General features: G+C 39.4%; 1 protein-coding gene across 1 annotated transcript; it reads right to left on the bottom strand.

Moving 5' to 3' along the window:
* Positions 1-12,756: 12,756 nt before the first annotated feature.
* On the bottom strand, positions 12,757-57,599 carry LOC124612670 (dnaJ homolog subfamily C member 17). Its single transcript, XM_047140995.1, has 7 exons — positions 57,439-57,599; positions 57,229-57,357; positions 41,862-42,041; positions 34,615-34,833; positions 34,389-34,469; positions 31,208-31,420; positions 12,757-13,361 (listed from the first exon to the last, which is right to left on the bottom strand). Exons 1-7 carry the CDS (start codon positions 57,511-57,513, stop codon positions 13,236-13,238), a joined length of 1,023 nt encoding a protein of 340 aa, XP_046996951.1. The 5' UTR covers positions 57,514-57,599; the 3' UTR covers positions 12,757-13,235.
* Between the last annotated feature and the right edge of the window lie 3,349 nt (positions 57,600-60,948).

Genomic DNA, 60,948 nt, shown 5'->3' with positions numbered 1-60,948 from the left:
ATATGGCTGACCAGCACTCAAGAGCTCTGTGGCCACCCACAGTGTGAAGGAAAGACCACCAGCGAAGAAGACACCACCCAAGCTGGAAGGGATGAACACACCATTCTACATAAGCAGAACAACACAGCAGTGTTGTCAATATCATTACTTTTGTCACTCACTCAGCACTGCCGGGCTGATTAATTCCTGGAAACAGCAGCCTTTTCTTGTTGACCATCTCTCGACAACAAGCATTGCCTAACCATTATCATCTTTGTCTTTAAAGATCCATTTGCTTGTCAAGAACTCTTTCCTTGCTGCCTCCTCTGGACTCACCATCTTTCATGCTTCATTCTGTTCAAGTGATTTCTTTTCTTCTTCTATTACTTTTATCTAATTTTCTTTATCTGGGCCATGAATATACTCTCGATATGAAAGGGGTGTTGTTTATCTATCTTAATGTTTTAAAGATTTTTTTCAAATTGGTTTTATCCCCAACATTGTAGTTTCTTAATTCTTCGTTGCATCCTCTTCCTTCTTGATTTTCTTCTCTTTAATTTTCTTGACCCTTAATTTCTTTTCCTTGATTGTTGTTACTTCACCAATAATAAGATTTTTCTACACAGTTTATTTTGTTACAAACTAATCAAATTCAACATCTTATATTCTTTCATTATCAAACAATCTGTAGACATTTGGAGCACAACCAACAAAATTGTATGGATAGATTTTTCCATTGAGTTTCATCAAGTGGCCTAGATTTTTCGCAAATGCTCTTGATCCAAATGTTTTAAGCCATGACAGATCTGGTCTTCTCCTAAACCATTTTTCTGCAAAAGGTTTTCGATGGCACTGGGCCACAGTCATGCAATACTTTTAAAAAGTGCGAACTGCCATTTGACTGTGTATTATTATATTTATCTTTCATACTATCCAGATTTTGCCTTTTATGCTGTTATCAAGTACAATGATAAATGTTGTTAGACCATTATTAAGTCATATTTGTCAAGGCAGTCCAAAGTATGTTTGGAGCGCATTGACAAATATGATTTAATAATGGTCCAACAACCTTTAGCATTGTACTTGATAACAGCATAAAGACAAAATCTGGATAGTACAAAAAATAAATATAATAATACACAGTCAAATGGTTATTTACTCTTTAAAAACACTTTTCTGCAAGTTTAGCACTTTGATCGATAGTTAAGCTCCTACTGATGAAATATTTACCTGTGAGCATTGCTTCTTACCATAGCTCTTTCTTCAGTTTGCTATGGAAGATCGTAGCTCCTACGTTGTCCGTTGTCCATTGCCACATTTAGTTTCTCTGCTTTCCTGTTGAGCTGAGGACTATAAACAGTATTATAGTCTAGCACAACTCCTTTTCCATCATACAATTCTTACACTAATGACTGGTGTATTCATCACCTTTATCATCTTATTTTAGTTACTTTCAGAATGAACTGATTTCCACTTTCAAACACACTTTTTCTTATGAATCTTGCAACCTATGACTTACATCTTAAGAAATAGATTACACAAAAATGAGTAAAATCATCTTAAGACATGCATGTAGTTCTGCATCCATTAAATGTTGGGGGGATCTACCTCTCCACAGATATCAGTATGTATAATGTCCAATGCTCTTTCTCTCACAGAAAACAATGGTCGTCCTCTTAGCTTTGGTATTACACAAGCTTCTAAAAATTATTCTGCTGAGCATAAACTATTTGGAACTCCAGTGTACATTCTGTTGATCACTGAAGTACAGCTTATGACTGGATTATTCTAATGCTGTTCTTGTTTTTCTCTGTCTGTCGGTAGTTATTGCATACCTGGTTTAATGCTCACTTCATACAATCCATTTCTTTGTTTTCATCATTTCAAAATGAGTGTTTTGTGCAGTCCAGCCACATTTATGTGACTGCCTATTCAGCATCCATGTGCAGTGATCACTCACAGGTGACAGGTGGCAGTACTAGCAGTGGAGAGTATGTAAAAACTTTTGGGGGTCATGGAAAACAGAGCAGCCATTGTCATAATGTGGAAGTGGAGTTATTTATCTGAGATCCAAAAGGGTATTATCATTGGCTTTAGGCCAAAGGTGCAAGCATTTCTGAAACGGTTAAGTTTGTAAACTGTTCACATGTTGCCATGGTAAAAGCATACCGTGCATAGCAAAATGGCTCTACCCAAAACCTGTGCTGATGCAACTGTAGTGCACCACAGGCAATAGATGAGGGTGAACACTAGCTGCGGAGATGTGTACGGGTGAACAGATGTACAACTGACCACCCAAATAAACCAGGGGGCTACCAATGGTGGCTCTTCAATCACTGTTCAGTGAACCACAGCTGGACATCCACTGAGTGGTGACATGTGGCCTTTCCAGATGAATCAAGTTTTATGCTCCATCAGACAAATGGTTGCGGGTACGTACGGTATGAATGTATGAAAGCAACAGCATGCAACAGTTGTTGGAAGGGTCCAGGCTGGAGGAGGAAGCGTTATGGTCTGGGGAATGTTTTCGTCATTCTGGAAGTTACACTGGAGCAACCCAAGTACATATCTACTCTTGGGAACCATGTCCATCCTCCGTGCAGTTTACTTTTCTTTGGCATGGTGGTAGCTATCAGGAGAACAATGCAACAGCTTGGGAGTCTACGTGCATGGTTCAAAGAGCACCAGGATGAGTTTACTGTACTCCCTGGATTTGAATCCAATTGATAATCTGTTGCACCACCTCGATTGGGGTGCATGTACCATGGATCCTGAACCAAGAAATCTAGTGCAGCTGGAGTCAGCATGGCTCTACATCCTTGTTGGTACCTTCCAGAACCTCAGTGACTCTCTCCCTGCGTATCTCAGCAGTCTGCACTGCAAAAGGTGGTTATTCAGGATTTTGACAGGTGGTTGCATTAATGTGACTGGACAGTATACCTCTATAAATTTGAACAGAATTTTTATTAAACACAACTGTGCAATATTTTTCTGTGATAGCATTCACAGACATCAGATTTCTACCCATACAAGAACATACATAACATCCTTGAGAATACAGTTTTCATCCATAAAGTTTCCTGTGGCTCCTACTTTCATGGATCCACCTTGTTTGACAACTTTCACAACTCTATCATAATCATTCACATTTGTTTACTTGTACACTTCATTACGCACATCCTGAACATGTGCTATCACCAACTGTAACCAGTTCTTCTGTGTTGTTGTTTTCTTCTGAAATCTTTTCTTTATTGCGCTCATATGCAATAAACGCTGTACCTTCTTTCTTTTCCCTCTCAGTCATGTTCTCTCTCTTCAGGGGTGTCTTCTTTCTTGTTTTCTTCACTAGCTGGATCTTCTTTGATGTCTTGCAATGCGAAAAATGATATATCTGTGTTGTCCTTATTCTTGGAATGGACCTGAGAATAGCACCCTAGCCACCACCATCCCTGACTCTGTGGTAGGCTGGTAGCCAATGAACCCCCTTCTTGGACAACCAGGCTATTGTCAGCCAGATAATTTACCTGCAATATCAAGAAGAGTGGAAGGAGTGCAGAGTAAAACACATTTTAAAATTGAAGATAAGATGTTTGCAGTGTGCAGACAAGAGAACAGTTGGGTTCCTCTACCTGACAAGAGAAGCTGATGTGAATAATGATGCAGTTTGCTAAGGGAAACAATGCTTGCAGTGAATGCCTTATAGCAGCTGTGTGTGGTCTCCTGCAGAGAGGAAAAATGCACTGAAGTGAAAGGAGATTTTAACAGAGGAGGAGGCGGAGGTGACAAATGGACAGCACATAGCACATCCCTTCTTAACTGGCGTCATGGAGATTATCCGATGTAGGAATTCTAGCTGCAATATGGTCTGTATATGGTCCTCCTCTCTTACCACGATAATTTCGCAATTGTGAGTAGTATAAAAATGTTTGACAATGATAGTGAACAATAATGTGATTGGCCAGAAGAAGAATATGAGCCAGCCAATTGAATGTATGGCCACACATAGTGATATAGCTTTGGAGGATGCAAAGATATTGCCTTGGGTGGACACTTGTAATCGAGACAGCAGCAGCGTTACTCCCTGATGGGCATCTGAGTCGATCATTCAGCACTAGAAGTAGCCAAAGTCACACACCGCCCACTGCATATGCACTACAAGCCCCGCTCGCTCTCTTCATGCTCCTATGAGACGTTGCTAACTGCCGGCAGTGCATCTTCCTCCATGCCGATAACAGCTTGATGACTGCTCAGTAAATGCACTACATCTCATCTAAGGCCACCTGCCAGTTCAGTTTGTCTCACAGCAATCACAGTTTAAACACCCTGGTAATGACCCTGACAACATTGTTGCTGATAATGGGCAAATTATTATTTCCTTTCCTCAGGAATAAATGTAATTTGTAATAAACATAGTACAAAGGGATAATTTATTTCCATGAATAAATATTTATGCCTGATCTCCTTAAACTCTTCCTGCTGTAACTCGTAATCATTTACTCAATATGCTAATGCTGCACGCTCAAGTCCAGTTTAAGATATTGTGCTTCATTTTTATTTAATATGAAAATTTTATGAAAATTGTTACAGCCTTAAAATTTTGACCACCACATTCTTAATAACAGTCTTCTTCCATATGGTTTTTACTATTGCAGTGAGGACAGGGTTTGAAAGGTCTCATTTTTGGTTCATGAATTTTATTTTTAAAGTAGCACTCATCTTCTCTGTGATTATTTTTACAGCATATAGAACAGTGTTGTTTCTTCTTAGGCTTCTTGGATTCTCTTGCAGTATGTGCACATCTACCACAACTGTTGCAAATTAGATCATTTCTTTTATTTTTTAATGAACCTTAAATGTTGTGATCCTTTAATCATTCCTCCTCTCTTACTAGACTTGCAATTAAATTTTCTGTCATCTTCTCACCACTGGGTGATGAATCCCATGCTAGAGAAAAATGTTTGAATTCATCTGGCACAGTAGACAATATCTTGGATATGAGCATTGTACGACATGAGACAATCCAGTTCAAATGCTGTAGTCTGCAATGCACTTATATTGCTTGCCATGTCTCTTGTTTTATTGTATTTAAAACTATAAAATTCTTGAAGCAAGTGCCAAATTCTTCAAGAAGAATTTCTTCTGTGTATTGTTGTAAGCTTATCATACACATCCATGGCAGTTTCACAACCCAACCCATGTGGCTCTACCTTTTTTTCAGTTGTCCTAATATTTCACACTGCTGTCCCATTTCAGCTATTTCTTCTTTATTTATACTGTTTCACGTTTCTCAAATGATTCAGTTCCATCCACAATATTACATGGATCTTCCTTATAAGTAATATTCTAATTTTGATATCCCACATGCTGAAAATACTGCTGCCTTTGAGCATGTGTATATCATATAATTGACTTTCCTGAAACATTTTAAGGTGTTTTTTTTTCAGGATTTGATTGTTCTTACAACAATTTTCAATATTTTTTATGATGTTCATGTACTTCGGTTTTATCTTTTTTAATATTTTAGAGCTCTGGGCCTGTAACCTGTTGTGTTTTTATTTTTGTGTGTTACTTTATTATGAATATTATACAATACATGCTGATTTAAATACGTAGGTTATTTTACTGCCATCTTTGTGCAACACAGACTCAGATGTACATTTTATTCACACTCTCAGATAACTCATATTCTGCTTCTTACTGCAGTTGCCAACCTTTAAGAACACATACAACAAATATTGTGTTTTATCAACTCTTCAACAATTTCAGCATGCTTCAACCATCAGGTTTCCTGTTGCTGATTACCTTTCGTTAACTACCGTCTCTGTGGCTGAGATTGCTAACGCAAGCTTGTGTGGTGGTGCTTGTGCTGGAGGTAAGCCGGTTTGAATCCTGGTGGTGGAAAACATTTTCACTGCTGGTCTTTGGCTGGCAGGAGGAGGAGCGGTGATGGCATAAAGTTTCTGATCGTCAAGACTTTGTGCCCATGTCCGGGTTTAAATACCAAACCTCTCCATAGTGTCTCATTAAATGAGGGCACCGGCTGCACGGTTTGAGGTGCCATGTCACAAATTGCACGGTCTCTCCTGCCGGAGGTTCGAGTCTTCCCTTGGGCATGGGTGAGTGTATTGTTCTTAAGGTAAGTTAGCCATTTGGTCCCTCAGGAATTCATACACATTTGAACATTTTAAATGAGGGCATGTGACAATGTTGATAGTGATCTGTCCCTCAGATGGGAATGTTAAGTTCAGCGGTCCCCTTGGAGCTCATCAATAGGACTAGGCTATGTGCCAGCATTGGGTTTCACTCTCTCCCTTCTCTCATCATCTCCAACACGAACATGACACTACACACTATACACACCCATTACAGTCACCTACACCTAACAGATACACAGATGGTTCTCATACTTCATGAGGGAAAGGTCCTGCAGGCATGAAGGATAGGGAAAGACTATCCAATTTAGCTGCTGAACCTGTCTTTCTGGGGTCACCCAGCCATTCAGGCAGTACGGCTTTATTTTATCTTTAAGTAAAATGTCCACACTGCATTACTTGATAAATCTTAAAGATGCTATGCTTTTATCTGAAACTGAAATCATGCCACAACTGTACATGACAATTTTCATCCCCACTCTGAATTCGTTGCTGCTCATTTGAAATACTGGAAAAATAAGTATGATAAATTCTTGCTATGGTAGTCTTTACAATGTATTTATCTCCTGATCATTTCATGAGAACAAATTGTGCTGTAAAGCTGAAGTACTTAAAATCACTTTATTACTAGGAGTGGTATTAATACACTTATGACCACCTACCTAATAGCTGGTATGTCCACCTTTGGCACGGTAACAATGGCAATGCATCATGGCGTGGAAACAACGAGGCCTTGGTAGATTGCTGGGAGTTAGAACCACATCTCACACACAAGTCACTCAGTTCCTGTAAATTCTGAGGAAGGGGGTGAAGAGCAATGATGCCACATTCAATTATACCCCAGATGTGTTCGATTGGGTTCAGATCTGGCAAGATGGGAGGCAGCACATCAATTGGAACTCACCATTGTTTTCCTTGAACCACTCCATCACACTCTTGGCCTTGTGACAAGGCACATTATCTTGTTGAAAAATGTCACTGCCATTGAGAAACACGATCATCATCATGAAGGTGTGTACATGGTCTGCAATCAGTGTACGATACGCTGTGTATGATACTCCTTGGCTCTCTGAGGCCTTGCATGAGCTCCACTGGATCCATGACTGCCCATGAGAATGTTCCTCATAGCACAATGGAGCCACTGCCAGCTTATCTTCATTCTCCAGTACAGGGATCAAGGAGCTGTGCCTCTGGAAGGAGATGAATTCATGTCCTCCAATTGGCATGATGATGAAGGTATAGGGCTCATCAGACCATGCAACACTCTGCCACTGTGCCAATGTCCGGTAACACGGTCACATGCCCATTTCAGTCGTAGTTGCCTATTTCGTGGTGTTAACATTGATCCCAACAATTACGTTTGTTATTGTCACTGTTGCATTTCGAAATCTTTCCTGTCATCTTATTTTCTCTTTCTGTTTTTGCAAGTAGTTTCACTTTGTATTCACCTTCTCCTATTTACCGAATCTACCATACAATTTTATCCCACCTATATATACTCGATAATACGTAAACCACTTACAAACCATAACAAAAAAAATTTTTTCCGCTTTCAACACTACCGCTGCTATAAAATCCACCGTTTCCAGTTCAAAAACAGTTCCTTTCAGCTATTAAACAGCCATTTCAGCTAGTTCTAATAACTTTCGCCTTTTTCCATTTCCGTTTTTTCCACATCACTGATCTATTTTAGCTGCTTCCCACAGGTTTTAACGTCATTATTTCTTTGTCAGACAATTGTTAGACTCATTTTCACAATCTGCCACCACAAAACCACTCCTTTTAAACATTTACACGCAGTTTTTTCGAAATTTTCCCGAATTGCTCCACCCTTTAACGTGTTTTTGCAGCAACACAACCACCTAACCTTCGTGCACATCGCTGTCTACCAACCCAAGTTCACCACAGGATCAACATAGCCCAGCTATAACCAACACTTTTTCGCCTTTTTTCACACCAGATCTCCAGTTGCTTTCCAGTTCACCTTTATCTCTCCCCATATATTTTCATTTTCATTTCAGTCTTATGTTACACTTTCCACCTTCTAATACCATGTCACCCTCACACCATCCCCACAACGACCCCATTAAGTTTTATTTACATTCCCTCCGCAAACATGCCTTCGCCCTAGCCAGATTACACTCCCTGTTTTATTTTCTCAGGCTTGTCTGACATTTGGCATTACCCCCAAAGGCCTCACACTTAAACTTCCCATCTCTGGCTGTAACCCTTCTTTCCATCAGTCCCTATACCAGTTCCAAACTGAACAATCCATTGCCCTCACCCACCTAATCCTTCACCTACACATCCTCTCAGCCAATGAACACAACCGTCAACTCCTATCCTTAATAAAAGTCCTCAGTCTTTCCTCTCCCACATCCACACCGGCTGTTCAGAGCAGCCTCCTACAGGCCAACCGCAAATTAGAACAGCATGCCACCCTCCACCTCAAAAAACTATCCAATCTCCTGGTTTCCCACCTCCAGAAAGGCAACTCAATCACCCTTCACAACCTTTCCCGCAAACCTCAACTTCCTCTCATTGCACACAGACCCAGTCTCTCCTATCTACTCAATCTCCCACTTCCAGCTCCACTCCCCCCAAAACCTCAAAATTCCAATCAACACAATCTGGAACCACAACACCCTAATTCAGTAGTTAACCTTTCCTCCAAACGTCTCTCCCAATCCGAAACCTCTGTCCTATCCAAAGGCCTCACCTTCAGCCCCACTCCCAGGTTCAACCAAACAGCCCTTGTCAAAGATTTTCTGTCCTACACCCGTACTCTCTGCTGGAAATATCACTTTGCCATGAAGAAAAATGATCCTAATCCTACTCCTAATGATACAACTCCCCAAGACACTATCCAAATTGAACCCTGCCTGGAACAGTTCCGTCCTCTGTCACAGCGGGACCCACCTCCTCTTCCTCAAAATCACCCTCTCCAAACTTTCCAGGAATTTCTGACTTCCGGCCTTGCTTCTCAATCCTTCTTAAAAAACCTTAATCCTACTCCCAACATCACCACTGCTGAAGCCCTGGCTATCCGTGATCTGAAGGCTGACCGATCCATCGTCATTCTTCCGGTGGACAAGGGTTCCACGACCGTGGTACTTGATCGTCGGGAGTATGTGGCTGAGGGATTGCGTCACCTTTCAGACAACACTACATACAAAGTTTGCCAAGGCAATCCCATTCCTGATGTCCAAGCGGAGCTTCAAGGAATCCTCAGAACCTTAGGCCCCCTACAAAACCTTTCACCTGACTCCATCAACCTCCTGACCCCACCAACACCATGCACCCCTACCTTCTTCCTAAAATTCACAAACCCAATAATCCCGGCTGTCCCATTGCAGCTGGCTACCAAGCCCCCAAAGAACGTATCTCTGCCTACGTAGATCAACACCTTCAACCCATTACATGCAGTCTCCCATCCTTCATCAAAGACACCAACCACTTTCTCGAGCGCCTGGAATCCCTACCCAGTCTGTTACCCCCGGAAACCATCCTTGTAACCATTGATACCACTTCCTTATACACAAATATTCCGCACGTCCAGGGCCTCGCTGCGATGGAGCACTTCCTTTCACGCCGATCACCTGCCACCCTACCAAAAACCTCTTTCCTCATTACCTTAGCCAGCTTCATCCTGACCCACAACTTCTTCACTTTCGAAGGCCAGACATACCAACAATTAAAGGGAACAGCAATGGGCACCAGGATGGCCCCCTCGTACGCCAACCTATTCATGGGTCGCTTAGACGAAGGCTTCTTGGTTACCCAGGCCTGCCAACCCAAAGTTTGGTATAGATTTATTGATGACATTTTCATGATCTGGACTCACAGTGAAGAAGAACTCCAGAATTTCCTCTCCAACCTCAACTCCTTTGGTTCCATCAGATTCACCTGGTCCTACTCCAAATCCCATGCCACTTTCCTTGACGTTGACCTCCACCTGTCCAATGGCCAGCTTCACACGTCCGTCCACATCAAACCCACCAACAAGCAACAGTACCTCCATTATGACAGCTGCCACCCATTCCACATCAAACGGTCCCTTCCCTACAGCCTAGGTCTTCGTGGCAAACGAATCTGCTCCAGTCCGGAATCCCTGAACCATTACACCAAAAACCTGAAAACAGCTTTCGCATCCCGCAACCACCCTCCCGACCTGGTACAGAAGCAAATAACCAGAGCCACTTCCTCATCTCTTCAAACCCAGAACCTCCCACAGAAGAACCCCAAAAGTGCCCCACTTGTGACAGGATACTTTCCGGGACTGGATCAGATTCTGAATGTGGCTCTCCAGCAGGGATACAACTTCCTCAAATCCTGCCCTGAAATGAGATCCATCCTTCATGAAATCCTCCCCACTCCACCAAGTGTCTTTCCGCCGTCCACCTAACCTTAGTAAAGTCTTAGTTCATCCCTATGAAATACCCAAACCACCTTACCTACCCTCTGGCTCCTACCCTTGTAACCGCCCCCGGTGTAAAACCTGTCCCATGCACCCTCCCACCACCACCTACTCCAGTCCTGTAACCCGGAAGGTGTACACGATCAAAGGCAGAGCCACGTGTGAAAACACCCACGTGATTTACCAACTGACCTGGCTACACTGTGAAGCTTTCTATGTGGGAATGACCAGCAACAAACTGTCCATTCGCATGAATGGACACAGGCAGACAGTGTTTGTTAGTAATGAGGATCACCCTGTGGCTAAACATACCTTGGTGCACAGCCAGCACATCTTGGCACAGTGTTACACCATCCAGGTTATCTGGATACTTCCCACTAACACCAACCTGTCAGAACTCCGGAGATGGGAACTAGCCCTTCAGTATATCCTCTCTTCTCGTTATCTGCCAGGCCTCAATCTCCGCTAATTTCTAATTTCAATTTGCTGCCACTCATACCTCACCTGTCTTTCAACATCCTTGCCTCTGTACTTCCGCCTCGACTGACATCTCTGCCCAAACTCTTTGCCTTTACAAATGTCTGCTTGTGTCTGTGTATGTGTGTGTGTGTGTGTGTGTGTGTGTGCGCGAGTGTATATCTGTCCTTTTTTCCCCCTAAGGTAAGTCTTTCTGCTCCCGGGATTGGAATGACTCCTTACCCTCTCCCTTAAAACCAACATCCTTTCGTCTTTCCCTCGCCTTCCCTCTTTCCTGATGAAGCAACCATTGGTTGCGAAAGCTTGAATTTTGTGTGTATGTTTGTGTGTCTATCGACCTGCCAGCACTTTCGTTTGGTAAGTCACATCATCTTTGTTTTTAGATATATTTTTCCCACGTAGAATGTTTCCCTCTATTATATACATATTTATTGATGTGTATGGCTACTGTAAATTTGTACGTTTCTGATTTGAGAATAAATGCACATACAGGGAGGGAAAAATCATTTCGAAAAATAGTAGGATGTTATCCAGCCCATTAAAGAACAAACAAAAATGTCTCAAGACTAATCAGTCTTGTAGAACATTTCAGTTGAAGGTAATGTCAATCTTCTTCAAAAAATTACCAAGAAAGGCAAACACATGGATTTATCTGAATCCAACGCTAGGGGAGTTCCAGTTAGATCACGTCACTATTTCTAAATGCAATTTTAAAGTAGCAAGAAATAGGGAATTTGAATCTGATCATTACCTGACTAAAATTAGACTGAAACTTCTCCCCAATAAAAAACAAAAGAGACAGCAAAAATCAATTAAATATAATACAAACAGGCTCAACATCAACAAAGAGCTAATAAAAAAATTTCAGATAGAAATTAAGTAACTCAATCAGGGAAATGAGAAGAAATATCGAAAAAAATCAACAGGGCAGAGAAAAATGTATTTGGAACAACAAAAATGAAGAAAAAAGTCTGGTGGAATGAAATATGTGAAGAAGCAGTTACAGAAAGAACAAAACAGTAGAAGAAATGGAAATGTTCTGGGAAGCCTGAACACCTTGATCAATTTAGAATGTAAAGGAAAGAAACAGCAAGAATAAGGGTTACTTGTAAAAGCTCTTCTACTACATACATATACTTCTTTTTTAACGTCAATGAAGACTGTTTCGTTCTGTTGTAATTATATTGCAATAAATTGAGAAAAGTAATGATAGGATTAATTTTTTTCCTTATAAATTATAGAGATTAAATAAGAATTTTGGAATTGCATATTTTCTTCAAGGTTTAACATGTTATTGACAATGAGTTTATTCTTAATGGAGAATTATCCCATTTTGTCACAGATGAGGAAGGAAATTAGCCACTGAAATTTTTGGGGGACTATTTCAGCATTTATCTGAAGAGATTGAAGGAAACAGTGGGCAAAATAACACGAGTGGTCTCATAAGAACTTGAGTTAACTCCCCACAAATGTTGATTCAGAGTCTTAACCACTGCACCACTTTGCTCAGCAGTTACATACTGGATGTAAAATATATATATGATGGTAGAAACCTATACAAATTTCTTGAATATGTGACAGCATATTGTGCTTTAATAATTTTTGTTTGAAATGTGGTGTTTCAGTAATTTGTTTTAATGAAAAATTAGTTGGAACTGATCAAAGCCTGAAAACTGTAAAAAAATAAGCAAACGAAATACAAACCAAGTATTATTTATTCAGCATTAAATATTGAAATATAGAGTCACATCTGTACAAATTACAAAATATATACACTAGCTAAGATAGATAAAATAGTTATACCCACTAAATGACAAAATTAAGGCATTGTTCACAATGATATGCTAAATGAGAATTCTCAGCTTTTAAGACCAAATGTTCTTTCACCAGAAGATAAACATAAGATAAAGGGTAAAAATAATGTATGAGTGGTAAAAAGGTTGGTATTTAACACCCGTGGTGAGAGAGACAAGACGAAAAATTGCCTGTTTTCCGTTTTTTCCTCTTCCAGTTTCCAAAGAAGGAATCATTGGTGCAGAACATCATATATTTACTTCTTATGTTTTGGCACTGTTATAACTACTGTCAATTTATATACTTAGTGAGTATTAACTTTTTATCTAATTACAGTTTTTCCGCTCTGATCCATAAAACATACAGTAGTATATATTTTATGGAATTCTGAGGTAAACTTCACGCACGACATTGTATCATACATCCTCATTATCCAGTTCTTCTTTTTGCATTTTCTCAGCAAGTTTCTTTCTTTCTTCGGCTTGTTTCATTTTGCGGAGCACCAAGCTTTCAAAGTCTGAGCCAGTGACTTTCATGTGGCTCTGAAAGAAGATGTGTTAAATTATGTAAATAATCAACTATAAGAGAATGGAACAAAGACAGCAAATCCATCATCAAACTGCCAAATTGAAACAGTAACAAATTGTAAACAGAAATATTTTACACTAAAAAACTGGATGCGATTCTGTTATAAATTTCAATACTTACAACAGTTTACCACAAAGATTACAAATAACATAGTACAAGCACTGTTAATATTTAATGGTAATAATTGGAGTATACATATTTTTATTTTTCGAGGCTATTTTGAGAATGTGGTAAAAGACAAACAGTTTGAAAGAGTACCAGAAATAATAATGTCCAACACACAAATAAGCAGACAGCATAATATTCAACAAGCTGGTCGCATTTGGTTTGTACTCTGGATTGGGAAGTAAGCATGTGTGCTTCCTTCCCTGCCCTTTAAAAGCATATTAAACGAGCATATTCAGAGACAGACAGAGAATATAATATGGTCCTTACTACCCTTAGAAGTCTACCACCAGACGAATGAGCTGCTGTAACATCTGTTTAACTACGAAGTCTTTGTTCTTCTGCAGGACTGTTAGAAACTGATCTTAAAGCGCGCGCGCACACACACACACACACACACACACACACACACACACACACACACACAGAGAGAGAGAGAGAGAGAGAGAGAGAGAGAGAGAGAGAGAGAGAGCGAGCGATACAGCAGGTCATCTATGCATAGAAAGGAGGAATGCAAAAGAGGTGAAATATGGGAAGAATCTAGTGGGCTATCGTTGCGAGTGACTGATGATAGTCAGATGCGATGGTGCACAACAAGAGCTGATGTGCCACTACTGAAGCTACACATTTAATGAAGAGCAATTTATCCAGCAATTAATTTGTCTGCCCTCTGCCATTAAATGACAATTTGGTTGTCATCCATATGAAAGGATGAAGCTTTAATAGTTAAGTCACTGAAGATCCGGCAGTAATTCTGAAATCTCATCAAACTCTCTATAGTCTACATGCTAAGTACAGATTTCAGATTTGTGTCATTCATGTTTTAAGAGAGGAGCTTGCATCTCACATCTCAAAGTTAGAGAAATTACTGTGGTTTGAGAGCACGAGTATTGAGTTTCTTACACATTTTATAGTGATGTTTGCATTTTGCATCTACAAATTAGAGAAATTATGTGGTATGAGAACAAGATAATTGATTTTCTTATGCATTTTTATACTGATGTCAGCAGCATTACCCTGTACCAAAAATTATTAGACCATTTTATTAAAATCTTGTTACAAAAAAAAAAAAAAAAAGGATCTGGACAAGCTTGGCACTGCATGAAAAAGAGAGCCCAATATAATCGAGTTTTCTCTCAAAAGATTTCCATCGTCTATGTCTTCAGATTGCAGCTTGTCTCCTTCCTATTTTCCAGGCACTGTCCTTTGGTATGACTGAGACTAAAGTTTCTTGGATACATGAAGACATCACCATTTTGCTGGGTATCCAGTCAGTGCAGGAGACTCCATGTTGATATTTTGTAATTAATATAATGACTAAGTAAATGACCAGTGTAAAACTAAAAGTCTGAAGGGTAATGAAGTCTGATTTTTTTCTCTTATCTCAAAATGTCCTTGTTGCTCAGGAAGGAAGTCTATTTGAGAGGAAAAAGTAATGGAATTCAAAATGGTGCTAAACAGGCTTTATCATGCAATGACTGAAATAAATCAACGAAGAAATAGGAGAGGGATTGATTGGGGAACAACTCCTGAATTTGGATGAATAGCCAAATAAAAATGTAGGTGTATGAGGATCCTGAGAGCTGGAGGAAAAGATAAAGTAGGATAAACTTTGCTAAAAGAAATATGATGACAGAACGAGAAGGTGAGAGAAGTGTCCAGTATTTGGTTATAATGTAGGTGACCCTATATCTTGTTTTGTTTTATTTTAGGGCGCAAAAACAATTAGGGTCATATGCACCCATGCCAGACCTGTAGAACACGAAGACAAAGACAGGAGTTAAAAATGACTACATGTTAATCCCAAACGATGGAAGAGAAGACAGCTAAAAACAGGGATGTGGAACAAGGTCTATAAAATACGAAAACCGAAAAATGTTGGTGCCAATGACGAATGTACACCTGACACCTTGGTCAGTCAGAGTGCCATCAGAGTACATAAAGGTACTATCGTGAAGTTCCATGTGAAGGTTGTGAAACTGAAGGCAACAGAGCGGAGTGGGAGTAGTGTCCTTAGAAAGTGAATGAAGGCCAAGGTGAACATGGGCCACTGCATGAAACCAAGGTGGTGAAGGGCTCACATCCACTGGGAAATTAAGATTGTGGAGCAAGAACTGAAAGCGAACTCCAGGAGGTAAAGAGAAGAGGGACACGCCCCATAGTGGTGATTTAGGAAGGCATAGGATGGGTGGTCATGCATGGCAGACAAACGGCATGCATATCTGCTGAGGAGAAAGTCATGGTAGTAGTTTGGCAGCTTCACATACAAGCTCTCAACCGGGCTAGTGTAAAAGGTGCCAGTGGCCAAACAAATGCCACGATGGTGGATGTACTAAGATGGCGTAAGAGGGACGGATGTGCAGATGCGTAAATGAAACACCCATAGTCTAGTTTGGAGCAGACAAGGGACCAGTACAAACGGAGGAGGGTAGTACAATCTACTCCCCAGGAAGTACCACTGAGGACACATAGGACATTGAGGAACCACATACGGCAGGCTACCCGGTAAGACATGTGGGAAGACCAAGAAAGTTTCCTATCGAACATGAGTCCCAGGAATTTCATAGTTTCAATGAACAGAAGAGTAACAGGCCCAACATGATGGAAGAAAGCAGTTGCGCCGCCAGAAATTCATACAAATGGTTTTGTCAGTGGAAAAACAAAAGCCACTGTTGATGCTCCATGAGTGGGCAAGACATTGCTGAAGATGCTGCTCAATGAGACAAGTCCATGGAGAACTATAAATGGGAAAATCGTCAATGAAAAGAGAGCTGAAGATACCCAACAGGAGACATGCCATGATAGGGTTCACGGTGATAGCAAAAGAGGTTGATGCTCAGGATGGAACCCTAAGGGACACCATTTTCCTGTATAAAGGTGTCCGACAAGGCAGAACCCACATGTACCTTGAAAACTCAATCTTTTAAAAATTCCTGAAGGAATGGGGCAGGCGGCCACAGATGCCCCACGTGTAGAGAGAATGGAGGATATCAGTCCTCCAGCAGGTGTCATATGCTTTCTCCAAATCAAAACACGGCCACAGCCTGGGATTTCCACAGAAAACCACTCAGGACACGGGTGGATAAAGTGACGAGATGGTCAACAGCAGAAAGGCACAGTCAAATCCACACTGTGTAGTGGTTAGTAAATTGCGTGACTTGAGCTACAATAGCAGGTGGGCATGAATCATACGATCCATCACCTTGCAAAAACACAGGTGGTGAGAGAAGTGGAAGGTGTTTGTTCTTACTGTGCTTAGGTATGTGTATGACATTGGCTTCATGTCAGCGTCTGGGAAATGTGCCCTCTGCCTCAATGTGCTTATATGTATGAAGCAGAAAGTGTTTGCCTGCAAGAGAAAGGTGTTGCAACATCTGAATGTGAACATCGTCTGGCCTGGGGCGGAGAATCAGGATGAAGTGAGAGAATGATTTAGCTAGCATGATTTAGCTATCTCATAGTAAAGGTGGCATTGCAGCACTCTTGATTCTGAGAAGAGGAGGGCATCACCTGAGCCTCCTCCGCTCACTTCTAATGAAGGGAGGCAGGGTGATAGTGGGAGGAGCTCGAAATGTCCACAAAATTGCAGCCCAAGGTGTTGGAGATAGCAATAGGGTCCATTATGCCATTGTCTGCTACTGTCAGGCTGGAAATTGGCGAATAGATATTAGTCCCAGGGACCTGCCAGAGTTTGGCCCACATGCCGGAAGAGGGAGTGGAACTGTTAGAAGACCTTGTGAATTAAATCCAGATGGCTTCTTTTGCCATACCGAAAACATGATGACACTGTGCACACAGCTGTTTATAATGAATGCAGTTTGCCATCATAGGATGACGATTAAAAACACGGGAGAGCATGTCTCTGCATGTGAATTGCCTCATGGCATGCCTCAGTCCACCTAGGGACTGGGACACGGCACGGTACAGAGGAAGTGTGAGGAATGGAACATTTTGTGGCAGTAAACATAGTGCTTATAAGATACTCCATCTGGTCATCACAACTGGGAAAATGTTGTTTGTCGAAGGTCATCAGGGAGGAGTAAGGACTCCAGTCAGCCTTAGTAAGCTGCCATTTGGGTGTCCACGTAGGTGGTTTAGGAGCCAGCAAATGGATAGCACCTGGGAAATTGTCGATCGAGTATGTGTCGCAGAGAACAGGCCACCCAAGATGATGGGCAAGCTGGGCAGTGCGGGATAGGTCCAAATAGGAATAGGTGTGCGAGGAGTCTGAAAGGAATGTGGGTGCTACTGTGTTAAGGTAGAGAAGGTTAAGATGATTCAGAAGGTCAGCCAAGAGGGCATTGCTTGGACACGTTCTGGGAGAACCTCAATGGGGATGGTGCACATTAAAATCACCAAGCAGCAGAAATGGGTCAGGTGGCTGCCCAATAAGCTGAAGAAAGTCTGCCATGGTGACATCGAATGACAGATGGATGTAAACGGTACAATGGGAAAAGTTCAGGTGAGGAAGGAAAAGGCGAAGTGCAATAGCTTGAAGGTGGGTAGTCAGGGAAGTGGGTTGACTATGAATGTCATCCTGTATGAGCAGCATGACTTCCCAATGAGATGGAATACCATTCTCAAGAGGAAGATCAGAACAGACTGGGAAGAAATGCAAGAGCTCAAAGAGATTGTGAGGACACAATTTTGTTTCCTGGAGGCAAAGAACAAGCAGATGTTGGGATTTAAGAGCAGCCATAAAGCCTCTTTGTTTGATCGAAGGCCATGAACATTCCATTGAAGGACAGTCATAACAAGGAAAGGGGAGGAGGGAAAAAATGAAGGGGGATCACCTCAGCAACTGCCGCATGCCAGCCTTCAAAGACTGTCTGCTGCAGGGTGCAGAGACTTGAGGATCCTGCTCCATGAGATCCACAGAGGCATTGGCACTCTCCCTCTGTCAATCTGTGGAGTCCAGGGCAGAAAAATGGTTGCCGGTGTGCACTGGTAACACGGAGGTTGGTGGGCGAAGGTATCGTGTGGTGACACCCTAAAAGAGGACCTCCGTGTTGGCGAAGTAGAAGACCGTTTGCCTTTGTATGACTTCTTGGAGCCTTTCTGGTTGGCATAGGAAGTCTCAGATGTTTGTTGGGTGAATGGATGGAGGAAGTCTTCACAGGAGTATTCTTTCTGTCCTTCCCAGCCTGCCAGTTGTGTAGCTGGTGACTTCGCCCTGGGAGGTGAATGTTTGCTGGGTTTGGTGCACGGCTGGACAGGAAGACAGCAATGCTACTATGACACTGGGCAATTTCACAACCTCAGTGCTGAATTTGAGGTTACATGTCTGCATGGCCATGTCCTTCATAGAGCAAAGTGTCACAAGAACAGTACTGTAAGTGCCAGACAGTAGAACGCAAGGTTTCCGAGTAGCTAATAACTTGGGAGTGATCGGGTAAGACACTTTTTCCTTTTCCTTTACTCCTGGACAGCCTGCTCATCAACATACATGGGACAATCTTGAGAGGAGGCAGCATGGTCGCCATTGCAGTTGATACAGTACGGAGGAGGAGGCGGACAATCGCCCTTGTGCACACCCCTACCATAAGTTACACATTTGGCCACATGTCGAGAAGACATTTGAGTGTGGTTGAAACGATGACACTAGTAGCAGTAGATAGGGTTCAAAATGTACAGTTGGACTGTGATAACTTCATAGTCTGCTTTGATCTTGGACGGAAGCACTCCTCTATCAAAGGTGAGAAAAGTGTGTGGGCACTAAGGATGCAACTACCGTTTTCTTCACTGGATGGGCGGCAAAGACACCCTGAAGAGAGAGGTACATTTGGATTTCTGCTTTGGTCGGACCAATGAGCAACATAGTGTAAATAACACCACGGGAAGAATTCAGAATTCTATGGGCCTCAACACGAACAGGACAGCTATGGAGGAACGAAGCTGCAAGCAGTTGTGCTTGAGAATCAGAAGTAGTCTACAAAAGCAAAGTTTCATTGTGCAAATGAGAGCAGGATTTCACAGGGCCAGCAATTGCATCAACACTTTCCTGAATCAGAAACAGATTTACCGTTGCAAAGGACAGACCAACTTCAGTATGAAATCATGAGGAACAGTGGTGCAACCGGGAGGGTCTTTGAATAGGGAGTTTCATTCCTTTTACGTCTGGTGAATGAGGACTGCAAAGACGATCTACATCTACATACATACTCCACAATCCACCATACGGTGCTTGGTGGAAGGTACCTCGTACCACAACTAGCATCTTCTCTCCCTGTTCCACTCCCAAACAGAACAAGGGAAAAATGACTGCCTATATGCCTCTGTACGAGCCCTAATCTCTCTTATCTTATCTTTGTGGTCTTTCCGCGAAATGTAAGTTGGCGGCAGTAAAGTTGTACTGCAGTCAGCCTCAAATGCTGGTTCTCTAAATTTCCTCAGTTGCGATTCACGAAAAGAACGCCTCCTTTCCTCCAGAGACTCCCACCCGAGTTCCTGAAGCATTTCCGTAACACTTGCATGATGATCAAACCTACCAGTAACATATTTAGCAGCCCACCTCTGAACAGCTTCTATGTCCTCCCTCAATCTGACCTGATAGGGATCCCAAATGCTTAAGCAGTACTCAAGAATAGGTCGTACTAGTGCTTTATAAGCGGTCTCCTTTACAGATGAACCACATCTTCGCAAAATTCTACCAATGAACCGAAGACAACTATCCGCCTTCCCCACAACTGCCATTACATGCTCGTCCCACTTCATATCGCTCTGCAATGTAACGCCCAAATATTTAATCGACGTGACTGTGTCAAGCGCTACACTACTAATGGAGTATTCAAACATTACAGGATTCTTTTTCCTATTCATCTGCATTAATTAACATTTATCTATATTTAGAGTTAGCTGCCATTCTTTATACCAATCACAAATTCTGTCTAAGTCATCTTGTATCCTCCTACAGTCACTCAACGACGACACCTTCCCATGCACCACAGCATCATCAGCAAACAGCCGCACATTGCTATTCACCCTATCCAAAAGATCATTTATGTACATATAAAACAACAGCGGACCTACCACACTTCCCTGGGGCATTGCAGATGATACCATCACCTCCGATGAACACTCACCATCGAGGACAACGTACTGGGTTCTACTACTTAAGAAGTCTTCCAGCCACTCACTGGCTCACTGCAAGAAAATCCCCCATGACTGCCAGCATATCCAATGGTGCACTCCTTTCAACTGGCGCGGGGAGTGGGTGGGGGGGTGGGGGGGGGGGGGGGCACCCGCCTTAGGTGATTGTTCACACCTCCCGAAAATCTGACAGAGGGTCCAACTGGCAATTTGGGGAGATAGCAGCTCAGGCAATCACCCCTCTGAGGGCCTGGCCTGTACCAGGGGGTACTTGTGAACCATACTTGTCGACCTAGGGTTGGGAATTATGCGTTACCCTGTCACCTGTTACATGCCAGGTGTGTGGGCTGGCCTTCAGGAGTACCCAGGGAGGTAGAAGAAAAAGAGGAGCCTCGAACGCTGAAGTGGAGGAAGGATAGGAGAAGGTGAATGAAGAAAGGAAAAAAGAAACTAAAAACAGTGGTGAGACAGTTCTTACATCAGCTATGGAAAATGCGGAACACTCCCAAAAACACCCCAGACAATGTTTAGCACATTAAGCTCCACAGGGCTGTCGGCACCTACAGTGGACCAGTACACCTGATGCCAGGCCAGGCAAAGGCATTAGGCTTTGTTGTAGTCACCTGTGACCACAACAGACTCACATGCCTCAAATCCTGTGGCTGGTGATAGCTGCAGCAGAGCCTAAAGCCATGTGCCTGCCCTGGCCGTGAAACATCCATCACTAAGCATGAGGTAGTCAAAGTGTTAAATGGACAAGGGCTTGTTTTCAAAATGGAAAGTACATTATCAGACTTTCAATGGAAGTATATGTAGGTGAAACAAAAATTACTAAGTTTGTTTATTGACTCAGCTATAACATGATGTGAGAAGCCACTCCCATAGAAGATCTTACATATGGTAAGAAATACAACTGATATTTATCTAGCAGTTTTTTAAATGCACTAGATTTTAGCCCATGGTTTCACCTGCATTTGTGTACGTAACATATATTTCACACATGTATGTATGAATCTCTGCTGTTTTACACCATACAACTCCAGAGGGGATTTTTCTGTGGTTTTCAGCCATGTGGCATGATTTTTGGTCCTGACACACTGACAAAAACAGTGGGCCACTGGAGTGCTTATTCTCGCAACCTGGTTGACACACTGAACAGCACACGTAAGAGACAAACAAAACTTCATATTTTTATAGTAAAAAAAAAAGGACATATTACTCCCCTTTTCATCCTTATCCCCATCCCTGGAGGTGCCTCAACCCCACACTACTTTTACACGAAAAGAAATAGTTTTATCAAAATAATCTCCACATTTACCTCCCCTTTCTATTTCTCTTTCACCTTTTCCACCTGCTTCATCACACACTGTCCCTCTTCTACCTACCCACACACCATACTTCATCCACTTGCCTCCTCACACCCTCTTCCTTTCTCCTATTGTTCACTGCCCCTTTCCATCTTCCACCTGACTCCTACACCTACCTCCCCCCCCCCCCCCTCTCTCTTTCTCTCTGTCCATCTCCTCCCCCACCAATCTCTGTCTGTCTCCTCTTCCCCTCCTCTCTGTACATCTCCTGCTCCCCCCCACCCCTCTATCCATCTCCTCCTCCTCCCCCTTCTCCATCCAATTCCTATCAGCCCTTTTTCACCCAGATCCAAATGCGAGGTAGGTGTTTGTTACCCTCACAGTGCTTCTTTCCAGACCATAGGTGATATATGTACTAAGTTTGACTGAAATCGATCCAGTGGTTTAGGAGGGGACAGGGTACATACATACATGCACTGTTATAATATACTAGCCTTTCACCTAAGGCTTCGCCTACTTATTATGTATGTCACATACATGTGTGTGTCTCAAGCCTGCTGTTTTACACATTATGACTTCAAAGATGATGCTAAATTTATCTGTGGTATTCAGCCGTGTGGTATGATCTTTGTTCCTGAGACATGTTGACAAAACTATTCCTTCCTCACAACCTACCTCTATATACCCGCTCCCACTTCCACCTGTATCCTCATTCACTCTCCATTTTCCACTTCACACTCTTACCCACTTGCCTAATCACACCCTCTTCATTTTCTGTTTGCCCAACTCCCTTCTGTTTCTTCCACTGGACTCCTACAGTTCCCCCATTCTCCTTCTATCGATCTCCTCTTCCCCTCTCTCTGTTCATTTCCTCCTCCCTTCTCTACTTAGCCACGCCTGCCCACACGTCTGCCATCTGGAATGCATTCTATTACCACCCACACAAAAATGTCAATCCTGCAGGACAGTTAGATGTCAGGTGTTACCAGCCCTTTTCACCCCTACCCCAACGGTAGCTAGGTGATTTGTACCCTGGCAGCACTTCTTTCCACACAACAAGTGGAACTTGTACCAAGTTCTGTTGAAATTGATTCAGTGGTTTAGAAGGAGATGTGGCGCATGCGTACACACACACGAACACACACACACATACACACACACACACACACACACACACACACACACACACACACCAATTTTTATGTACAGTGTGTAAACTTTTAGATGGCAGACCTCTCCCTAGTCATGAATTCGTAGAAGTCGGTAAACGTCGAGAGGCTTCAGTAGGCATGCAGTTTCGACTGCTGCCAACATTACGTAGCTGACTGTGTTGTACAAGGTAGCCATTATCGTCTGCTTCGTTATTGTTTTACGCTGTACTGTTCTGCGTGGTTTTATTGTGCAGTTATGCTAAACATTATCAAAATGAGTGAAGGGGCAGTTGCTGGCCCATCTCGGGAGTCGCCAACAACCCCTATTCGGTAGGCCTATGGTTAGAAGGAAACCAGTACTACGTAGCGATGCTCGCAAAATTATATTGAGTGTGATCAAATGCTGCGAAAGGGAAAGGGAGCAGAAAAAATTGCTTCACCACATTTACAAATCTTCTACATACACAGGACAAAGCATGCGTAGCATTGGAAGATTCAAACAGTTTTCCAAGAATTATCCTGGCGTATCACCACAAATGCCTGGCAAGAAAAGGTGAGTTTCCATTTCAGATATTTTGTTTGCAATCACTTTGAAGGAGCCCCCTATTTCGTCCGAATTACCTTATATTTCATTTTTCCTTGCTACTGTATTGCTTTGTATGGAAACACCACTGGTTACTGTATTATTTCGAAACACATTAATATTACAGTACATTTCCAAATTCAAAAAAATACATGCAGTGCAGAAGGCATTTTCTTATAAATCTTTCTCTCTCTTTTAACTTAGGAAAAGAAGTGGAGAAATCGAAGTAATGATTGATGATTTCAACCAGCGTGTCATTCGCGACACGATAGCAGAATTTTATTCAGTGCGGAAGACTGTGCCGAGCCTGTGAACACTGCTTCCAGTTTTGCACGACAAAATAGGCTGGAAGTGGAGTATTGTCTCGCTGAGAAAAGTACTTTTGTCTATGGGATTCATATGGTGTAATGTGGAAAAGAAGAGTAATGTGTTGTTAGAACGTCCAGACATTGTGCACTGGCGATCTTGTTTCATTGTTGACATGAAGAACTTCAGGGAAGCAGGCAGAGAAATATTTTATCTCGATGAATCGTGGATCGATAATAATTTAACGTTTAATAAATGTTGGCAGAGGAAGGGTGTCGGTTCACTACATGGGGAGCACATAGTAGACAAACATACATACATACATACATACATACATACATACATACATTCATATATATATTAATGTACATGACGATTTCAGTTTCGTTTACGAACAACATTTAAAGCGAGTTTTACTTCCAAGCCTTTCGTCTGCTTTCGTGTAAGCATGACGCGCAATTTGTAGTGCCAGCACTGCAACTGGTAGGCGTGCCTTGTCCCCTCCCCAGCGGCTCCTCTCCCCTCGCCAGCCAATGCTTGCTTCCTCCTCTCCCCGCTCCCCCCTCACAACTCTGCCATCTTTCAGTTAACACACTATATGTAGTACTAGTATACACTGTAGCTTCAACATTTTTGTTGCTACATCCTAGGATGTTCCTGCAGATAGTTTTTGTTTCACATTCAAACAGTGCTGCCTGTAAGTCAACACAGAGTCAATAGTAACCCCAAGATAGTTAGACTGGAAACTGTGTTCCAGCTGCACTCTTTTCCAAATTACTCTGAAGTTTCCCAAGGGCCTGTCTGTTCATCAAATGGAATGTGCACATTTGAGTTTCCCTGGGACTTGGTTTTAAATGGTTCTTAAGGTAGTATTTATGTAATTCCTCCAAAGCAGTGTTAAGATTTGGTACCACCTGTTTGAAGGTCTTATTCTAGTAAGAGAGGGTGAGATCAGCACCATAGATGGAACTTTGTGTGTTATTAGGCAACGGTTGATCATGGTTTAACTAAGAGAAAATAAAACACTATCCCATGTAACCCATACTTTTGGATCCTTATTTGACTCTGGTGATGTTGAAATTCTACAAAAAAGACCCTTACATTTTGAAGGAGATCTTGAATCAGTAATGTAAGATGGTAATCATTAGTTGTTCTATACATTTTGGCAGGCCTTTCTTGTCTCAAAGCCACTTTCTTGTCTCAAAGCCGCTTTCAATACACCTGAATACAGTAACCAGGTTCAAATGCATGTAATGCGCTTCATTTATTCAGAGATGAATAGGCCTGCACAGGATACAGATGTCATTTTAAGCTGAGAATAAGAATGATGATGAATTTTATTTCAAGAGTCTTCTGGACTGGAGAGGACAGAAACATGCAACCAGAAAAAGGTGCTGATTGTATCAATAAAAATACGAATGTCACACTGTTGTTTGGGGTCTTGCTGAACTGTGCCCAAAGGCTTGCTGACAACCACTGTAGAACTAGTCCTCCTTTTATGACCATAGTCTAAGACTTATGATACGTAACTACGAATTTATTCTAATTAGTTGAACATTACCTGTTGTTCATTAATGAACAAGAGTTAAAGGTCATTCTTGTAGTAAGAAATTTATCAAATCAATGAGTTATTAAAACCCAGAAAGGCTACTGAGTTCAGTTTAGTGCTAATATTCTCTTTTGTGATATATAAATTACAAATTTGTCACCATAACCATTTTAGATTGAGAAATAAAGGATGTAGTTGATACACAAAAAGTTAAAACTGTTTTGTTTTTGAACAGGTAACTTCAAAGTTGACCTCATGGCTCAGCATCTACCATATTATATGGACTTCCCAGAATCCACGAACACTAGTGTCTCTGAGACCAAATAGTAAGATATATACTTATACAATTACACCAGTTTATCAGAAGTCAGAAAATTCAGTTTCCTTCTTGAGACATATTTTGTACAATTATTGAAGTGCATCATAATTTTTGTCTATTTGCCATGCTGCAAAACACCTTAACAGCTCCAATCTATTAATCGGTTTTGTATCTGCAAGTGTCCAGCTATCGTCATACGTTTCAAACTGAGCCTTCTTAGGATTTTTGTCGACAAGTCTGCATGGCCTCTGACACAGTTAACTTAACAAACTCTTGCACTTATGTTCTGTGTTCTCCAAGGAGAATGGGTATTCCATACATCAAATTTGAAAGGCTTTGCAAATATGCAAAGAAGAATGTTTGATAAGCCCTAGGAAAAGAAGTAAGACAATGAAGTGTTAGAGTCAAAGGTACTTTTTTTTACTGATGGGAAGTGTTTCATACCAGCTAAGATCTTTGAGAAACAGCATGTTTAACTGATACTTCTGTCTCTTGATGAACATTTCAACACTTGTAGGGCAGTGAGGGATGCTCGACTATATAAAGAACAATTAATGAAATTCTGTGCCTGCGTGTTAGTCTTATTTAATACATGCATACTATCACTTCACAATTTTCTGGTAGCAGAGGAATCACGGGAAACTGAATGACTTTGTGCTGGTACAGATTGTTTCCACCTGTTGCGCAACCTTAGCTAGCACATCGTACAGCACACCGTAGCAATTATAGCAGTATGGAAGTATTATGAATGCAATGCTGATTTCAGTGTGGTACACAGCCAGAGATGAGGAGGTGGGATTTGTTAACCCCAGTCTCCCATAGCAGCCCACATACTCAGCAATGCTATTGTTACTCCATTCCAGATTGTCCAAATTTAGAGCCTGGCCCATTTCCCCTTTCTGACATTCAATGATCAAAGGTGATTTAGAATTACTGCTGGTAGAAAAAGCACTCAATGAAAATTACTGGTTTTGTTCAGATAACACTTACAGTTCTTTCTCTTATAAGGGCTGGTGAGCTCAAAATGCATTTAATAACAATGTAATGCCTTCCATGCATTTGAAACAACAATCTGTCAAACACCTATTCTATAAAAGATTGCAAGTGTGTTGAAACTATTCTTTGTTTTTATTTGCAGCTGCTATTTTCCTAGCAACTGTAAATCATATTTCAGAAATGTTACTTGTTTTATCTTTGTTGCACACACTAACAAAGAAACATCACCAACTTCACCTCAGATTTTAAGGAGAAAAAAGCATACTAGCAAGATAACAGGCCCAGTAATTAATTCCACATGAAAATTTGGTCTATAATCCTGAAAGCATACAGTTCTGAGTGTGAAGAACTGTACACTTCAGTGTGTAAGAGGTTTGTGTTCATAATGGCAGTGAACCAACATACAATAGTATGACACTTGCAGGAGCAGTATGGAATGACAGTCAAAATGCAATGTTTAAACATCAAAGAATGAGAACTCCTGAAAGTAATGACTGATAAGCATTATTATATGCAGCTCTTCGACTAACTACTGTAAAGGCAAAGGAAGGTGTATGGGGCTTTCCTTGTGCTATTATTTATACCTTTCAGGATCATCAAGAGGGACTTTCAATTATTAAAACACAGTAGAAGACACTGCAGTTTTTGTACTGCTGATGCCACCATGTGGAATAAGATACTATCGACTGCTCTATATATTCAGCTGCAGTGTTCAAGCATTCTGTCTGAAGGTTTAACAACTCAACACGACATCTGCGCATCAATTGCCCAGCATTACAACACGCAATCTCTTCTCTACAGGCTGTGTGTAGCAATTCACAAATTCAGTGTAAATTAATGTGTATGTCATTAAAGTGGCAGCATACCACTATTTAACTATTAAGGCTGCTGTATGTTGTACTGTCCATCATGTCATCCAGTATCTGGAATTTCTTCCTTCCTCACTTCCTTTTCCCTTCTACATAATCTTCTAAAACTGTTTTTATCAGTCCGTCATTCTTTCTTAATATATGCCTAATCCAATTTCTTTTTCTTCTCTTTATTACATCTAGTAACTGTCTCTTCTCTCCCACTCTTCTCAGTACCTCTTCATTTTTTACTCTGTCCATCCAACTTATTCTTTCCATCCTCTGCCATGTCCAGATCTCAAAAGCCTCCAGCCTTTCTCTGTCTTCCTTCCTCATAGTCCATGTTTCAGCACCATATAGGACACCACTCCAACCAGACATTTTAAGAGTCTCTTCCTGAGTTCTCTGTCCAGACCGCAGCAGAAAATTCTCCTTTTCTTATAAAACGCCTCTTTTGCCATTGCTATCCTTGTTTTAATTTCTGTGGTACACTTCCAGTCGGTGTCTATCCTGCTTCCAAGATACTTAAAATGTTGCACCTGTTCTAGTATTTCTCTACTCAGCATAATTTGTATTTCCTTATTTCCTCCTAGTGCCAACACTTTTGTTTTATTTGTATTAATTTTCATTCCATATTTTTTTCCGTTAGTTTCAATGGTGTCCACCAAATCCTGTAATTCTTTTTCCCCTGTGGCTAGAAGGACCACGTCATCAGCAAACCTCAAACATGCTACTCTTCTTCCTCCAATTTCTACGCCTTTGTCATCTAATGAGGATTGGTCAATCATATTTTCCAAGTAGAGGTTGAAAAGAGTAGGTGATAGCATCCTTGTCTTACTCCTTTTCCTAGTCCGATCCAGTTTGTACTTTCTCCTCTCACTTTAATTGAAACTTTTTGATTAAGATATAATGAGTTTACAAGTCTTTTGGTTTTCCAGTCCACTCTCTTTTCCCTCATTATAGTCGCCAGCTTGTCCCAAACCACATTGTTAAATGCCTTTTCTAGATCGATCAAGCACATATCTAGGTCTCTTCCTTTTCCAATAAACCTTTCTCCCAAGATTCGTAGGAGCCCTATTGCATCTCTGGTGCCCGTATTCCGTCTAAAGCCAAACCGCTCCTCGCCAAGATTCTCCTCCATTACTTTTTCAAGTCTTTTATTAATTATTCTTAACATAACTTTGGCTGCATGTGAAATGAGGCTGATTGTCCTGTGCTTGCTGCATTTCCTGGTTTCTTCTTTTTTCGGTAATGGAATCATTACTGTTGTCAGAAAGTCCTCAGACCATTCACCACTGTCATATTTTATTACATAATTTCAGTATTTCTCTTATTCCATCTTGGTTCAAGCATTTTAATATTTCTCCCAGTATCGTATCTGTACCTACCGCTTTGCCATTTTTCATTGCAGCTATGGCAGACTTTACTTCTTCCATTATGATGGTTGGTCCTTTCTCGTCATCACTTACACTGTTGTGTGATTCAAGTTCCAGAGTTTCTGGTTTGCTATTTGTATCATATAGCTCTTTTAGATATTCTTCCCATCTCTGGAGGACACTGTCACGATCTTTGTACACTACTTCTTCGTTTTTACTCAAAATTTCCATAGTAGCACTTCCTGCTCTGTTTTGTTCCTATGTCATAGTCTTTACTCTGTTGTATAATATCTTCCCTTCCTGTCCAGTTCTTCAATTTCATCACATTCCTCTTTTAGCCATTTTTTCCTAGCCTGCTCTGTTTCTCTTTGCAGTTCATTATTTAACCTTTGGTATATCTTTCTTGCATCTTCAGTGCCCTTGTTCTTCAATTTTCTTCTCTCCTCCATCTTGGAAATCATTTCTTGTGTGACCCACGGTTTTTTTGACCTTTTCCCATTTACAGATCCTATATTTTGCTGTCCTGCTTTAATGATTCCTTCTTTCAGCATATTCCAGTACTCGTTGGCATTATCAGGTGTTTAGAAACTCCCGAGAAAGCATTTCTGTAATTTGTTCTTTGTTGGATCTTCTCTTCTCTAGATCCCACTTCTTCACCATGGTCGCCTTCTTCAGTTTTTTCATTCTTATTTCTATTTCTGCCAGAAGTAAGTTGTGATCACTATTAATATCTGCACCTGGTAATGTGTGCACCTTCTTGATTCCATTCCTGTATCTTTCTTCTACCAGTATAAAATCGATTTGGTTTCTGTATTTATCCCCTGGTGATTTTCAAGTGTAGAGCCTCCTCTTGTGGTTCTTGAACCATGTGTTTGCCGCTATCAGCTGCCTTTCCCTGCAGAAGTCATTTAGCCATTCACCTCTATCATTTCTCTTTCCAAGACCATGACTGCCTGCTATGTTTTCCTCTTTCCCTTTTCCCACAATGGAGTTCCAGTCTCCCATTACTATTTTGCAGCATTTTTATTTTTGTCCATTATTCTCTCTATTACATTGTATGTTGTTTCCTCTACAATTTGGTCATAATGTTCTGAAGTTGGCATATACACCTGGACAATGAGTAAATCTTTTTGTGCTCCTTTTGGCCTTACACCAATAACCCGGTCATTTGCATAGTCTTCATATTCCACACATTTAGCCAACTCCTTTGTCATAATCATTCCTACTCCATTCATTCCTTTTACTTCTCCTCCTGAGCAGTACAACACATATTCATCTGACTGCAACTCTCCATGTCCATTCCACCTTACCTCAGTAACTCCTATGAGGTCCATGTGTTTCTTTTCCAGCTCTCTTTTAAGGTTTTCTAGTTTTCCTGCCTGTAGCAGCGTTCTAACATTCCAGGTACCAATCCTCGTTTTGATTTTTTGCCTCCTTTCAAAGTTGTCCCCCCCCCCCCCCCCCGGAGATCCGAATGGTGGACTATTTTACCTCCGGACACTGATTTAACATAAGAGGAAGCCATTTTTGTACATAAAATAGAGACTGCATTATGCAGGGAAGATAATCTGCAGTGGTATTCCGTTGCCTTCCGCAGTTCTGGAGGCCGCCCCTAACATGGGATACAGACGACTTTTGCAGCCGCCTTCTCCGGGTCAGATGCTGCATGAGAAGTATAGGTTGGAAAATGAAAGACCCCTAGCCCTCAAAACCTAATAGCGTCAGGGTCAGAAAAGAACAAGAACTGGTCGAGGGTGGCCAGACAGGAAAGATAAAAATGTGGAGCCTGGCATAAGTAAGTGGAAGCAATGCCAGGACTCAGCTCGGGGCCCCGTGGTCGCCAGCCTCATAATCACTAGGTGTGACGCCCTGAGGAGAGTCTTCCTATATTTTGAGGAAATGGAAACTGAGCTGGAAACTAGCCTTCCTATATTCCAGCTCAATTTCCATTTCTTCAAAATACATACATTAACAACAAAAGTGGTACAGCATATATAATTTTATGAGCTAATTAATGTTCAATTTTTAATTTTTTTTTCAAATTAGTAGCATGGTGTTCCATGGATTTTACTACTGAAATATTTTACATAAAAAACATGTAATGTAATTACCATTGGACTTGGTGAGGAGCGAGCATAAGAACCAGAAGACATAGCACCTCCAGTGTTCATTGAAGGAAACAGTCCATGTCTCTCACTACTTTCTGTTGTAGAAAATTGTGAAGATGGTACTGTAGTGACATCCTCTTCATTGTGTGGCTGCGTAAGCCACTCTACAATTAGAGGGTTTGAAGTAAGGCCCTTTTCATATTTCTGCGCCATGATCTAAAAAGAGAATTTTGTTGTTGGATTTTAAAACACATAATGTGAAAAATCAAGGAAATAAAACATAGACATAATTATGAACATGAAATGGGGATAATTACAACCGAACACTACTATAGATTACCTGTCGTAAATATTGTGCTGATGAAGACAATGTGAAATAAAATCTCTGGAAAAATACATTGTACCAACTTATCCACCAAAGATGTCAATTTTAGAAATGATGGCTTTACTCAATCATTAGTAAGGAATTTGCTATCATTAAACAGCATAATCCTCCTAATGAATATGTTTCTAGAAGTTTTCTCTGGGGATTGAATATTCCATTATCTTACAGGCATGCATCCAGGGTATTATTAATTCCTGTGCTGATATTTATGGTTCATAATCTTAAAGCCATTCTCAGGCTGCTTGTTATGATTTTTAAATCACTTGACACGATACTATGTAGTAAATGCACATGCATCAGAGAGAACATTGTTGGTAACAAAAGTGTCCATCTGGATACGATTAAAACAAAGGAAACACAGATGAACATTGCGATGACTCTGTGCTTGCACTGTTTTGATCTTAGATGCATAAAGATTCATCTATGACTTGATGTTCTTGTTACCAATAGTGTTATCCCTGATGCATCCAAGTTTACTCCACAATACTGTGTAAAGTGATTTAAAAACCTTGGAAGTGACTCACCATGAGAATGTCTGTAAGGCTGTCAGCTAAACTGTTGGAATAAGAAATAATAATATCCCAGTTACAAGCCCAAAAGATGATGGAGCACTGCCTCATAATATTTGTATCAATTGTCTTTTAACAGTAACCAGCATCTATTGAAGGAAAAGTGGGAGAGGTCTAGGCAAACTAACCAGCATATACATTCAATAAATTTGGGGGTCGGGAATCTTGATGATCACCTATTTCCTTGGATATTACACAATACTATCCTTGGATATTACACAATACTAGCTGATGAAATATGTTGCACAGAAGTATTCCTGCCTTTAAAAAGAAATTCTCCTCTTTATTTGTGTAAATCCGTGATGTCCCTCTGAAATTTCTGAAATGGTTCAAATGGCTCTGAGCACTATGGGACTTAACTGCTGTGGTCATCAGGCCCCTAGAACTTAGAACTACTTAAACCTAACTAACCTAAGGACATCACACACATCCATGCCCGAGGCAGGATTCGAACCTGCGACCATAGGGGTCGCGCGGTTCCAGACTGTAGCGCCTAGAACTGCTCGGCCACTCCGGCCGGCGAAATTTCTCAACAATCACAATTCCATGCAAGAGAAAATAAATCAGTCGAAAGAAGAAGCCACTCCACACAAAAACGGACATTCAATCTCGCCCACTTCAGTAACCAGGATTGGAATATTTTCCCGGTTTTGTCACTACCAGTGAGTGCTTGAACTCATTACCCAGAAAAACGTGGATTATAGCTATGACGGAGAAAGATGTCCCTTCTTATTGATCCAATTCAAAGACGTGTTGCCCCGTTGTGTACTTTCTCTCCACAGTGAGTCGAACTGTTCACAAACTACTATCTCAGACCAATCGAAAGAACTTGCAAACAAGTCGCTGAACATCCCTCGAGAGAATCCCAGTCAATCATGCCATACGAATTTACTTTGCTTTTGTCAGAACGTAGCTTTCAAATCATTCCAGCACATACAGGCAAAGTTAATTTAATGTAATGTATGTGCACCTTTCAGCACTTATGGGAATATACTGATCATTAACAGCAACATTACCCATGGTTATCCTAAAATATTCCAGTGTAGGATACTATATTAACTAGAACTTCTTAAACTGACCACAGGTAGGCTAGGATAAACAACATATCACTTTTCGAAGTCAAGCCATCTCTGCAGTCTTTTCAATTCTGTGTATACTCACTAGTGCAACTCCCTAAATAATTGCTGCCTTCTAACTATTTTGACTGTTTCCACTCATGACTGTCAAGTGCACTAGACAATAACTAACAGTGAACAGCCAGCATTGTCTTCTCTAATATGTACAAGGGGGCATCACTGCCCCAAACTACTATTTCATGAAGCTTCATAATGTGTTCATCATTCGTTATTTTACCTTTTCGTTTACATGGGTTCATGTGTTCAAATCATCTTTGATCTGCACCAACTCCTATTTATTTCTTTAATTGACCACATCCACTTTATTCAGTGTGATGCTTGTTCTCGTCAATGACAAATGCCGTGAGACGAAATAAACAATTAGAATATCACAATCAAACACAGTAATCAACTATAAAGACAGATAAATGGGTTCTACTCACCAATTTTGAATAATCAGATCCTCTGTATTCCCGTCCTTTGTATTTGCACACCTACGACAATCACATTATCTTTCAACGCAACTGGTGTGCTATGCCTCCATTTTCATTGACTTCTTTGGTTGTTCTGTATCACAGAAGCTGTTCTGACTGTTGACAATACAGATCTCTTCAACAGTTCTGTCAACTCATTTACTTCAATTTCATTGCTTTCTTTTCTACATGAAACATGACATCACTTGGATTCTGCATTGACTCATCCTTTTAATCATTGTTTCTCATTTTATTTACCATTCACAAGTCTCAATGGAACAACTTTCGGTTTTCCAAAACAGCAAAATAAGAAATAATCACAACTGTTGCCCAATCCACTGCTGATGTATTTCACTAACGAAACAATGTAACAGTCAACAATACTGCAAAAATGAGCACACTTGTCACTGCTGCCTGTATCTTTCCAAGTAAGACAGTTAGAAAAATGGTACAATGTCAACAATAATTTAGCATTTCCTCCTTTTTCCAAAATAAAAATAATAACAACAATAATAAAAAAAGTGACATATAGAAAAAAAGTGAAGGATAAGTCAACAGAGAACCCTGAAACCCATTTATCTATCCTTAACATCGACATTTTCATTTTGCAATATCATATGTTTCAATTACTACAATACTTACTGCAGCATCTTTACTCTCAAACTCAACAAGTGCTCGACCTTTCTTCTTTGGAGATAATATCAGTGCTACCACATTTCCATACTGCAATACAAAACAATACATAAAGTAAAGTTAAAATAGATCGTGCAAATGTTGCCTTCATTTATTTAAATAAATGTAATATTAAGATTTATACTGTCATTGTAATTACACTGTATAAGAATGATAGACACTAACATAATCTCACCTTTGACAACAATTTGTGTAACATGTCATATGAATATCCTCCATTATTCACATCAGACTTATTTACATTCCACCTAATCCGAAGACGATATTGATTATTTGCTTCTTGTTCTCTCCTGTTTGCTCTCTGCTCTCTTTCTTCTTCTATTATTTTCTGAACATATCTTATTTCTTCTTCGACTGCTTTTGATCCCTCTTTTCTTAACCTATCAATCTCAGCCTACAAACAAATAATTAACATTAAAGATTAGAGAAGTAATGTAATTCAGCTGCTGCATTACACTACCAACAGCGACAAACAAAAGATCAATTTCACAAGAACAGATATCATCAAGAACAATTTCCCCTCTCCAATTATGTGCACAATTACACTGGAGAGCCAAAGAAACTGGTACACCTGCCTAATATTGTTGCTGACTGCAGTGCTGTATTCTACCTGTTTACATATCTCTGTATTTGAATACACTTGCCTATACCAGTTTCTTTGGTGCTTTAGTGTAGAATGCAAACATTAGCTTGAGAATCTTTTAAGTTACAACAAAGTTATCTATTAAGGCATGGAACATCACATAATTATATCATAAAGACTTCTCTTATGGTGAGGAAAAAAGCTCTTTCAAATGCTGATAAAACGAAATACAGGTTCTGTACCAATATCTGATACAAGTGTGAAAAATGAAATGTTTTGGGCAGCACTGAGTAAAAATGTTCAATATTATCACAGTAAAAATTCTCCAATCCTACTCCGAAATAGCAATTACTCACATGACTGGTACTGCTTAAGGTCTGATATTCCAATAGTTATGTGTGTAAACCCACAGCATGTGTTCCATTAATAACATGGCAGTTCAGTGTCCCAAGACAGTGGGTGGAGGAACATCACTAAAGATGAACACATAATTATGTTTTGTTGTCGAGCAAATAATGTTTTATGCAGAGTTTGGCAATGAATACACTTAAATTACCAAATATTTGCACCTGAAATATCTAAATATCACAGTGCTGGATTGAGACTGTGTCAATCTACACTGGTGAATGTACAGATATAAATTATATGAATATAATTTGAGGAAGTTCTTTGATGGTTCAATAGTACAGAGATCAGAGCCTCTTATATTCAATCCTGGGAGTAGAAAACATTTCATTAGGGGAGAGCCAGCCGTGACAAAACTCTACCATCTGGGGAGCAAGATGTATGAGACAGGCAAAATACCCTCAGACTCCAAGAAGAGTATAATAATTTCAATCCCAAAGAAAACAGGTGTTGACAGATGTGAAAATTACTGAACTAGCAGTTTAATAAGTCACAGCTGAAAAATATTAACACGAATTCTTTACAGACAAATGGAAAAAGTGGTAGAAGCCAACCTCAGGGAAGATCAGTTTGGATTCCACAGAAATGTTAGAACACACGGGGCAATACTGACCCTATGACTTATCTGAGAAGATAGATTAAGGAAAGGCAAACCTACGTTTCTAGAATTTGTAGACTTAGAGAAAGCTTTTTCATGATGATGACTGGAATACTCTCTTTCAAATTCTGAAGGTGGCAGGGGTAAAATACAGGGAGGGAAGCAGTGGTAGGGAAGGGAGTGAGACAGGGTTGTAGCCTATCCCCGATGTTATTCAATCTGTATATTGAGCAAGCAATAAAGGAAACAAAAGAAAAGTTCGGAGTAGGTATTAAAATTCATGGAGAAGAAATAAAAACTTTGAGGTTCACCGATGATATTGTAATTCTGTCAGAGACAGCAAAGGACTTGGAAAAGCAGTTGAACTAATGGACAGTGTCTTGAAAGGAGGGTATAAGATGAACATCAACAAACGCAAAATGAGGATAATGGAATGCAGTCGAATTAAGTCGGGTGATGCTGAGGGAATTAGATTAGGAAATGAGACACTTAAAGTAGTAAAGGAGTTTTGCTATTTGGGGAGCAAAATAACTGATGATGGTCGAAGTAGAGTGTATATAAAATGTAGACTGGCAATGGCGAGGAAAGCGTTTCTGAAGAAGAAAAATTTGTGAACATCGAGTATAGATTTAAATGTCAGGAAGTCGTTTCTGAAATTATTTGTATGGAATGTAGCCCATGTATGAAAGCAAAACTGCATGAGGTGTTCGCATTGATGGTTCCTCTATAAAAAGACACAACCATAAAATAATGTGTGTCCAAGAAAGTAATATGGTATTCTTTCACACAAGAAATGTATTTTCTAGATTTACACCCATATCTAACATAATGCACCACACTTGAAGGCTGTTTTTATTTTATTTCACACTAAAAAACCCGGCAAATATTTCTTATGTCTGTAACATACCATATTCCAGATTTTCGACTAGAACTATTTTCTTTTGCATAAACTTCAGCAGTTCCTTTCCATAAATGATCTTTGCCTTGTTTTCTTCCTTCAGCACTGTTTAAGCTTTGAATAACTGATGTCTGTTTATGTTGGGAAGCAGCAACATTTTTCTATAGGCAAGAGGATGCCTCTCTGATTTAAGGAGTTACTTGAGATCCTCCTTTCCCATTTGACTACTAAAACATCTGCAGAAAAGTGCTTCTGGACCTGCAGGGTATAAGCCTAGATGAACATACTAATGAGTCCTTTTGTGTGTTTTCATTAAGGAGCAACCCAAACAAGACTACTACACCAAGTAGAACTGAACTGTGCACATTTCTTTGACCTAAGATGCCAGGTTGGACTATTATGCACTACATGGCTTACTTGGTGTGTATCTTGTGGAAAGATTTCATCCACATGACAACTGATGTTGCAGCAGATTATAAATTACAAGTACACAGATGATGTTGCATCTGTGTATTCCCTATTTCGCAACTTTGTCTGAAGTAATTTTTCTAAATGTTGTACAATACTGGTCAATGAAAATTAGTTACTTTGTTCATACTTATATGGCGAAAACAATGCTATTAGGAAGTTGCTGTTAATGTGGTCTTCAGTCCAAAAACTGATTTGATGAATCACTAATCTATCTTGAGCTAGCCTTCCTTCTATAATTTTTAACCCCACCAACTTCACATAATTAACAAGCTGACTATTCACTGAAGTCCCAGGATGTGTCCTACCAATCAAACTCCTGATTTAGTCCATTTGTGGGTCTATAGCAACACATTTCAAAAACTTCTATTCTTTTCTTGTCCAAACTGTTTATTGCCCATGTTTCACTCCTGAACAAGGCTACATTCCAGACAAATACCTTCACAGAACGTTTTACTAACACTTAAATTTATGTCATATGCTAAGAATTTTTTTAATGATTTCCTTGTGATTGTTATTCTGTTTTTTCAATCTCTCTACTACAGCCAACATCAGTTACTTTGCTGCTCAAATAGCAAAACCCATCCATTACTTTCAGTGTTGCATTTCCTAATCTAATTCTGTGAGCATCACCTGATTTAATTCAACTAGATTGTATTACATTATTCTACTTTTGCTGGTGGTTATCTTATAATCTCTTTTCAAGACACTATCCATCCCATTCAACTGTTACTCCAAGTCGTTTATAATGTCTGGCAGAATTACAATGATATCGGAAAACTGCAAAGTTTTTGTTTCTTCTCCCTGAAATTTAATTCCCGTTCCTAATTTATCTTTGGTTTCATCAATGCTTCATCAATTTACAAATTGAATAACATTGACTATAGGCTACGACCCTGTTTGACTCCCTTCTCAACTACTGCTTCCCCCTCATGCCTCTCTAACTGCAGTCTGGTTTCTGTACACGTTGTAAAAAAATAGTTTTGCCCTTCTCCAACCTACATTCTAAGCTGTACCGTCAGCAGTGCCACACTTTTCTAAATTTCTCCAAAACTCATACTGATCTTCCCTGAGATTGGCTTCTAGCAGTCTTTCCATTCGTCTGTAAATGACTTGTGACAGTATTTTGCAACTATGACTTATTGACCTGATGGTTCAGTATATTCACACCTATCAGCAACTATCTTCTTTGACATTGGTATTATAACATTCTTCTTAAAGTCTGAGTGTGTTTCACCTGGCTTCTGTAGCCATTTCTGTATAGCCATTTTCCATTTACTGGCAATTTCATTTTTTTGTCATCTGTATTCCCTTTTGCCTATTTTGTTTAATTTTTTTTTTTTTTGTATTTTGTTCTTTCGTCGATTAAATTCAGTTATCCCTGTGTTACCCTAGGATTTCTAGTAGAACTTTTTACCTATTTGATCCTCTGCTGTTTTCACTATTTCATCTCTTAAAGCTACCCACTCATTATCTATATTATTCTTTTCCCCTTGTTTCAGTCAAAACTTTGCTTAATGCTTCATCTGAAACTCTCAACAACCATTGGTTGCTTCACTTTATCCAGGTTTCATCATCTTAATTTTATATCTTTTTGCAACTTCTTCGGTTTAACTTTGCAGTTCATAACCATTACATTACGGCAAAAGTCTACATTGGGCTATGGAAATGTGGTTTAGAAATCTTTATCTTACCATTATATAAACAATCTGAAAACTACCACATCTTTGACATGTTCATAACTTTCTTATACAATTCTTACCAAGTGTTAGTGATGATTACATTATGCTCTGTGCAAAATTATACCAGGTGGCTTTCCTTTTCTCCGGCCTAAGTCCTTCTACTATTTTTCCTTCTTTTCCTTCCCCTACTAGAGAATTCCTGTCAGGCATCACAATAAAATGTTCATCTCCCTGAACTATCTGCATGATTTCTTTCATCTCCTTATACAGTCTTTCATCTCGTTGTCATCTGTGGAGCTAGTTGGCAAATAAACTTGTATTGCTTTGATGGGTGTTGGTTTCTTGTCTATGATAATGCATTCACTGTGCTGTTAATAGTATCTTACCAACATTCCTTATTTTCTTATTTATTATTAGAAGTACTACTGTATTACCTGTATTTGCTTTTGTACTCCTAACCAGCACTCATATAACCAGAAGTCTTACTCATACAGCTACTGCATCCTTCTAATTCCCACAACATCTAACTTCAACATATTCACCTCCTATTCAAAATTCTCTAACCTATCTACCTGATTAATGTACCTAACATTATATGACCCTATCCACAGAATGTCGGTCTTGTTTTTCCTGATGAAGACATCCTTCCGAGTTGTGCCCACCCAGAGATCTGAATGGTAGGCTAAAACCTCTCAAAATTTTTAGCCAAGAGGATAGCCTCATAATTAAGCCACAGAGTAGAGCCAACCAGTTAATCATTCAGACTGAAGAGGCTGCTCCCTCATCAAGAATAACAAATTTGTTTGGCCTATCCCTGTTGTGGTTGTGCCTATGGCATGGCTATCTGTACAGCTAAGGCACACAAGGCACCCCATTTCGGCGAGGTCCACAGTTCCTGCAGAGGCTTGAAATATCTGTGATAAAATAGTTTCTCTGGAATTAACTACAAAACAACATTTATTTTGTACTCCCATTTTGAGCTGTAATTCACATATACATTCATATTTACCACAAATGTAATATTTTTAAGTAACTACTAATTTTGTATACTGAAAAGAACCCATATGTTACCTGGCTTTATATATACTGACCACACATGAAGAGTCCAACTGTTGAAATATATCACAGAAGTAAGACTACGAATAACAAGAACTGAATAAAACATTCATTATAAATGAATTGTACAGTATGATTATAAATGGACTGCACAGTGTGATTAGCTTGAACCAATCCTTATCTGTAACCACTCAAAACTCTGGTTTCATTTCCATGCATGACAACACTGAACAAAGTTCTGATAATTGCCATTAATAAACTGAATAAATATTATGTACTAGTTTTTCAAAAATTAATAAAGTTTGGAGTATTTTGGCACTGGTGCATACAGCAAGGGATCACTTTTACATAAAAAAGAAGAAACAAACATCATCATAGCTATCCCATATTCTACAGAACAGCTTTGTGCATTAGTTTTAATACAGTGATATAATGGAAATTACCATATACTCTGTAACTTACTTCAGTACTCTAAATGCTACATGTGTTTATTACATCACCTCTAGTACGACTTAATTTGAAGCACACACAGAGTATAAGCTGGACACTTTCTGAGTCCACATCACAAATACTCCTAAAAATGAAGATAAGTTGATCTGGCTAATATTTGGTTTCCGTTATGTGTAAATGAAGGAAGCTGACTCTTGATCTATTACTGACGAGGAATTTATCCAACAAAAAGAAACTGTAAAAGTGGACCCTATTACCAAATATGGAAATTAGAATAAGCTGCTTTTCACATTGGAAAAAAAATACTATTTTTATGTTTGAATGTAAACAGCAGTATTCATTGCTTCATAACTTAATGGCTATCAATTTCAAAGCCTCAAGGCTCCATTTGTGGACTTGATCATCTGAAATGAGGACAATGCTTATTCACACAACAAGAGGTATGAAAATAGTTGATACTGAGTTGACGTTATACTGTATCTATTGATGGATGGATGAGCAGTTTCTACGTGTTCAGATGTTAATTTTGCAAAGGTAATGTACATAAATCTTACACTTTATCCCTGAATATGGATCCCTGTCGTTTCAAAATCCATAGCAATAAATAATGCTGCTGGATTTGAAAATAAAATAAAAAAAAGTAGTACTTAGTTTGAACGGCAAAAATACTGCCATGGTCACATTGCTGCCTTCCCCTCCTCCTCCCTCCAACACCATTGAAGCTACAAGATTATGAAAAAGTTGTGTAGGACAGATAGTGGAGGAAAGAAAAATAACTGAGCTTCTAGAAAAAGGTTCTTTCTTCCAAAGGAAGAAAATAGGTGTGGAGGGTTGGGGGCACAGGGCTTTGGAAACGCTTTACAAAGTAGCAGTATATTTCGTAACAGCAAAGGAAATTGGTATATTTGGGAATTAGAGATTTTTGAATTCAGGAACTGATTCTTCCATTGGCCTGTTGCCACTCTCCACCTCCACCCAAGTTCTTGATCAAAAAAAAAAAAAAACACAATTAGTTCTTACCATTTCGTCTTTTCTTCATATTTGTATCAACATTTGTCTAATTCCTCCAGCTTTATCTAACACATTTTCATTTCGATATTTCAAATGCTGAAAATTATTTCTTATGAAACAAGACCAGTAACTTATATAATTACTAAAATGTAACCAAATACAAAAATAGTACAGGTAATAAAAACTGCTTCATAACTTACTCATCTCTCCATGACTGAAAAAGATGAAATATGTATTTCAGGATGCCATGGCAGTTGATGCCACTGTTTACCTGAAGCTTTTCTTCATCTGTTCTTGTGTCAATTAAAAACTCAGACTTCTTTGCTGCTGCTTCTTGTGCTGCCCTCTCTCTTGCTTCTAGTTCCTCTTTAAATTTCTTTCTTCTAGAGTCTAACTGCTGTGTTCTAAGTTTCGCAGCTTGCTTTGCCTTTAATACTTTATCATATGCAGCCTGAAATTATGATAAAAATACACAAAATAAATGCTAGCACATTTTTCAAAATCCCTATTATAACATCTGTTAGTGTTGAACTAAAATACCATGTTTGCTATTAATGTTACATGTTTCGATTAAGACAGTACAGGTAATGTTGGTTTAGTATTTTGAATTTAAGAGATATTTAACAATAACTGACAGTTTTTCTCTGTTAGGCTGCAGCATCTAGTAATGATGACTAACTGTTCATATATCTCCCCAAAGAATGTGTTAGTGAAACAAATAGGAGACACAAAGTGATTGAATCCATTTGCTACAATAAATGAAACTGGTCAGGATAAAAGATGAGTTCGCATTAGTTTTTTGGCAATTTTCCATATATGTATGGAGTGTAGTTTACCATACTTGTCACAAAAATCCAACACACAGCATAACATGTCAAATCAAAAACAGGTATGCATTCTGTACCAAGATGGACTTAGAGAGAATACAGAATATGTTGCGCTGGAAATAATGCTGAAGTAGCACCAATGAACTGGTACAAAAATATATATTTTCTGATAAAAACAAATATGATGTTTTGGAAACAAGTAGCTCTGATAATGACTCTCCAAATAATCGTGAGCTTGTAAAAATCAATGAGGTGAAAATGAATGGTGTCTACGCAACTAAAGTCAATAATGAACACAAGGAAAAAGATTAATGTAATATTACTACAGGACAATCATGGCAGAAATCTATCCAGCATGTTCCGAGAGAAAAATCACGACATAGCAATGACTAGTGTAGTGAAACCTGGAGCAGGATGTAAAAATATTCTAGACACTAACTCACAGATGAAACTAACACAGGAAAATGACATGCAGAAACACAGTAGCTGCCACACTGCCTCAAAGATACGATCTAATTTATAGTTCATGTGTAAACAAAGAAATTCGGAAAACAAACTTTAAAGCAAGGAAACTGTGTTCACAATACTGGATATAAGCAGGTTGCATCGAAATCGGCACATGAAGCATAGAATGTATTTAAACTATGATAGCAAAAGGTTGTTTGTGATCGTGTCATGAAATAATCGATAAAGACTTTTAAGGAAGAAAACAATCTATCAGCTTCCTGTATATCCCACTGACAACAGTGAGAAAAGTAAAACGAACGAGAAAGAAGAATGAAAAGACAACACAACTACTGATCCTAATTTACACTAAATGTATGTGTTGCTGTAGATATGATCCCAACTACCAAGCCATGAATATACCAGATCTAAAAATTTGTCACCATAATGTGCAATACCTGCATAATAAGACCAATGAAATTAATATGCTGTTATCTGATGAACTAAAAGATATCTCAGTGTTATGCATATCTGAACACTGGCTTAACCCAGAATTAATTCAGAATACGAAAATAAATAAAATCATTTTGTCTTCCTACTACTGCAGGAAAAACAGCAAGCAGTGTGGGGTGGCAATTTACATAAAGGAAACTACAGATTTTACTAATCTATCTGACTTAAGTAGAACAAATGTCGAAAAGAATTATGAAATTGCAACTATAAAAATTATTCAGTTCAAACTGCTTATTGCTGTAGTTTGCTGATCACCATCTGGAAAATTTGAACTTCTCTTAATCAAAATGGAGTCTTTGTTATACACAGTAAATAAAATAGATTGTGAGTTGAAAAACAGCAGCGGCTTCAACATTGATTTCTTCACAAATAGTAGAAACAAAGAGGCTCTTTTGAACCCTGCAACATCCTGTAATTTAATGACTGAAGTAAAGGCTGCTACTTGAGTAGCAGAAACTTGTGTAACAGCTTTAGATCAATTTCTAATCACAAAAAGTTTATACAAAACTTCACTAAAAATTTTCAGTGCAGGATCTAGTGAGCATATTGCTCAAATACTAAGCATAAAAATGAAAGGAAGTATTATTAACAACACTATGACATAAATGAAAATTTTAACACTTTGATTGGATACATTAACTAATTTCTTTCAAACTGCATTCGCACTGAAAACTGTAACCATGAGGGGGGATTTCTAGAACAAACAGCGGGATCACAAGGGGAATAAGGGTTTCATGCCAGAAGAAAAGACTACTTCATGAAATGTGTAAATCAAAAAATTCCTTGCTTGAAATACATGTATACTACAAAAAATATTTCAAAATACTAAGAAAAGTAATAAGAGCATCAAAAATAATGCATTACAATGAATATAATTCAGCTAATAAACTAAAGGCTACGTGGAATGTTTAAAAAAAGTGTGTGTGTGTGTGAGAGAGAGAGAGAGAGAGAGAGAGAGAGAGAGAGAGAGAGAGAGAGAGAGAATCTGATGAACACATACCATCCTGCAAAAATATAACACTATCACAAAAAAATAAAAAGGTAACAAACCCCTTAAAAGTAGCCAACACATTTAACCATTTTTTCACAGGTGTTGCTGATAATCAAATACAATCAAACTTACATAAGAACACCCAAGCCAACAAATATAAAATAAATGCTTATGGATGGCCCATGTACATCAGTTCTGTCTCACAAGATGAAGTAGTTAATGCAATGAAAGGACTAAAAAATTCCAACTCTGCAGGCATTGATGGTGTCCCTGCAACAATCTTAAAGGAGAGTGCATCAAACCTAATTGAAGTGCTTACACACTTATTCGACTGTTCACTTCAGCCAGGCACTTTCCCTGATGTACTGAAAACATCTAAAGTCATTCCAATACATGAAAAGGTGAGAAAGATGATTTAAGTAACTACAGACCCATCACAATTACTACCTCAATTTCAAATGAATTAGAAAAAGTTGTGTGTCACAAACTCCAGAAATTTGCAAATAAAAACAATATCCTATGTAATGAACAACATAAATTCAGAAATAAGAGGTCAATGACAATTGTCAGTCATACTAAGCCTGAGGGACAAGAAACAATAGGAGTATTTATTAACCTGTCAAAAGCTTTTGACATGGTGGGCCATAAGAGTGTGCTGTCAAAGCTTGGGGAAAAAAAGAAAAGGTATTCGAGGTCTGTCCAAGAGCTGGATCAGTTGTTTCCTGAGCAATTATAAGTAGGCAGTGTGCATCAAGCAAACAAAGGTTCACCTAAAAACTGTATCTGAACACTTATCAGAAATGTGGGTGCATGTAAAACAATCATATTTGCAGATGACACCACAATTCTACTAAAAGGAGACGGCAGTGAACAATTACAGCAATCAATAAACACTGTCACAAAACACACTGTCACAGAATAATCAGCTTAAAAAACACTGCACTAAAATTCCATAATGCTCCAAAGGACGACACGTTTATCCCACTGGTCACTATCAACAATGAATTTTAGGATTTTGGTTGCAAGCAATGTAAAACATAATAAGCATACTGAATGAAGCAGCACTAATCAAGACTTGTTATCTTCTTTTCTTATTAAAATCCTGCTGTAGTGAGACAACAGTAGTGAATACATATCATGCCTACTTCCATTCTCACCTTAAATATGGAGTCACTTTATGGGATACTCTAAAAAAGCTAACAGCACTTTCAAACTACAAAAAAAGACGATTAGAATCTTGTTTGGATGCAAACTTCTGTTTAAGATTTCTGGTATTCCTCCATTGCCATGTGTCTACATTATGTAAACCCTTACATTCTTTCAAATAAATGTAATAGCTAAGGATAGCAGACTGCAAAAAATCTGTGATATACAATGAACACTTCACCAGACAATAAAAATTTACATAAAACCCAAATCAATACATCTCTGTTCAAAAAAGTCCTTTCCACATGCGAATTAAATTTTACAAAGAAAATCCTGAAAACATAAAAGCTATTATTGAAGTCACAATCTTTGGAACACCTTGTAAGTCATATTTACAGCATCACTGCTTTTACTCCACCGAAGAACATTTAAAGTTATGAAGTGTGTTTCACAAATACTTAAATGTATAAAGTGTATTATTGGAACATTAAATATGCATGTCTAGAAATCACTTTCAGAAGTGAACTTATGACTTGACTTGTCCAATGTCTAATGCAAAAGATGGTTTTGTAGACAACAGGACCAATAAATACAATGCAATTAAGGGTACCCCCATCTGGGGTACTGGTATGTGAATTGTGTGGAAGTTGCTTGGAGATTACTGTGTAGATACAATTACATCTGAATATAACTAGGATTACAGTGGACAGTAGAGTGATTACATGGTAACACTGTTCAACTGACAAAATGTTGTTGCTGCAGTAGCCTTCAGTCTGAAGAACGGTTAAGGTACCTCTCGATTCTAATCTACACTGAACATGGGTCTTCATCTTGCAAGAACCTTCCACAACTACTAATCCTCTAGAAGTGTCTCAGTTTAGCCAGTGAGTCTGGAGATGGTGGTATAAGGGGCATACAGTATAACTGGCCATGCTTTCCCACCCAAGATTTGTGATAATTAAGCCAGTCCGTCTTTGAATTAACTTAATGAGCCAGTGCATAGGAATTCTTCCTACTAGTTATATGGAGGTGCCCTTGTAGTTCTATGTCCCCTTGCAGAGCCGCAATGCCGTCGGATTCTGAAAGTGCAATACTATTTGAGGCGGGAAGAAGTTTTTTGTGTAAATAATTTTTACACGAGACGTCATTATGGTGCAGTTATTTATAACACTGCAAGATGAACTTGTTCACACTGATTACAAGCTAACTATTAATGGCACAAGAGCATGGTTTACCTCACGGCTAGATTGAAAAGCACCCTATTGAAGACTGGCAACTATGACGTAAAGTCTGCAACTTGACTGTACAATCAGTGTAGTTCATATAAGCTCATACCTCTTCTGTTATGCCACTGTTATTCATTAATTTATTACTACCAATTTTCCTGGCATTATAAAATTACTGAAAGATAGCATTTATGACTTGCAGACTACTCCTATGTCTGAGTGGCGAAAGGTGACATTGTTAGTAAATATTTATTAATAACAATTACTTGATTTATGCCAGAATAAATGTACTTTCCTTATGTGTCTCTTTGTTGACGTCAGGAGCAATTTCTGCATCGTCATGTCATCCCACTGGCTCTGAAAGCACCAGTGTGGGACCCTACTACTCGCTCCTTACTCTTTATGTACTGCAGTGTGTATACATTCACTTCACGCATGTGAAATAGCAAAATTGGAAATAAAGTAAATTGGCTTTTTATCTGAAAATCTGGGGTACCTTACAATCTCCACATAACTACTGCTACCTACTTCTACTTCAACCTTTTTTACTGTGGCTACAACTTGATCTACTTCTACAATTGTCACACACAATTACCATATTAACTATTCCTTGATGTCTGACAATGTATCCCTTCTTTTAGTCAAGTAGTGCCACACAGCACTTTGCTCTTTAATTTAAATCAGAACTTCTTTAGTTATCCAATCTACTGGTTTTATTTTCAGCATACTACTGTAACACCACATTTCAAAAGATTCTATTCCATCCTTATATTGTTTAATGTTCCCTTTTCACTTTCATATAAGGCTACGCTCCACATATATACCTTTAGGAAAAACTTCCTGACACTTAACCCTTTGAGTACTGCAGACGTGATAAGTTGCGGCGCTCCACCTTGCTGTGGGGCCTGCGGATGTTGTTTGCTGCTGAAGTGGGCTTCCCCGCGGGCTCTGCAGATGGCATCTGGTGCATGGCCTGGCTGGTACTTGAGCCCTAATGACGGCTTATACTGCAGCTCGTTCCACTGCCTGTGGGCCTATGGATGTCAATAGCCACTCAGGGCTGCATGCCGGCCTGTTGCATTTCTTTTGTCCCGTGTACTCCCTGGGATGGATGTACCCTATTTATTGTTTATGCCGCTGTCCCTGCTGTCTGGGAAGCATTCTGCTACAGATTTCGCAGTTGCTGTTCGACATTCATGCTAGCTGGTTCATGTTATCTTCTGCATTCTGCTTCTGTGGTGTCGTTTACTATCTGCCGTTTCATCAGGATTTTTAGAGTGCTGTCACTTTTGAGTTCATGGTGTGGGTTCCTGTTGTCATGTCCTAGTTCATGAACCACGGGCAACGTATGAGTGGCCAAGTAAGTGGTCCTGACAGTCGGGATACCAGTTACTTTGGAATAAGGCTGGGCATCTCGGACATATTCTGAGTCGTGGTTGACGGCAAAGACTACCAAATCCACCAGTTAGATCCTCAACCATTTGGGGTAAAACTCAATGGGACCCGGGGCACGTAAGGCTACCAACCTGCTTCCCTGTTACTTTAAATATGATGCTGGCAACAGTCAGAGCAAACTGCCTCAGACCTTTGGAGGTGACAGAGTCCCACCTCTAATTGACAAACCAGGGACTCCTAAGATACAACTTGGCAGACGAATGGTAACGAGATGGGAAGCTATTAATATCAATGGGGGCTACTCTGGGAAGAAGGTAGAGCTGGCAGAGGCTGCAAGCAAGATGGGGTTGGACATTTTAGCTGTTAGTGACATTCGGGTAAGGAGTGAGAAAGAAGAGGAAGTGGGAGAATACAAGGTCCACCTGTCAGGAGTCAAAGCAGGAATAGCACAATGGGGTGTAGGGCTTTACATCAGGAAAGAAATGGAACCCAGCGTAGTTGCAATAAGGTATGTAAACGAACGATTGATGTGGATAGATTTGACAGTGTCTAGCAAGAAAACTAGGATTGTGTCAGTATATTCACATTGTGAAGGGACAGATCAAGATAAGATGGATAGTTTTTTGACACACTCAGTGATGTAGTTGTTAGAGTAAAGGACAAGGACAGTGTTCTGCTCATGGGCGATTTTAATGCCAGGATTGGAAATCGAACAGAAGGGTATGAAAAGGTTATGGGTAAATTTGGAGAGGATACGGAGGCCAACAGGAACGGGAAACCACTCTTGGATTTCTGTGCCAGTACGGGCTTAGTAATTACAAAATCCTTTTTTAAACATAAGAACATTCACCAATATAATGGAAGGAAACATTCCACGTGGGAAAAATTATATATAAAAACAAAGATGAGGTGACTTACCGAACAAAAGCGCTGGCAGGTCGATAGATACACAAACAAACACAAACATACACACAAAATTCAAGCTTTCGCAACAAACTGTTGCCTCATCACGAAAGAGGGAAGGAGAGGGGAAGACGAAAGGAAGTGGGTTTTAAGGGAGAGGGTAAGGAGTCACTCCAATCCCGGGAGCGGAAAGACTTACCTTAGGGGGAAAAAAGGACAGGTATACACTAGCACACACGCACATATCCATCCACACATACAGACACAAGCAGACATATTTCAATATGTCTGCTTGTGTCTGTATGTGTGGATGGATATGTGCGTGTGTGCTAGTGTATACCTGTCCTTTTTTCCCCCTAAGGTAAGTCTTTCCGCTCCCGGGATTGGAATGACTCCTTACCCTCTCCCTTAAAACCCACTTCCTTTCGTCTTCCCCTCTCCTTCCCTCTTTCCTGATGAGGCAACAGTTTGTTGCGAAAGCTTGAATTTTGTGTGTATGTTTGTGTTTGTTTGTGTATCTATCGACCTGCCAGCGCTTTTGTTCGGTAAGTCACCTCATCTTTGTTTTTATATATAAGAACATTCACCGGTATACGTGGGAAGGCACGGGAATCAGATCTGTCATTGACTATATAATAACAGATCAGGAATTCAGGAAGGCTGTGAGGGACACACATGTATTTAGGGGATTTTTTATGACACGGACCACTATTTAATCCTAGTGAAATTGGTATTGTGAGGCCGAAAGTGCAGGAGGACAGTTCCATATGCTGGATGATAAAGAGTGGAGAAACTTCAGGATAAGGAAATCAGGCACAAGTTCAAAACAGTGATCTCAGAAAGGTATTAGTTAGTTGAATGTAGTCAACTACAGTCTTGGAAAAGGAATGGACAAGGTACAGGTACACAGCACTAGAAGTGGCTAAAGAATGCCTTGGAACAGTAGTGTGTAAAGGTAGGATGAAGCAAACAGCTTGGTGGAATGACACAGTCAAGGCAGCCAGTAAAAGGATAAAGAAGGTGTATCAAAAATGGCTACATACTAGAACTCAGGTAGACAGAGAAAGTTATGTTGAAGAAAGAAACAAAGCCAAACAGATAATTGCAGTATCCAAGAAGAAATCTTGGGAAGACTTTGGAAACAGGTTGGAGACTTTGGGTCAAGCTGCTGGAAAACCATTCTGGAGTGTAATCAGCAATTCTCGAAAGGGAGGTAAGAAGGAAATGACAAGTATTCTGGACAGGTCAGGAAAACTGCTGGTGAATCCTGCTGATGCCTTGGGCAGATGGAGCAAATATTTGGAAGAGTTGCTCAATGTAGGTGAAAATACGATCAGTAATGTTTCAGATTTCGATGTACGATGGGATAGGAATGATGGAAATAGTATCACATTTGAGGAAGTGGAGAAAATGGTCAATAGATTGCAGTGCAATAAAGCGGCTGGGGTGGATGAAATTCAGTCGGAACTCATCAAATACAGTGGAATGTCAGGTCTTAAATGGCTACACAGGATAATTGAAATGGTGTGGGAATCGTGACAGGTTCCATCAGACTAGACGAAAGCAGTAATCACACCAATCTTTAAACATGGAAACAGAAAAGATTGTAACAACTACAGACGTATCTCTTTAATCAGCGTTGTGGGTAAAATCTTCTCAGGTATTGTTGAAAGGAAAGTGCGAGTATTAGTTGAGGATAGATTGGATGAAAATCAGTGTGGGTTTAGGCCTCTTAGAGGTTGCCAGGATCAGATCTTTAGCTTACGGCAAATAATGGAAAAGTGTTACGAGTGGAACAAGGAATTGTATCTATGATTTACAGATCTAGAAAAGGCACATGACCAGGTTCCTAGGAGGAATTTATTGTCTGTTCTACGAGATTATGGAATAGGAGGCAAACTTTTGTAAGCAATTAAAGGTCTTTACATAGATAGTCAGGCAGCAGAGTTGACAGTAAATTGAGTTCATGGTTCAGAGTAGTTTCAGGGGTAAGACAAGGCTGCAACCCGTCTCCACTGTTGTTCATATTATTTATGGATCATATGTTGAAAACAATAGACTGGCTGGGTGAGATTAAGATATGTGAACACAAAATAAGCAGTCTTGCATATGCAGATGACTTAGTTGTGATGGCAGATTCGATTGAAAGTTTGCAAAGTAATATTTCAGAGCTAGATCAGAAATGTAAGAACTATGGTATGAAGATTAGCATCTCCAAAACGAAAGTAATGACAGTGGGAAAGAGATATAAACGGATTGAGTGCCAAATAGGAGGAACAAAGTTAGAACAGGTGGACAGTTTCAAGTACTTAGCATGCATATTCTAACAGGATGGCAACATAGTGAAAGAACTGGAAGCGAGGTGTAGCAAAGCTAATGCAGTGAGCGCTCAGCTACGATCTACTCTCTTCTGCAAGAAGGAAGTCAGTACCAAGACTAAGTTATCTGTGCACCGTTCAATCTTTCGACCAACTCTGTTGTATGGGAGCGAAAGCTGGGTGGATTCAGGTTACCTTATCAAGGAGAAGGTACCTGGATTCAGTTAAGAATAATTTTGAAGCAATAGGCTTAACATCAGAAGAGGCACCAATGTTAGCACTGAATAGGGGATCACGGAGGAATTTTATAAGGGGAACTATGCTCCAGACTGAACGCTGAGAGGCATAATCAGTCTTAAATGATGATGATGATGTCACTTTTGAGTTCCACAGACAAATGGCACATCGGCGTCGTGACACTGACGAAGAGATACTGACAAGTAGTGACAGTGACAGTGAGTGTGGTATCTTCAATGAATGTACTGACAATGAAGATTCATCAGAAGAATCTCATAGTAATACACCTCCACATACTTCACCTAGTAGAGCTTGCCAGGAGAGTTCTTCATATTTTGATAGTGAAGACAAATCAATCCGTAAAAGGCCACGCCATACTGAGAATAAGAAATTTGATTGGCAAAAAAGTGATTTCAGTCCAGCACTTCATGCATTTGATGACTCATCTTAAGGACATAATTTCCAACTAGCGCCTGATTCAAGCATTGTATCCTTTTTCATGCTATTTCTGTCAGAAGATCTGTTGAAATTTTTTAGCACTTGAAATTAACAGATTTTCACTTTCACCATGGCAAATACGTCGGAATCAGTTCGTTCTTGACTATCCACCCGGAAAGAGACAGTTTTTGAGGAAATGTATAGCTTCATTGGTATTTGGCTTCTCATGGCTCGTGTTAAAAAGTTGAGAATAATGGAATATTGGTCCAGAGATGTACTTCTGAGTACTCCAATTTTTGATGAAGTTATGTCCTGTGACCGTTTTATGTTACTTTTGAGGGTGTTGCATTTTAGTGACAACTCGGCCAATCTTGGAGATAACAGTTTGTCTAAAATTAGGAAAATAACTGATACAGTTCATGTGGCATTCTGCAGTGCATTTAATCCATACAAAAAACTCTGTGTCGATGAAAGCCTATTATTGTTCAAAGATCACTTATCAACATTTGTGCTGTGCAACTGTAAAACTGGATACGTCTTGGATTTCATTGTATACAGAGGTACAACAACAGAAATTGAAGTCCATAATTTGGGGAAATCTGGTGATATTGTGGCAACACTAATGAAGCCACACTTTGGAAATGGACATACCCTGTATGTCGACAATTGGTATACAAGTCCAGCCTTGTTCCTCTGGCTTCACAATCAGAGAACAGCAGCGTGCAGTACTGTACATAGGAAGAGGCGCAACCTTCCAAAGCTACAAAAGAAACTGAAGTGAGGAGAAGTCGAGTTTGTGTCAAATGACGCAATGCTTGCCATCAAGTGGTGCGACAAGAGAGAAGTGTTCATGCTGACTACTTGCAACACTACAGAAATGCGTGACACGGGAAAGACAAATAGGACGACTGGTGAAAAAGTAATTAAGCCACAATGTGTCGTTGTTTACAATGCAAATATGGGAGCAGTAGACCACTCCGATATGCTATTAAGCTCTGTTGCATCTGTACATAAATCTGTTAGATGGTACAAAAAGTTTTATTTTCATGTTGTGGACCTTTGTGTTTTGAATGCTCACACTCTTCACAGATCGGTGACAGGGAGTAAAATATCATTAGCAGATTTTCATTTATGTCTGATACGAGAACTTGTGGAAAAATTTGCTCCAGAATGGAGAAGAGATATGAAAGTAAGAAGCTCTGATGACGAGAATCCTCTTCACTTTACTGGGAGGCACTTTCCACATGTCATTCCAAGTGACCAGTCCAAGAAACGCGGACTATAGCATAGGTGTGCAGTCTGCTCGAAACAGAATGTGCGTCGAGAAACGAAATATGAATGCAAAACATGCAATGTACCTTTGTGCACTGAACCATGTTTTGAAACATACCACACAAAGAAGAACTTTTAGCCAAGTTGCTACAGCTGGAAAATGAAATGAAGCCCTTACTTCCGAAAAAAATTACTTAAAAATAAAAATAAATAAATAAAAATAATTATAAAAATTTAGAAATTTTTATCTTCGCCATTGCCGGTCCAAAGCCCAGATGAGAAAGAAGGGATGGGAAATATAACTGTGGAGGGGGAAAGAATCATCGAATTATCTTCAAATGTTCGTACAGAAGGTGCAAAAATAAAAAAGTACAAATTTATGGATTCTTCCATAACTTCTTGGTAGAAGTTAAACCTTAAATTTAGTGCAAATATCATTAATTAAAAAAATTCTAGTATTATTATTACTACAACATTGTAGCCTGGGTTGCGGTAAAAGATATTTATTTAAGTGGCGACTAGTTTCAGGCGAAGCCCATTTTCAAACCACCACGTAAAACAAAGATTATGACAACTATATTATAGTTGTTAATAAAACCAAAGAAGATGGATAGCTATTGATATTCTATGATTTTATTAACAGCTATAGTGTGTTAGCCACACTCCTTTTTGACATGGTTGTTTGAAAATGGGCTTTGCCCAAAACTAGTGGTCGCTTAAATAAATATATTTTACCGCAACCCAGGATACAAATTTCTAGTAGTATTCAGTAATGGATTGCTGTCCTATTTTTCCAGGCCACTGGATTTGTGAAAAAATTCTAGGCCTACACTTGGAAAGGGCATCTTGGCACACGTCAGTCAGTTGCACACACTCGCCCGTTTCTGAAGCACAAAATGTCATTAGGAATTAAAGGTGACATTTAATTAGGTAGTTTTGAAACGAGAATTTCCTTATCAAATTCTTAAAGAAAAGTTATAAATAACTGTTTATTTCTACTGTACAATAACAATTGTGTCCATTATAAAAATAATTCAGAAATGTTGAATTTTCAATTTACTGGGTTAATGGTCTCAAAATATAGTGAATAGCTTTAAAAGTGTGTCTCGGCATCCAGAAGCTTCCCTCGAAGGTTGTTTGCGCGCAAATTATTGCGCTAGTACAGAAGAACGTCAATGTTTGGTTGTTACGGATTCTACAGCGTTTACATCGTAAGTTGCGCACAAAAATCTGATAATTAAGTATCAGTATGCGAAATAAAACACAGATGTATACTGAGATCTTACGATGATTCTCAAGAACTAATTGCAAACGAAAGAAAGCCTTAGATGAGGAGTTACACGTTAGCAGTGTCAGCAGTTTCAGTGTACATTAGGTCTATCGAGCAATTCACCTACAGATTCAAAGCTATGGAATAAGTATCCAGATATTCTGCATTTATTTGTAATGTCAGTGATCACACTAACTGCGAGACTGTCATGGCCACCTTGGTTCCAGAAATACTCAGGCCAGAGCGAGGATGGCCGAGCGGAGAGCTCAGGCACACACAATAGTCCGCGAAAGTGGCTGCCAGTGCAGGTACACGGATTAGGCGGCCCCAAGGGCAGGCTTGACACGGCCAGCTGCACGTGCCGGAGTAGCACTCAAAGGATTAAATTTATGTTCGATATTAACAAACCTTTTTACAGTTCTTGCTACTGCCAGTCGGCATTTCATATTCTCTTTACTGCTGGCTTGAGTTATTTTGCTGCCCAAAAAACAGAACCCATCAACTACTTTTAGTTTCTCAAACCGTAACGTAATTCCCTCAACTTTGCCCAATGTAATTAGACTATTTCCATTAACCTTATTTTACTTTTGTTGATGTTTATTTTATAATCTGTTTTTGAAGTAGTATCCTCTCTGTTCAACTGATAAACTAAGTCCCTTGCCATCTAAGGCAAAATTATGGTATTGGCAGCCCTAAGACTTTTATTTCTTCTCACTGAACTACTTAAATTCTTCTTCGGCATTCATACTTCGTTTCCTTTACTGCATCCTGTAACATGCATATATATCTGATCTCTAAACCTCGCCCCCCCCCCCCCCCCCCTCAAAAAAAGAATAATAAGAAGGAAGACGAAATAAACCTTGCTTCGTGTTGTCCAAATCTGCTTTCTTAACAGTTGCATACGAATTGGGGGGGGGGGGGGGCGTGATGTGGTGTCAGTAACTGACCCCCAATGTAGTTTTTGGGCAACTCCCACTGTGTTCAGTATTTCATTTAATACATTGATGACATTTATCATAATGATTATTGCTACAATTGATAGTAAAAAGAGCTTTTGGTTTACATTCATTGGTGAGTTATAGTGATTGTGTTCGAACTGAAGGTGTAGCAGCTCAACAATCACCAACTGCAGTCAACCGGTAAACATTGTGGTGAGTTGAAGCTAATCGACAGATGACGAAATAAGAAAGTTGCTTGAGAATTCAGACAATGATTTAATGAGGAACTATCTGAAACTGCAAGCAGTGAGACTGAAAATGTGGTCGTGGCAACTCCAAATCAAATGGTTTGTAATAGCAGTGGGTTGGATGAAAATGAACAGGGTAAGTACTGATTTTTATTATTTTCTGCTGATATTTTGGACTACATTAGGATGCCTGTCTCAGTAGATGAGTGTTTTGTGTGCTTGCATTCGGTCCTTGTGCCTGTATTCAGTTCTGCTTTCACATTTTTATAGATATTCAACAACAAGAAGTTAACCCAGGCCGAAGGCACAAACTGATCACCTTGAAAAAGACATGGTGGCCCCATGAAGTATGATATGGAAGAGAGATCATTATGTAACTCAGAGGAGGAGGTCTGTTGTTAACATAATGACAGCCCCCAAAAGGAACTGAGCCAGGGACAAAACCTGATACACAAAGTAAAGCTTTTCTCACGTATCTTGTTGATCACATCTTGGATAACATTTTGATGCATACCAACCAAAAGCTAGGCAATCTTAGGGAATCATCTGAAGATATTTTCATGAAAAATTTGAAACCATTTGAAAGGGAAGAAATAGTGTCAGCAATGGAAATTCTTTTGAACTGTGGAGCCCATAGACAGAACGAGGGCAGTTAACGTGATATATTTCGTAAAGAAAACATTTTGATGTACCGAGCTCCATTTTTGTAGCATAGACTGCAGCTCTTACTAAAGTGGCGGCACTTTGATGATGCTCTAACTCAAGCACCTAGAAAACACACTGGTAAATTTGCTCCTATCAGGGATGTATCGAACATGATAGTACATTTTCTGAGTTTTATAACCCTGGTGAGTCAGTTATAGTCGATGAAGAATTTGCCCATTCAGGCTATATATTCGAACAAAACCAGTGATATATGGAATAGAAGTGAAACTGTGATGTGACTCAAATACGGAATACTGTTTAGCTGCATATCCCTATGCTGGAAAGCACGAAAATGAGAAGAAATATAACAGTGGTCCTGAAATAATTAGAAGGTTGATTGAAATGCCTAACTCTAAACAATCCAGTTGTTCAAACTTGAAACAATGCCACAACTGTTCCAAATCATAAAAAAATTACAGAGACAAGCCGAAACCTATAGGCCCTTCACACAGCACCATTTGAGAGAAATTAATGGAACTACAGAATGGAGGGAAGGCAATGTTTTTTTTTCAGGATTCACTGAATGGGAACAATTAACAACTGCTAAGTTATACGAGACTCATTCCATCTATGTCAATTTACTGAGTAATATAGTGAAAATCTCCAACGAAAGTAAATTGCACAAAACTTGCAAACCGGCTTAAACATTTTCGTATGTCACATGAAGTTTACTGGACATCTGTTTGTAAGAGAACGTACACGAAACAACAAAATTTAAGCTTTGCAACGAACATCACAACTATGGAAATTTAAATGAGTTTACTAACCCTTGCAGACTCGTCAGTAAGAATCTCCAAAGCGTTTGATAATTTATGAAACAATTCTGCGGCTTTTGGATTGTCCGGATTCTTGTCTGGATGACATTTCAAGGCTGTTTTTCGGTAAGCTTTCTTAACCTGAAATAAAAAGTATGCGAGTTACTTCACTGCTGTTACAACGTACCTACTTTACTCTGTGATACAATCACGGCCTGGTACCTCTTGTGTAGTTGCTTCTATATTTATACCCAGTAATTCGTACAGATTTTCTTCGGGCAGTTTTTTCTCCCCCATGATTCTAATTTTCTTCAAAATAAACTCACTGTTTCAACACCTTCTACTAACCATAAACACAAACAACACGATCAGACAACTTCAACGCTACAGATGCTCCTTCCTAAGATATTAACATTTCATACACATGACTACGATAGAAGACCTTTGGAACTAGAAGCGTGCATTCTCCTTGTCTTCTTTACTAAAATACTGTAAATGTTTCAACGAACGCATTGTTTTCTGCCTCTCTAAGAGAAAGCGTATGTAGTTCGACTGAGATTAAAAATCTGATACTGACGTGGAACTAATACACATTGCTTTCTGCCATTCAGATGGCATAAACTATGCACATATATAATATATGCCAAAGCTGCTGTATCTAGAATGTTGTACATCCTTAATTTTGTTCGCCAGTTGTATGCTTTTTAACTGAATAATATGTAACTTCCTGCTGGCAGATTAAAACTGTGTGCCCGACCGAGACTCGAACTCGGGACCTTTGCCTTTCGCAGGCAAGTGCTCTACCATTTTTTTTTTTTTTTTTTTTGATCGTTGTGTTCGGTCGTTGCGGACGTCGCAAGACATCCTGTGCAAGTTCGGTGGTTGATCCTTCCACTCAGTTTTTTTATTACACAGGCCAACCGGCTCTCGGGCCGAACACACTGAGCTACCGTGCCGGCACCATCTGAGCTACCGAAGCACGACTCACGCCCGGTCCTCACAGCTTTACTTCTGCCAGTATCTCGCCTCCTACCTTCCAAACTTTACAGAAGCTCTCCTGCGAACCTCGCAGAACTAGCACTCCTGAAAGAAAGGATACTGCGGAGACATGGCTTAGCCACATCCTGGGGGATGTTTCCAGAATGAGATTTTCACACTGCAGCGCAGTGTGCGCTGATATGAAGCTTCCTGGCAGATTAAAACTGTGTGCCCGACCGAGACTCGAACTCGGGTACTTTGCCTTATGTATTGAAAATGGATGCTGCTTTCAACTTTTTCTTCAAAATTTTATGAAGTTTCTGTCTGGGAGTTGTATATATAGTATTATTAATTTTACAGAAATTAACTTGTGATCAGAGTTGGGGCGAGATTACAGTTCATCATTTTTGCTGTTACTGTATCATACTAATTTAAAGAAATAGAGAACTATTTACTTTCTTCCATAAGTCATCCTGAAATTTCTTGGTAGAATCTCTTTGTAATTGTGGTATCACCGCCAGACACCACACTTGCTAGGTGGTAGCCTCTAAATCGGCCGCGGTCCGTTAGTATACGTCGGACCTGCGTGTCGCCACTATCAGTGATTGCAGACCGAGCGCCGCCACACGGCAGGTCTAGAGAGTCTTCCTAGCACTCGCCCCAGTTGTACAACCGACTTTGCTAGCGATGATTCACTGACAAATTACGCTCTCATTTGCCGAGACGATAGTTAGCATAGCCTTCAGCTATGTCATTTGTACGACCTAGCAAGGCGCCATTACCAGTTACTATTGATGCTATAAAACATGTACCGTCAAGAGCGATGTTCACCAATTATGGATTAAAGTTAAGTATTCCAGAAGCTACGTACCTTTCTTGCTAGTATAATTACTTTACCTGTTCCAGACCTCACGCCAGCCTGCGTGAGCTTAAACGCGTGCCTTTCGGCTTCGTCCTAGTGGATTGGCTGTCTTGCCAGTCCAGAACAGTAATAGTCTTATATCCTTCTCGTGAAATAATTCTGCTATTTTCCTAACCTAATCTACATGGAGAGCTGCATCAAACCAGTCTCAGGACTGAAGACCACAACAACAACAACAACAACAATCTACATTATATTTGACTACAGTTGTGTTACCTTACTGGTCTTCTTTATTAGTTTACCCTTTTCTAAAACTTCTTATTCAGATTATTTCGCTTTATTTTAGATTATTTTGCTTTATTAATTTTAACCACAGCCTCTGGAGTTTAATATTTTTAGCCAATTCACAGGCAGCGTTAGACTCTAGGAGTACTGAAGTAAAATTTTAAAATGTAGAATAATGTTATACTGCAGACCTTTCTGTAACAAAGTGGTTTCCTCTCATGAAATGCAGTATCTTTCGGATTGATCAGCCTACCATAGAATGTGTGCTGTTTTGAATTTTGTGTAACACTGGTTGAAATCCCATCATAATGAGAAGGATTGCTGTTTTACGGTGACATAACAGCGATTACAATCTCTTTTATAGCTGACTTGATAAAACTAATCACTGGTGGCAAAGTTTGCACTAAAGTTAAGATTATAAAGCATCTTTTCAACAATAATTTCAGCATCTATATGTAGTGTGAGAGCAGTTAATATACAATATTTAATCCTGATAATGTATTTTTGCAGGACTGTCTTGTGAGCAAATTTCCTATCCATCTATCTGATTTGCTCTGTAGATTCATAAATCCATGTATATGCATATCTGCCACATATGCAACGTGACAGGTGTGAGTAGAGTAAGCTCCGCTATGTTATCTGCAGTCTCTGCAGTTATTTTTTTTTACATTTACCCCATTAGAAATTACACTAATTTTTACACGGATATATGTTTATGGTCTTCACATATGGCATGAATATGAACAACAAAGTCCTTGATCTCAAAGCAGACCTTAAGTAACTTATTTGTTTTGTTTTCATTGAATTGCTAAGATGTTATTCCATAGAATTTATAAACAAATTTTTTCAACACAAGTATATGTTCGAAAGACTTCTGTTTCAAGAAATTCTCTCTTTCAATTCCTCCCTTGTATTACATAAATTACATTGTAAGTACCTGTTGCAGTAATACCATTTACAAGCAGTATGAATAGGACTAATCCCTATCGTAAACCATGGCTCACTAGATTAAAAACAAAGTACACATGTGCTTAGGCACTGTTAATATTATAATTTATTTACAACAATATTCTCTGTACTGCAGTAATGTTTTATAACATAAGCAACCTTATCTCTGCATGCCATAATAACTCATCTTTTGTACTGAGTTGCTGTGGTTTACACAATCACAAGTCTTAGAAAGGTCAAAGAACAGCCATACAAGCTTCTTGTGGTTCCACATTTTGCAGCAAGTATGTATAAATTCCAATAGTTTCCTAGAAAACATCTTTGTGCATGTTGAAATGAATGTTTTTGGTTTTATCTATTCACACAGCTGTGTTGCATCTCTTTAATAAGGCTTCTTCAGTGAAAACATCTTTGTGCATGCTGAAATGAATGTTTTTAATTTTATCTATTCACACAGCTGTGTTGCACCTCTTTAATAAGGCTTCTTCAGTCAATGTTAGTAAACTATCTAATTCATTATATAAAAATCATACAGTTTTTCCCAATGTGGAGAAACAGGTTGAAAGTCTGTAGTTCCTTGTGTATTCACTGTAATTTTGTAACGTAGCTAGACAATAAGACATTGATGCATAGTGTGGGCAAAAAGGTGTTTTCTTGGA

This window comes from Schistocerca americana, chromosome 4 (genome assembly GCF_021461395.2).
Source record: "Schistocerca americana isolate TAMUIC-IGC-003095 chromosome 4, iqSchAmer2.1, whole genome shotgun sequence".
Taxonomy (NCBI): Eukaryota; Metazoa; Arthropoda; class Insecta; order Orthoptera; family Acrididae; genus Schistocerca; species Schistocerca americana.
Note: the sequence above shows the minus strand (reverse complement) of the source record. Positions and strands in the feature narration are given on the sequence as shown.

Bases quoted from the DNA above. Each gene is read 5' to 3' on its own strand.
- LOC124612670 (XM_047140995.1), bottom strand. From the start codon at position 57,513: ATGGGGGAGAAAAAACTGCCCGAAGAAAATCTGTACGAATTACTGGGT. The intron at 57,358-57,438 runs GTACCAGGCCGT...TTTTTATTTCAG, and splicing joins TAGAAGCAACTACACAAGAG to GTTAAGAAAGCTTACCGAAA. The intron at 31,421-34,388 runs GTAAGTATTGTA...TTCTCTTTTTAG, and splicing joins TTGAGAGTAAAGATGCTGCA to ATCATGGCGCAGAAATATGA.